This window comes from Microtus oregoni, unplaced genomic scaffold, assembly GCF_018167655.1.
Source record: "Microtus oregoni isolate MIOR12 unplaced genomic scaffold, Mior012 000029F_ref0000214, whole genome shotgun sequence".
NCBI lineage: Eukaryota > Metazoa > Chordata > Mammalia > Rodentia > Cricetidae > Microtus > Microtus oregoni.
In genome coordinates this window covers 11249016-11321104 of record NW_024543088.1, presented here as the reverse complement: position 1 = coordinate 11321104, position 72089 = coordinate 11249016, and the positions used below count along the sequence as shown (strand labels likewise).

Genomic DNA, 72089 nt, shown 5'->3' with positions numbered 1-72089 from the left:
CCGACACTCAGTTCCCTGTGTTTGATGTGGAGGATGAACCGTGTTGTACTCGGGGAACCTCCGAGACTGTTTGGTCAAAAGCATCACCTCAGCTCCCTAACGCCCCTTTATAAAAAAAAAAGCCCAGATTGTTTGGCTGGGGGACTTCACCCCCAGCTCCTGGCATAAGTCCCCTCCCCTGGGAGTTACCTTAGTCCAAACTCCACCTCCGAGAAAGTCAAATAGTGACCCCTCCCCCAAGGAAGGTCGGGACCACTCCCACAGGCTATTTTAAGTGCCCCCCAGGGAATGAACTCATGGTCTCCAGGTTTCGCATGGTCTCCCCTTTCCTCTCTTCCCCTCTCTGTGCTTTTCCAGGACCACCCAGGAGCATTTTTATTAAACATGGGCATCTTTTATTTGGTCTGATTTGGTCTGATTGGAATTATTTGGTGGAGAGGCTCGTCTAAGACAAAATACCTAACACTAACGACCACCTTCAGAGGCTCAGCTCTCTCCATTTGCAAAAGATCTCTGATCTGAGCCTATTAGCTGTTGGTCCTGCCCCTCCGTACCTGTTCTGTGTAATGTTACATTAACTGCATGTGGCCCTTTGGAGGGGCTGGGGTATATAGACTGGAGCAGGCTAGGAGGAGGGTGGTCTCCGCCTTTATAACTATGGGAAAGTTATATGAAGTTATCATCTTTATAACTATGGGAAAGTTATATAAAGTTATCATCATCCCTACTGAGTAAAGACTTTACGGGGCAGCCTTCGGGAAGGGAGCACCCACACCCTCATCTATGCTCTGTAGGTACGGCCACGGCTACGGCCAATAGAATCATTGCTTTCTCAGAGGGAACTCTGGTGGAATCTGCCTTGGTTTGTCATTGAGGTCTCCCCAGGGAAGGAATTTTACCAACACTAAGCCTAGCTGTTCACTGAAAGCACAGATACAATTTGAAGCCAGTCTATACACACACACACTCATACACACACACACTCATATACACACACACTCACATACACACACACTCATACACACACACTCACATACACACACACACTCATACACACACACACTCACATACAGACACACACACTCATACACACACACACTCATACACACACACACTCATACACACACACTCACATACACACACACACACACACACACACACACACACACACCGCCCCATGCATGCCCCATAGGAAGAAACACTAGTACTGAGGGACTGAAGTGTGCTGAGCAGTTAGGGATCTTCCTGTCACTTTTCTTTCTCAGTGTGGTGAACTCACATGCAGCCTTGTCACAACCAAGAAGTCAATGAAATGCAAGTCATGACCATGAAAGAAAAGGCTTCCCATGGTCACAGCCCAAAAGGGCGCATCACCATGGACAGAGAAGCGACAAAGGTCCCGACTCCTCCACAAATGTATTCATACTTTCCAGGGAAGAATTTACAGGAGAGAGCAGGCCTGACCCCGCCATGGGAGAAAGCTCCTTCTACCTGGCATCTGCACCTCCTTGGAGGAGGCAGATCTCTGAAGTACAGTTGCAAGATTCCTTAGAGGGACACATCACAGACATCGTCAGTTATTCCTCACAGACAGAATCCTGTGTGCAGCTCCCTGCCCCCTGGATGTGCATCCAAAAACCGCATTCCAGAGTAGACTGGACTATTTCAGAACACCCTGAGAATTCAGGAATGCATGCGCATCTTCCTATTAGGCCCGTCACCTGTCTCCTCCATGGTACTTCCAGGGTTCAGAACCTCCTTGAACTGGACTGCAGTTCACCAGCCAGTCATACTCCACACTGGTGGCTCCCACTGCTCAGGTTCACCTGATATTCAGTGGATTCTCACAGGCCACACCTCTTCCTTCAGCTTTAGTCATGGCCCAAAGCAGATGAGGGAAGCAGGCGATCCCTACCTAGGAACAGATATAAGGTGTCTCCTGGCTAGCCCTCCTCTGGGGCCTCAGCATCAACTATAAAAGCACGGTGGAGCTTGCGGCAATGATAGCAGGGCTGTTGAAATGCTTGCCCAGAGAAAATCTCTGGCATCCATGGAGCACTTCCTATGTGAAAGGATTTATATTCTGTTCAGTCCCATAAGACGGATTTATTTTCCCTATAATAGGCAAGGAAACAAACACTCGTGTATCCTCAGCCAATCACAGAAGACTGGGTTGACCAAAACTGGCTCCAAAGCCAGTCTCCTGCCTGGAGTCCAACCATATTGGCCTGAAGTTATCTGCCCTAGGTTTCCCCCATAATGGATGAGCATCCTGGAAGGCAGGACTTTCAATTCTAAAACAGGACACATTTGGCCAGCCCATGAAGGAAATCAGAGTCAGACACAGAGGCCTTGAACATCTGTTTCCCGCGAGAACAAGCCACGGATGCAGTTCAGAGCAGGGGGGGAGAAGTCAACAAGAAATTTATTTACTTTCATACTGTAGGGTAAATGTATAGTTTTCCCGTCTGCAGAACAACCTGGCTTTAGCTTCCTGGCCAGGACACTGGGCAGGGTGTAGAGGAGTAGACAGGATTGGTAGGAGGGCAGGACTTGTCACTAGAGATGAAGTTTTTCTTCTTTCCATGATCCCAAGAAGTCTAAAGGTAGACAGATGTTCTACAAAAGTCCGTTCCCATAGGTCTAGAGAGTTTAACTTCTGAATGTTCTCTTCTCCGGGAATGTTTCAGGGTCCGCATGCCCACAGGGATGGAACCGGAGTCTTTGATCAGACCGCACTACCTCAGAAACCATTCGGAGGGTAAAGAACGGATCTCTCTTTACTTTTCCTCTTCTGTCTTTTTAGAGGCCTCACTCTCTTCCAACTAGCTGGGATGTGTTCCAACAGTCCATGTCCTCGCTAGCCACTTTGAACTTGAATGTACAAATCCGTAGACACAGCTGGATAACTTTATTCTTTAGAAGCCCAGCCCCCACTGTGTGCCCCCACCCCCCAGGCTCTCTCTGCCAGGTGGGCTGATGGGCTAGAGAGAGATGCTAGCGTTTCAGTGGTTCCCATGGCAGCATCCGAGAAGATGCTAGCCGCGACAGCTGTGGCAGAGTTCAGGGGACCCGAGAGAAGAACATTTTTTAAGAGGATGGTTCCCATGGCAACTGCAGAGGGCCTCTGAGAAGCCACGAACCTGTAGCCAAGGCTAGGTCAGCCTTGAAAATCTAGAATGCCTGTGGCTGTACCCTGGAGGAGAGAACATTTCTGGGTGGTATTTTTAGCACTGGTGTGTCCTAAATAGCTGAGCTTCCATTTCAACTTTCAAGCGTCTGCATGGTTACTCCGACAGGCCTCCCAGACTAGAGTTATGCGTTCGTCTATGGCAGAAGGGATATTATCTGTGGTGTTTTAAATGGTAAATGTCTCTCCCTCCTAAGGCTCAGGTATTTGAATACTTAATCCCCAGATGGTGGCTCTGTTTGGGGAGGGGGTGCAGCCTTGCTGAAGAACGCACACCACTAGGAAGGGGCTCTGAGGGCTCATAGCCTTTCCCCTCTTCCTCCTTCATGCCCTCTGCTTCCTGTGCAGATGAAATATCGCGTGCAAGCTTCCTGCCCCTACCAGCACACCATCCCTTCCCTGTTATGAGTCTGGAACCTTCCTTCCTTAAGTTCCTTCTGATTGTGGTGTCTTATTGCAGCAGCAGACAGGAACGGACACCGCCTCCATCTCACCCATCAAGCGAGGAAGGTCGATGAGGGGACACTCTACAAATGAGGAAACTGAGGCTCAGTTACCCAAATTCACCGTCATGCTTTCTTCCTGGGAATGTGTAGCTTGCCTCTGTCCTGAGCAGGAGTGGCCCTGGATAGCATGTTTTCTCTAGCTATCTACTTGCTATCTGGTAAGAGGAAGCCATGAGGGCCACTTCCAGGCTTCATCTTTATCACCTTGCAGGCCACCACGTTCTCATCTTTCTGGCTGAAATGGCAATGGCTCCTAGAAGTAACCTGGCAAGGATGGTAGAGTCCCTGCCAGTCTGAGTCCCTCTGTGTTCATGATAGGAAGAGCTGTCCCATTCTTCTCTTCCCTAACCCTCCCAGACTGGAACACGACGAGAGTCCTATCCAGCCTTCAGCTCCCCTGTACCACATTTCAGAGTTTGGGGTCGGTTTCCAGGCAATTGGTAACATCTATGGTATGCGATAACATTGGGTATCCACAGACGCTGGTTCAGAGATGCTCTGCTCATCGTGACAGTTGCTTCCTCTGGTTCGGTGACACACCCAAAAGTTGACTTCAATATAGAATGCGAATCACATTCTCATGACACATTTCCAGGGAGGTTATAGATTTACTACATAATTTTATATAAATACTTGTCTGTGGATGAGAAATGGATGGACGGTTGGATGGTTTGATAAACAGATTGATGGATGTGTAGGTGGATGGTTAGATGAATGGATTGATGGATGGGTGGGAGGATGGATGGGTGGGAAGATGGATGGATGGATGGATGGACAGACAGATTGATGGATGGACAGATGTGTTAATAGATGGGAGGAAGGCTTAGTAAATAAGTAAGTGAACAACGGAAAACACTTCTACTACAGAGCAAAGGAAGGATGGGATATTATAAATAGGGTCACAAGAGTCTAGTCAAGATGTGAATGATATAGATAAGGCTAGAAGCAGTTCATCTCAGTGACAATATCCTCTTTTCATATGCTGGAAAGTCCAGTCACGTAGAGCAATTAGAAGACCAGAAAAGAGCAGAAGATAGGAGACGTGAGGTTTAAGTGGCCCTTGATGCTGGAAGTGCCCTTGATGCATCCCAGCCAGAACTAGGATGGCCACTTCAATAAATAAAAACACACAGAGAAATCTGAATTTCAAATACACACATATCTACTAGTGTAATACTAGAGACACATTTTTTCTTTTGGTTTTTGAAGACAGGATTTCACTGCGTAGCCCTGACTGGCCTGGAACTCACTCTGTAGACCAGGCTAACCACAAACTCGCTGAGACCTGCCTTCCTTTGCCTCCTGAGTGCTGGAATTAAAGGTGTGTGCCACCACAGCCTGGCCAGTTAATTCTTATTAACACAATCACTTTATTGCAATAAATTCACAATTAACCACATCATGCAGCTGGATTAAGGCATAGACACTCGCATGTGCTGGCTGACGGCCACTGCTACTGAGACTCATGTCCTGTCCTTCAGTGTGGTCTGCGTCTTAACCACCTGGAAGAAAGAGACCTGTCAAAACTTCATTTGGCCTCTTTCCTGCATTATGGCAAGTATTCTAAGTACAGGACATTATGAGTCCAGAAATGGCAATGAACATTACAGCCACAAAAACCAGCCTTTGGTTTTCAGCCCACTGGGTTCATAAGTGACTTCCACCCAAGCTGGGGACTATTGTTTTACTGTGAAACATAAGATTTCATTCATAGTGTGATTTACTGAATGGAGCCCAGGAGGTCCTACTGCTTCCACCTTGGAAGGAAGTATACGTGTTCATGAGTCATGGGGAGTTCCTGTCCCTGCGGAGAGCCTGACAGAAAATAGTCTGTTGTTAGCACAGGAGCCAGTTTAGTTTGGTTTGGGGATATGGTGTTTTGAAGGAGCATGGCCCCCATTATATATGCTCATATATCTGCAGGTTGATGAACTGTTTGGAAAGGATTAGGAGGTGTAGCCTGTCTGGAGGAGGTGTGTCACTCAGAATGGCTTTGAGCTTTCAAAAGCCCACAATAGGCCCAGCTTCCTTTTTCTCTCTCTCTCTCTCTCTGCCTCCTGCCTATGGATCAAGTTATAAATCTCTCAGCTACTGCTCCAGCAACATGCGCACCTCTTTGTCACCATGCTCCCTGCCAGGATGCTAGCAGACCAGCCTTCTGGAACTGTAAGCCAGCCCCCAATTAAATGCTTTTTTTTTTTTTTGGAAAAGTCATCTTGATCACGGTGTCTCTTCACAGCAGAATAACAGTGACCATGTCAAGTTGTTTTTTTTTTTTTTCTCCCCTGCTTTGGCTTACTTTGTTTTGAGACAGGCTGGCCTGAAGCTCACTATATAGTTCAGGTTGATCTTGAATCCATGATCCTTTTGTTTCCGTCTTCTTAGTGCTGGGGTTAAGGTATGTGCCACACATCTGGCCTCACGGTTCTATTGGCCTTTAGATAGACGTCATTCTCTTCTTCCTTTAGATTCACATTGCCTTGGCTTGTTTTCTTGATAGTTCCAGAAGCCATGGGGAAAACACTAAAGGAATCTTGCCTCACCCTTCCCTCATCCATGAGTCATATTGCAAGTTAACATTAGATTCTCTACAGAGCAAAAAATAACAACAGGCCTAAGCTGACGGCGTCCACCTTCCTGGGCAGAGGACCGTCTGGTCTGCCACCCAGCCCCAGCCTGCTGGGATGTGCCACCTCCCGTGGGTGGAGATTGACAGCTGGATCTAAATATCACTCATGACAGAACCACTGTCAGTCACCCACTTCTCACATGGGCCACACGCCCTCAACCCCCGCGGCAGCCCTTATTCTTACGTCTGCGTCTCTATGGTGCACGCTCTACAGCCCAGCTTCTCAACCCGCGGTCACAGCCCCACAGCGACTGTCTAAACACTGTGAACATTTCAGCAATAGTAAATGCTTCTGAACACCAGCAATTAATCCAGAATCAAATGGGAGTACAGGTGTGTTCAGCAGCCCATGCCTCAGCATCTCACAACTTCCCGGCAGCCTCTGTGCTGAGCACACAGCATGAGCGCATGCGTGCTATCATCATCACGCCATCACAACATATCAACAGGCCTTTCCCAAAATACCTCCCCTCACATTCAAGGTGATTGTATGCTATGAATTTTCATATTTTGTGGTACATAGGAGGCTTTCTGGTTTTATAGACACACGATAGCTTAGCTATAGAAAACAAATATTTTTTTTAGATTTTTTTACCTCAGCGTGTAAATATAACATTAGCATATTCTTGGATTGCATTGTGTTAGAATGTTTGGTTTTAAAAATCGCTGTTGGAGTTGCTGGCTCGAGTCTCATAAATTCTGTAAATAAATTTTGGCTTGAGGTTAGGACAGAATTTCCAACCATGTCTGAAATGGCACTAAACACACGTCTGCCATTTTGAACTGCGTGCTTGTGCAAGATGACGTTCTCAGCACTGCCAGTTATCAAGTCAAAATGTTGAAGATGCTCTATGCCCTGCCGTACCAAATATTCAGCCCAGATTTAATTCTCTATGTCAAAATAAAACAAACACGCCCATCTCATCACTATGGAAACGTACTACGTCTTTACCGGATTGTAAAATTATATGTCTGCCAAAGATTTCTTTCAAGATCAATTTCAGGCTGAGGTATCCGTAAATGTTCGGTGTGTATACCTATATGTGCACCTATGTGCCTGGGATCGCATAGAAACATCTTGAAAACGAGTTCTAAGTGGAAAAGATTCACATAGCCCTGGCGCAATGTAAATGCACTTGGTGTTTAAAGCACAAGGCAACTGCCAGATGTGATGTCACACATCTGTGTGTGACTCCAGCCCTGAGGAAGCGGGGTGACGGGGAAGAAAGTGAGCGGAGGGCAAACCCAAGACCAGCCTAGGGAAACCCTGCTGCAAAACAGGGGAGCATAGGAGAAGGAGCCGGTCATGCTCGAGGTGCCTCTTGCCGTCTGGATGAGATGAGGCCTGCAGGCGCAGGGGTGAAATACGGTGTTCCAAGGAGGCTGGAGATTGAGGCAGAAGTATGCAAATGAGCATTACGTAGCTGTGCCAGGCTCTGCAGACTGGCCCCCAGGGCATGCTGGGAGCTTGCCGGCCCTAGAGAAGGCTTTGTCCGGATAATCGGTTTTGAGATGAAACTTCTGCCAGGGACAGACCCCGAAGTGAAATGGGAGCCGTCATTGATATAAGATGTCTTACCATCAGGTCCCATTCATCAGCCCCCAACAGTGGCTTCCCCAGAAGTAACCAGATAAAACAAGTTTGTTCTGAAACGTCGAGGCTTTGGGAAAATCAACTTCCACGGGAGTTTCTCCCTGTGTTCTGGTAAAGTAAACTGAAAGGCTCCTGAGTTCTGTGCATTCGAGCGGTGGGGGGCAGTTCATAAACCTCCGCATGACTTCACCACGCCGTCGCGTGACCTCCAGCACAGTCTCGGGGCTCAGAGGCCCTCTATCCCGAAAAGGCCATGAGCGAAATACAACCAGCAGCTTGTTCTAACCTAATTTCTAAAGTATGCGCTGGGCAGGACTTCAAGTGAATTCCTGGGTGTGTGTGGGCGCAATATGTTGCAACTTGTTGCCGTGGGAGAAGCATACATATATACCTTTTCTATAGAAATCTCTGGCAATGCTTAAGATATATGCAAATAGCTTGAAGATAAGAGAAACCATACACTTTCTTTTTATGTGCTAATTCTAAAAATACGGTTAAAATTTAGGCTGTTACCAGTGCTGGAGTGGCGGTTCGTCAGTTACAAGCATGTGCTGTTCTTCCAAAGGACCTGGATTCAGTTCCCAGCGCCATATCACATGGTTCACAACCATATGGACCTCCAGCTCCAGCTTCTGGTCTGCCTGTGCACCTGCACGCCCGTGGTGCGCGCGCGCGCGCACACACACACACACACTCTACAATACAATAAAAAAATCAGGACACCACAGAGATAGAAGACAAAGTATTTTAAGAAAATGAATATTTCAACTATCCTTTCTGTCGACACCATGCCAAAGCTATCGTTTTGCTCTGGCACACACCAAATGGAGCTAGATTGCTTTTTCAGTTAGCAAAGGACTGTAGAGTTGGAAACTACTGCCAAGTTCTGGAGTCTGGTAGGGAAATTCCTTAAAATCTTGTTTGTTTAACAGACAAGAAGGGGACCAACCACACTTTTCTTTGTCAGGGCAGGGAGCCATCCTGCTCCCTTTTCACTTAGTTGTGAACTGGAAAAATCACTTTAAAAAATGAGTGAAAATATACACGATCAATTCATTTCTTGCAAATGTGATTTTTCTTTTTCCAGTTTTTAACAATGTTCTTTTACCTGTTGTGAATGTTTTGCCTGCATGTATGTCTGCACACCTCATGCATGCAATGCCTGCAGAGGCCAGAAGAGGGCGTCAGATCCCCAGGAACTGGAGTTACACTTACTTTTGATATGTACTGTTTTTCTTTCTTCCTTCCTTCTTTCCTTCCTGTCTTTAATAAAAATTTTGTTTTTTAAATAAAGTTACAGACAGTTGTGAACCACCATATGGGTGCTGGGACCAAACCCAAGTTCTCTACAAGGGCAACAAGTGCTCTTAACTGCTGAGCCATCTCTCTGGCTCCCAAATGTGATTTACCTTACCTGACGCATCCTCCATAAACTAGGCCAGTGCTGATGTATCTTGGATTAATAGGCCCAGGTCAATGTCTGTCTGCAGAAGAGGAAGCCATCCTGCTTTGGGCCCCAGTTAGGAGGGTGAATTATGATGGGCAATTGTCACAAAAAGTAGCTAACATTCTGAGGATGCCACCTTAGATTCCCAGAGCCCTGAAGAGCCTTTTGAAAGTTAAAGGTGCTGACCATGAGCCTCTCCAACTCTGGCTGAAGCAGCGTGATTGGAGTAGATAGTCAGAAACACACACAGTCCTGAGCCATCGCGGTTCCCAGCTCTGGGACCGGGGGCAAGGCAACCTCTCTCTCTTTCTAATGGCCGCTTTCTCTGAATGTGAGCCTGTGTTCTCACAGTGCCCGGCTGCTGTAGCGTGGAAATGGCTTGTCCCTGGAAGGCTCATGGGCCGGAAGCTTGGTCCCTGATGTAGCAGTGTTGAGAGGTGATGGAACCTAGGTCGTGGGGACACCACTTCGGGCCTAGCTCTAGAGAGTCGGCTGGATCTTGAGACACGAGTTTGCTACCGGAAAAGCAAGCTACTGTATGTGGAACCATTCTGTGCGTTTGGCATCTGGACTCAAGTGGTTAGCATTTCTGTGTCGCGCTCTTCTCTTCTGTGATGTCATCTACCACTGGGGCACAGGATGAGACCCTTTCCAGAACGCAGTCACCTGCAGATCTTGGTATTTAAACCTTGTTTTGTTTGTTTCTTTGGCAAAGCACATGGGCCAAGATAGTTTGTTCCCGTAAGCGAATGAGGACTGGGCGGTGTGTTTGTTTTAAAGACTAAGGAACAGGTGGTTCTGTGCATCTGAGGTCACTGACCATTCTGACTACCACTTGCTCTGTTGCTACGAGAAAACAGCCTGGCCAAAAGTAGCTTCTTCCAGCTCACAGCTTGCAGTTCCTCACTAAAGGAAGTCTGCGCAGGAACCTGGAGCAGGCCTGTCAGCGACCCTATGCAGGGTGAGCGCTAACCAGAGCACTCACCGCCCAGAAGGAGCACTCTGATGACTCACTGGCCAGCTCGTCACTTCCTTACACAGCCCAAGACTGCCTGCTCAGGGAATGGAGCCACCCATGGTGGACAGGGCCCTCCCTGACCTACCGTTAAGACAATCCCCACATGTCAATCTGATTTACTCATCAACCCTTCAGCAAAGAACACTCCTCTCTACGGGAAGATTGCCATTTTCAGCTGAGGGGTGAACTCAGTTACCCAGATCAACCCAATGAACTCTATTAGTCAACAGGGTAGCGGGTTCTGCGGTCGGAGAACACTGGCACCCACATTTTATGCCACTGAAATTGTCACCAGCCAGTTATCTCCAGATGGGTTCCTATTTCCAGTCTAGCAGGTTTTGTCTTCCAAGCTAATTGTTACAATTCTGCCAGGTTATTTCTGCTCAATTCCTGCTTTGCGTGGGTCATCCTTACCCTCCTTCCAGGAATTCTTCCTTCCTTTCGGGAACGTTGTCCTTGCTGTGTGGCTCCTCCGTACCCTGCCCGCAGACTTCTCAAACCTTCCGGCTGATATCTCCCAATCGGCAGAGAGGCAACGCTGTGGTGCCGAGTGATACTTTCCTTAAGATTTGCATTTTATGACAAGAGCCATGTGGACTTCTTAATTCTATCATAAATAGTCTGTTCTCGTTCGTTGTCATAGCTGCTATGGTTTGTTTGCCTGCGGAATGTCCCCTGCGAGTTCCTGAGTTTGCTATCTGGTCCCCTAGTCAAAGGTGTTGCTTTGACCTTTGTAGTATCCTTTTGGCTTACTTAGCAGAAGTGAGTGCCTGGGGCATGGACTTGAAGCTGATATCTGCTTCTGGCTCTGGAACAAGCTCTCCACTTCCTAATCAACGAAGACATTGATTCTCAACCTGTGGGCCGCAACCCCTACACAGGGGTCACATACCAGACATCCTGCATATCAGATATTCGTATTATGAGTCATAACAGTTGTAAAATTACAGTTAGGAAATAACAATGGAAATAATTTTATGGTTTGGGCAGTCATCACAACACGAGGAACTGTGTTAAAAGGTTTGCAGCATCAGGAAGGCTGAGAAGCTCTGACCTAAGATGCAATAAGCCACACCTACTACCGTAGCCAAGAGTTCCAGCCTCTTCAGCAGCCAAACCTTCCCTCCTATGAGGGCCTAACAGACCCTCAAGTGTGAGCCAACAGTCTATCCATAGCAGCCCTTTGTTTTCTGCTTCTGCCTCTTTTCATCAAATTCTGTCCCCAAAATACTTAAAAGAGAAACAGTTATTTCCTCTCAGAGAACCACCTGATTCTTTTTTTTTTATGCCTAACTATAGTGTAATGGTTTTCTCTGAGATGAAAACATTCCATCCTGTGGGGAAGCTCCTTAAGTAAGAAGGTAAACCACTCAACACAGCTTCAGGAAGTCCCTGAAACTGACCCGATTCACTAAACCCCTCCCTGTCAGAGTAGTCAATAACAGCTGAGCGTCCCTGTGCATCTAACAGAGACATGAAGTAGATTACTCAGACAAGGAGAGCTGCAGAGACTCTGAGGCCAGACCCGCTGGCTGGAAGAAGCAGAGACCAACCGAGATGCCTGGAAGAGGTTTGGACCAACTGAGTCACCTGGAAAGGACACTGTCCAACCTGCTAAGGTGCCTGTTGTGGAATAGTATTTTAAGGTGTGTTACATTTGTCTGTGCCGTGGAACCTTTGTCTAATGATGCAAAGATGTGCTATGTTCTTTATGTTGCATAGGCAGGACTGGCAGACAGAAAGAATGCATAGAAGGAGAAAAAGAGAGAAAAGAGATACAGGAAGGAGAAGAGGAGGAGAGGAGGACTCCAGGGGCCAGCCACACAGCCAGACAGCCAGACATGGAATGAGAAGGAAAGAAAAGATATACAGAAATAGAGAAAGGTAAAAGTCCAGAGGCAAAAGGTAGACGGGATAATTTAAGTTAAGAAAAGCTGACGAGAATCAAGTCAAGCTAAGGCCTGGCATTCTTAAGCCTGGGGGCTGGGTGGGGCCCCCCAAAAGAATAAAGACTCAAAAAATAAAAAAATAAAAATAACTCCAGCTGCCTGCAGGCTGTTAGGTGTGCCCCAGGTCCCCATTGGGGTGGGCTTTGATGATGCAGCTGTCTTTGAGTCATTTCTGCTCCTGTGAGTCCCCCCTCACCCGTACTCCCATAAGTAACCCCAATAAAACACATTGGTTCAGGTTCACCACGTAGGTCCGTTCTTTGATCTGCCTGGGCTCCCTGTGTGGGATGAGCGGAAATGTATGTAGTATCTCCCCAGGAAAAGTCCTGTCAGACAGCGCTAACCTGATTTCTTCCCCTGCCAGTGAACATGTCCTCCCAGGCAGGGCTGAGATCTATTTTAATTCCCATGCTTCATTTGGACACCATGTGGCACCTGCTGGCGCAGTGTCTAAGGGGCTTCTCTTGAAAACAGGAGGCTACGCTTCACGTGGGGTTTGGGCATGTTGGTGTGCCAAGGGAAATTTTCATTTGGAGATCAATTCTGCAGAAATGAAGAGAAAAGCCTCTTTCTAAACATTTTGATAAGAATGTCCTCCCACCTGGCCTAAGCCAGTCTGCAGGCGAGAGCATTGCTGCTTCGTGCTCTCGCTCATACACAGATCTACGCCCTGTCTTCCTCCACATCCAGCCTCTCGGGTGTCTGCAAAAAATATTTAAACAATATGTCACCTGTGATTAGAAATACTTAATGAAGTGCTCAGATAATCCTATGGTGGCAAGCCGCAAAGAAGGCTTTATTCTGATCTACATAGGAGGACCCAGGTGCTGTGGGCGCAACTTTCATGGGTACTTTGTACCCCACTGTCTGTAACGCCTGAGGACCAGTGGTTAGAAGAAGGCAAAGTCTACGTTTCATCCCCAAGGCCTCTCCCAGTTCCCACATTACTTACAGATCAACGTTCTCCAGTGGAGGGGGCTGGGGGGACAGCCCAGTGGTTAGAGGACTGGCTGCTCTTGCAGGGACCCTGGTTCGGTTCCCAGCACCCACATGGTGGCTCACAACCATCTGTAACTCCAGTTCTAGGGGGCCTGATGCCCTTCCTGGCCTCTGAGGGTACTATATGAGTACCACACACACACACACACACACACACACATATGCGTGCGCGCATGTGCGCAGTTAAGTACTCAAAATACAGCCGGGCGGTGGTGGCGCACGCCTTTAATCCCAGCACTCGGGAGGCAGAGGCAGGCGGATCTCTGTGAGTTCGAGGCCAGCCTGGTCTACAAGAGCTAGTTCCAGGACAGGAACTAAAAGCTACGGAGAAACCCTGTCTCGAAAAATCCAAAAAAAAAAAAAATATATACAACTAAAAAATTCTAAAGAATGTCAAGTCACTTATGAAATGAATTCTAACGATCTACTTTATTTAACAATATATCCACAGAACTACTATTACAATAGATGATGGATACGAAAACATTATGTGACATTACACGTAACTCCTGTGTGGTTTTCCAAATCCAGTGTGTATTTTTACACTTACACATCTCTGCTCCGAGAAACTAAGCTGGTGTCTGTGGTGTCATGGTGCAGTACTGAGGCGAAGCTCTCGTGAGATCCAGGGATTCTGCAGGCGTCCACACTGAGAAAACCCAAGACTCCTTTCAAGAAGAGATTTGCCCGGGCTCTGTCCCCAACCTACCAGCTCCTGTCTCCGAGTGGCACTGGAGTATGCATTTTTAAACAACTTAATATAGCCGGCCTTGTGCTTGCTGTATCTAAACCATCTGTTATTGTTTCAATGTGACGTGTCCCACGGGCTCGTGTGTCTGAACACTTCGTCCCCAGCAGGTGACAGTGTTCTTGAGGTTTGTGGGAAATGTGGGATGAACCAAACCAAATGGAAGTAGGAAAAGACAGGGCTTAAGGATCTACAGTGGGCCCGTGCTCCCTCCCTCCCCCTCCCTCTGGATAGCAAAAGCCGTGGATGTGACCAGCTGTCTCAGATTCCTGCCGCCATACTTTCCTCCCATGAAAGATGTTCTCCTTTCTCAAAAGGTGATAGAAAAACAAAACCAAAAAACTTCTTTTGTTCTTTAATTTGATTTTGTCAGGTATCTTGCCACAAGAAGGGGAACCATTACCCCATCCATAGGGCTTCTTGTCCCAAATATTCTTCTAAGCCCCTTAGCCCTCATTCACTGTGGCAGTTTGAATAGGAATGGCCCCCACAGACTCATGTGTCTGAATGCGTGGCCCATAGTGAGTGAAATTATTAGGAGGCGTGGCCTTGTTGGAGGAAGTGTGTTGCTGTGGGGGCGGGCTTTGAGGTCTCACATGTGCTCAAACCCAGTGTGGTACACAATCTCCTTCTGACGGCTGTAGATCAAGATGTAGAACTCTCAGCTCCTTCTCCAGCACTGCACCTGCCTGCACGCTGTCATGCTTCCTACTGTGACGGTAAGGGACTGAACCTCTGAACTGCAAGCCAGCCCATAAATGTTTTCCTTTATAAGACTTACGGTGGTCATGGTGTCTCTCCACAGCCACAGAAACCCTGACCAAGGCACTGCCTGTCAGTCACCACATCCTCCATCATATGATCACAGAGGTGAGGAAACACAGTCATGTGGCCCGGCCCATTCATCATTCATTGAGTATTGATTATGTGCCAGTCCAACAATGTGGGGAGAATTCCTGCCCTTTCAAAGCTTATACTGTACACTAAGTAATGGGTGTTGGGTAAACACATGGTCTGACTTCAAGTGGTGAAGGGGAGTCCAAAGAAGAAAGGTAAGGCAGAAGTAAGGGGGATGGGGTGGAGTTCCCTTAGCTGCCGTGTGGCATCGGGGAAGGCCACCTAAGCAGGGGCCTGCTGGCAGATGATGAATCTGTGAGAAGAGCCGGAATTAGGTGGACCAGAGCATCACGCTGGAGTTCTGTGGGAGGAGCAACACGAAGACCAGTGTGGCTGAAGCCAAAACTAAACTGAGAGCATCTGTGGTGAACAGTAAGACTGAAAGAGTAAAAGGTCTCCCCACAAAGAGGCCAGGAACTGGTTAGAGTGGCCGTTGGATTCTCCCATGCCTTTAGAGAAGAGCTGCCGCAAATACCTCTCAAAAATATTCCATAAAATAGATAGGGAGCACACACTGCTCAACAGATTCTAGGAAAGTAGTTGTTACTCTAATGCCAAAACCAAATAAGGACAGAACAGCAACAACAACAAACAAAAACAAGTTATAGACCTATGCTGTTGAAAAGAAAAGACACAAAAATTCCTAGGAAGCCCTTGCAAACTGAGTGCAGGAGCACATTGAGAAGATCATACATGATAGCCAAACTGGTTTCCTTCCGGGAGTGCAAGGATGGTTTGATACAAATAAATGTCACACAACAGACAAATAGATTTAAGGGCAGAAAACACATGATCTTCTCAAGAGATGTAGAACTAGCCCTTGATAAAATTCATCACCTTTTCATAATAAAATCCTTGAAGCTATGAATAGAAGAAACATATCTCAACATAAAAAAGACTATATGTGACAAACCTCTAGCGAATGGAGAAAACAACGAAAGCATTTCTTGTAAAATCAGGACTAACATGAGTATCTTAATCATTGGTCCATTGTTCTGAAGAAACACCATGACCAGGGCGACTCTTCTCAAAGAAAGCATTCAACTAGGGGCTGGCTTACAGTTTCCGAAGGTTAGTCCATTATTAATCATGGTGGGGAGTACGGTGACAAGCAGACAGGTGTATGGTTCTGGAGAAGTAGCTGACAGCTTTACATCCTGATCCACAGGCAGCAGGTAGAGAGACACACTAAGCCTGGTACTGGTTTTTTAAAACCTCAAAGCCCACCCCCAACAAAATATCCCCTCCAACAAGGACACACCTTCTCCACAAGGACACACCTCCTCCAACAAGAACACACCTCCTCCAACAAGAACACACCTCCTCCAACAAGGGCATAAAATACTTAAGAAAGAAACTAATCAAGGAAATTAAAGGCCTATATAATTAAACTTTAAGCTGGGGCTGTAGAGATGGCTCAGTTGTTAAGAGCACTGCCTACTCTTCCTACTCTTCCAGAGGACCCGGGTTCAATTCCCAGCACACACATTACAGTTCACAATTGTCTGTAACTCCAGTTCCAGAGGATCTGACACCCTCACACAGACATACATGAAGGCAAAACACCAATGCACATAAAATAAAAATAAATAAATCATTAAAACTTTAAACCACTGAAGGAAGAAATTGAGAAAGACACTAAAGATAAAAGATCTCCCATGATTACAGATCCACAGAGAACGTGCCTCTATTACCCAAAGCAAGTCGCAGCTCCAGTGTAGTCCCCATCGAAATCCCAACAGTACTCTCCAAAGAAAAGTGGGAGAATGTGGGAGCCAGGAGACCCCACTATTGAAACAAAAGCACAGAAGACTCTGAATAGCCAAAGTCATCCTGAACAGAAAGTAATGCTATTGGCATCATGACGCTTGATCCCAAACCATAAGGACGAAAACATGGTGCTACACCACACACACACACACGCACGCACGCACGCACGCACGCACGGCCAATGGGACAGGGCAGAGGACCGGAAAGGAAGGTACACAACTACAAACCCTTCAGCTTTGACAAAGCTGTAGTGTGCTTTAGAAGAAAGAGCCTCGTCGACAAATGGTGCTGAGAGATAAGCAAAATAATGAAGCTAAGACTCACTAAGATCAAAAGCAAAATAAACCAGAGTGCGATGAAAAAAAAATACGGGAAACACTAAAGACTCAGACATAGGCAAGGACTTTCTGGAAAGAATTCTAATAGTGCAGGAACTAATTGCAAGAACTGACCAACGGGACTCTTGCAATTCCAGAGCTTCTTTCAGGGCCTGCAAGACAGCTCAGTGAGAGCTTTTGTGCTGCTGCCCAAGCCCGAGGCCCCGAGCTCAGTCTTCAGAAGCCACGTAAAGTAGAAAAAAGACTGACTCCACAGGTGTGCCATAGCACACCCACACGCATGCACACTCATTCACACACACTCATAGTAACAACTAATAACACTTAGTTAAAAGATCCACAGCCCAGAGAACGGGAGAGAAAAATCTGCTAACATATATATCTAATAGGATATTAATATCTGGAGTTCATAATGAAATCAAAAATTAAACACACACACACACACACACACACACACACACACACACAAAAACAATCAATAAATGGGCTGCCTAACAGCAGAAAAGACTGTTCTCAGAGGACTAAGAACAAATGGCTAGGAGAAAACTGAAGTGATGTTCAATATCCTTGGTCATCAGGGAAATACAAATTAAAACTGCCCTGAAGTCGGGTGAGGGGACCCACACCTTTAAAACAAACAGAACTGTGTAGAGGCACCTCTCACCCTCTGTTGTGGGAGGTCCTCCCACTCCTCCAGCCTATCACCGCTGAGGTACCAGCCCACTGGGGCGTGGTTTCTCTCCCTTTAAAAAAGCGGCCACTTCCCTCTCCTCGCTCTCTTCACTTCCTGCTCCGCCTGCGACTAGACTCCTTTCCTGGTTGCAAAGAGGGCTGTTGCCTGGGACAGTGATCTGTAAGTTTTTTCCCCTTTAAATAAATACCACCCTAATAATCATAACCCCGAATTGGTGTGGCATTGTTTGTGACTTACGCCTTCAACCCTCTGCAGAAGGTCCAGCACTGAGAAAGAAAGAAAAGAAAAGGACAATGCCGGCAAGGATTTAGAGAAGAGGGAACCCCAGCTTTGGCTGGTGGGTGTAGAATCCGGAGAGTACACTGTGGGAACCAGTAGGGAGGTTTCCTAAAAGCTAAAAGTAAAACTAGCATATGATCAGCAACACCGCTCCTGGGTTCATCCGCGAAGGACCCTGGCTCGCCATCCACAGAGTACCTGCACACCCGTGTTTATGAATGTGCTATTCCTGGTAGTGAAGACACAGCCAGCTGTCCATCAACAGATGAGCAGATTGAGAAAATGCAGTCCGTATACATGGTGGAATTTTATTAAGGTTTAAAAGACGAAACTGTCGTATTTGAAGAAACGTGGATTCAACTGGAGCAAAATAAGCCAACTCTTATATAGCATGTGTTCTCTCTGATGCATGGGATATAGGGTGTGTGTGTGTGTGTGTGTGTGTACGTGTGTTTGTAGTCGGATTTTTCTTTGGACCGTCAGTTCACAAATAACCACATGGAGACATAATTGATTATGAAAGTTCAGCCAATAGCTTAGACTTATTTCTAACTAATTCTTATAACTTAAATTAAAACGTTTCTATTTATTTACTTTCTGCCTTGTGGTTTTATTACCTCACCTCTGTATTGACCATCCTGCTTGCTCTGTATCTCCTGGCATCTCTGCCTTCTTCCCAGCATCCTCTCTGCCTCCCAAATCCTGCATAGCTATTGGCCGTTCAGCTTTATATTAAACCAATCAGAATGACACATACTCACAGTAAATAAAAAGTTTATTCCACAAGTGTGTGTGTGTGTGTAAGACAGAGAGAGAGAGAAATGAAAACATATGTGAGCTTATGAGGGGCGAAGAGATCTAAAAGAAGGGTAAACAGTAAACAAGGGGGGACAATGGGATATATGTGACATGAAATCAGAAGGGAGACTTTTTGGGAGGAAGGAATCCAGCAAGGACAAAGAAATGGCAGAGGATGGGAGGTATGGGATTAAAACCAAAGTATGATGATATATATGTATGAAAATTCCACAAAGAAACCCATTTTTATGTAAGCTAATGGGGATAGCTAGTCTTGGTTGTCACTGACTTGACCAGATCTGGAATCAACCAAGACACTATGCACTCCTGTGAGGGCTTTTCTTGATTGGACCATTTGAAGTGGGAAGACCCACCCTAGATCAGGGCCATACCTTCTGGTGGCAGCCCACATACGAGGACAGGGAGGAAGGAAGCCTTTGCCTTTTGCCTGCGTGCCCTCACTCTTGCTGGTAAACTCATCTATCCCATCGCTGTGGCATCCCTTTGCTGGTATTAGGATCGCCTCCTTCAGGATCCCAGTGTAGATGAAAGCCAACGGTTCTCCAGGGATCCTCCGGGCTCTCAGTACCAGATTGCGACTACAGTGCTATCCGGCCTTGTGGATGGACTAAGATTCCAATGTGAGACAGCCTCCCAGATGGAATCCCATAAATCCATCCAATAAATCTCCTGTGTATATATTCTACCAATGCTAACCCCTTTACAAGAATTCTGACTAATATACTAAGGAAAAAAGTTATTTAGGAAAAAGCAGACTGAGTTTCCCTTGCATGGCCCCAAAAGATGCATTTCCTCTTATCTGTCTTGAAAATCTGACTACACCTGTGTCTCCCAAGATTTCCTCTTTGTCACAAAGGCACCTGGGTGACAGCAGTTGGATCACTCCAAACATGTCCAGAATAAAGGCTGTATTTCATTCAACATAGCCAGTGAGTGACTCATGAGTCTGTCGTGAATTTATTTATTCATTTGTTCAACCAACATTCGGTGGCACTTATGACAGGCCTGACATCATTTTCAATTCTTACAAAGCATTCTAAACTGCATGATATAGTAAATGTTGGGCATGATGCAAGTGACCTAAGATGCCAACCTAGTCCAAGTATGAAGTAGGGGAAGATGCTTGGTCAATAAAAGACTCTTAAAGACATCAGTTTCCATAATATGGATATTGCGATTTTAATTATCATCATCTAGGCTATAGAAATACTTGTAGCAAATACAGAAATACCACCCCCAAACTGAGCCATGAGCCAAAATCGCATCTATGCCTTTTATTGTCACACAAGACACCTTCAGAGAGCAGGATAAGCCAAGAGTAGTGCAGGATGGAGCGAGACAATAAATCCTGGGCCACTGCCACGTTCAAGGGGCGGAGCTGACACAAAATAATTTTCTTCCCGGAAAAGCAAGGTTAACTGATGCTGAGGAGCCCAGAGAGGCACTAGATTTACAGCATTGTACAGCCAAGGAGCAGAACCCTTCACGGGGCTGAGTTATGATGCCTCACTATTGATCAGGTGATCGCCCCACTCCGTATCCAGCAATCAGGGGATGAGAAGCAGCGGGGAGATGGTCGTGGTTACAGTTCTTATGTAGCTCGCAAAGTCGCTTCCGAAGAAGAAGATGAGGTAATGGTTGAGTACTCCGGCAAGAGACATGAGAAACAGGAACAAGATGATTCGCTTGCCGAATATGTAGCCAGGGGTGCTGCGGAAGAAGGCAAAACGGTGGTAGACCCAGCACAAATGACCCCTATCTTACCCCCCAAATATTGCTGCTTCCAGACACACGGAGTTTAAATTATAACTCATTGACTCAGTACTGCTCCGTTTACACTCTTCCTTCATAGCAATAGTGGAAGCGCCTTTGCTATTAACCGTTGAGCAGGTTTCAAAGCCAGGCGAAGGAGCCTGTCATTGTTAGGGCTCAGTGGCATGAGCTTCCCTGAGTTCTTTTAGTGTCCTCAACTCCAGATCCCCGATGACAGGATGCTGACAGGTCCTAACAGCGGACAGACCATCTGACTGAAGCTTGGGAGCATTATGATTCGTTAACCGCCCCTGCAGGGTGGTCCCTATCAGGAGTGCCTACAAGACTCATGCTAGAGGCTGCATGGCATGGAGACTGTGTTAGGGGAGATGCTTTAAATAAGCCAATGAAGGTCCTTCAACCTACCCTCCTGAGACTGCCTGGGGAGAAATGAGGTTTGCACGAATGAGAGCTAAGCACCCAGCGATGGAAAAACGGTTCTTACATTCCAGGGGAGTGAGAGAAAGAAACATTTTTGCTTTCCTCCCCCTCTCCTTCCCTCCCCTCTTTCCCTATCCCCTCCTTGCCTCTCTTCTCCTTCCTAAACATCTTTGGCAGAAAATCAGCTGGGGATAGGAGGCAATTCCTCATGAGAAGTAGCTGTCTAATGGTATGTCCTCTGCCCCTGTCCGAGACCCTGGCTTGCCATCTGAGTGGGGATGGCATGTCTGGAAGACTGGTGAAATGATTTGTTAAGATCATCAGGAAAGAACCAGCCAAGGGCTCGGGACAATCAGCACGCAAGACAGAGCAAAGTCAACTCAGCCGGACAGGTGTGTTCCCGCTACCACCAAGGGAGTGCAGTTCCGTACCAGAAACTTCAGCTGAAAGGAACCCCAGAGCCTCTCAACAAGTGTTTGAAAGTTGCTCTGCAGTTGGGTACCAGCCTTTGCCACCCTGGGACTAAGAGCATAGGCATCTGCAGGGAGCTTGTGGAAAGCTGAACCTCCCTGGTCCTTCTCAAACCAGCATGCAGACCCTGCATTCCAACAAGCTCCCTGTGCGACCCACAGACAACAGAAGTTGAGAAGCCCAACTTGCTGGCTCTTACTGCTTGGGTAGGAAATGTAGGAAAGGCCCACGTGTGGACGGGTCTCCAGTTGGTGGCACTATTAACAAATAATTGGAGTATGAGGGCACCCGCCTCATCAGTTCACAGCTGGATGGGCTTTGGGGAAGTGGCGTGCAATCAGAGGATGTAGGTCACTAGAACCCTCTCTTAAATTCTTCAGCGTTGATTGATTGGTGTGCATGCCACAGTACCCACACTGTCAAGACAATTTGCAGGAGTCCTTTCTGCCCATCGTGAGAATTCCAGGGAGGAATCGGGCAGTCGGGAGTTGGGAGTGACATGGCCAAAGGGCAGAAAGTGCTGAGGAGGGCTGGGCGTGATTCATCTATGAACAGCGCAATGGGGTGATCTGGAGCCTCTGACTTGTCTATCCCTACATCTGTGTTCCCACGGGGCCCCGGGTTATCACTCAAGAGACGCTGTGGGAAGGTGCAAACTTTAGGTCTCGTTTCTCTTGACAAACGATGAGATGATTAACTCAAAAGAGGCCTAGGAAGTCAGACTTTAAAAGTCATTGCTGCCCCAGATTCCACCACAGAGAACAGCTGGTATGCGGTTGCAAGCAATGCACAGCCCAGCATGCTAAAATACCCCTGTGAGCCGAGGCTGTGCAAAGGGAAAAATGAATGGAGAAACTCGGCAACTCCCCAGCTGTGTTTTCAGAGCCCTTAAAGCTGGGGTGAGGGCGCGGGTTCCCTAGCCTGTCCTCCCTTCGTCCAAGGAGAGCCTGTTGAGCTTTGGGAGGCAGAGTGCACTTTGGCAGTAATAGCCTCCTACTGGAAAAGCACAGATCAAGTTCTTCGGCACCCTGAGACCTACCTCTGAGTTCTTTCTCCCAGGTAGCCGACAAAGTACTTTTGCCTCACAAGCAAATACATCAGTCCCGCGAAGGCAGCTGGAACTAAAGTAGAAAAATGACAACACACATGTCAGTTTTGGCCTCCCAAAACCATTGTTCAGATAGCAGGAACGGCAGCCAAGCAATTAGCGTTTGATGGCAAAATCCATCAGAGACCCCCAGTTCTGAAAGTGGAGACTAGCACACTGACTCGGTTTGGGTTTCTGTGGCTGCACTAAAACATTCTAGCCAAAAGCAACTTGGAGAAGAAAGGGTTTATTTCAGCGTATAGCTCCACATCACCATCCATCATCGACAGAAGTCGGGGCAGAAACTCAAGGCAGGAACCTGGAGGCAGGGGTTGGCACATAGGTCATGGAGGACCAGTACTTACTGGCTTGCTCCTCATGGCTTGTTCAACCTACACTCCAGGACGACCTGCCTGGCTGGTGGCACCACTGTGTGGGATGGAGCCTCCTCCATCAATGGTTAACCAAGTTACTACTCCACGGGCTTGCTTACAGGCCAATCTTATGGAGACATTTTCTCATTTAAGTTCCTTCTTCCTAGATAGGTCTAGGTTTGTGTCAAGCTGACACAAAACAGTCAGCATACATACACTTCAAATGGAGCCCAAGGGCTGGGTGCATGTCAAGCGCCGAAACGATTGATTACCTTGCACCAGCTCTATGGCAGGCTACACAAAGTCCTCACTTAAGAACCATCTGATGCAAACATGTCTATCCCTAGATATGGGAAGTTGGACTCAGGCAGCGGGGGCCGGTGGCGGGGGGGGGGGGGGCTTGTGTAAGGCCATCAGCTGGGCAGGAAGGCAGGGAAGGGTTACATCGGGAACCAAAGCCCCAGTTCTGAGACTGGCTCCCTGGTGAGGATACTCTGTGCCTCTGGGGTTCCTGGCACACAAAGCAGGTTTCTCTGGCCTCTAGGGGAGATTTCTTTGCATTCCCACATCTGGGGAAACAGCTGCAGACAGCACTCCTGTCAACCCCATAAAATCCTAAATTTAGGGTTGGGAGTGGAAAACACCAGTTCCCTATGAGGAGGATGATCTAGAACAGGGGTTTAACTGGTCCTAGGTCACAGCTGTCCTGCTATGTGTGGACAAGGACTGGCCACAGCTGTCCTACTGTGTGAGGACAAGGACTGGCCACAGCTGTCCTGCTGTGTGAGGACAAGGACTGGTCACAGCTGTCCTACTATGTGAGGACAAGGACTGGTCACAGCTGTCCTACTATGTGAGGACAAGGACCGGTCACAGCTGTCCTACTATGTGAGGACAAGGACCAGTCACAGCTGTCCTGCTATGTGTGGACAAGGACTGGCCACAGCTGTCCTACTATGTGAGGACAAAGACCGGTCATAGCTGTCCGGCTGTGTGAGGACAAGGACTGGTCACAGCTGTCCTACTATGTGAGGACAAGGACTGGCCACAACCTTTCCATCTTTTAAGAAGAGCATGGGAGAGGAGTTCCATCTGGACGGAACCTTCATCTGGCGATGGATGGAGATAAGAGACAGAGACCCACACTGGAGCACTGGACTGAACTCCCAGTGTCCCAATGAGGAGCAGAAGGAGGGAGAACATGAGCAAAGAAGTCAGGACCACAAGGGGTGCACCCACCCACGGAGACAGTGGGGCTGATCTATTGGAAGCTCACCAAGGCCAGCTGGACTGTGACTGAAAAAGCATGGGATAAAACCGGACTCTCTGAATATGGCGGACAATGAGGGCTGCTGAGAAGCCAAGGACAATGGCACTGGGTTCTGATCCTACTTCATGTTCTGGCTTTGTGGGAGCCTAGCCTGTTTGGATGTTCACCTTCCTAGACCAGGATGGAGGGGGGAGGAATTTGGACTTTCCACAGGGCAGGGAACCCTGACTGCTCTTCAGACTGGAGAGGGAGGGGGAGAGGAGTGGGGGGAGGGGGAGAGGAGTGGGAGGAGGAGAAGGGAAATGGGAGGCAGGGAGGAGGCAGAAATTTTTTTTCAATAAAAAAAAAAGAAGAGTGTGGGAGTAGATAGGACTGTGTGACGACAAACACCTGAAAGTCTCCAGCACTATGCAAACACCAAAGCAGCTCCATTAATGAGAACCTCGCTCGAGTCAGTGCTTCTGGCTCCAAGGCCACCTGCTGGGTGAGAGAGTGTTCCTGTGTCTATTTTGCAGCAGAAGAGATCTAAGCAAAGACAGAGAAAGTTCACAAGGACACTCATTGTTCCCTGATCACCTCTGTCTTTGGTGGAGTGCCTGGAACATATAGGCTATCAATAATGTTTATCAAATGAATGTTATCTTGAAGTCCAGCAAGTGTCATGAAGTGACTCCAATTTCTGGGTCTCTCTGGTTCCAAAACCTTATCACTGCCCAGCAGCAGCGGTAACACTTATGGGGCTTCTACTGTTAGTTTTAACCATACAGAAGAAATGTTTTTGAAAATTTTTAGTATTTATTTTTATTTTGCCTTCATGTATGTATATGCACCATGTGCATGCAGTACCCACAGAGGCCAGAAGAGGGAGACAGATCCTCTGGGACTGAAGTTACAGATTGGTGTGAACTGCCATGTGGATGTTAGGAGTAGAATTTGAGTCATACACAGAACTTAAAATAAAATTAACCATTTTTTTTTTTTTTGGTTTTTCGAGACAGGGTTTCTCTGTGGTTTTGGAACCTGTCCTGGAACTAGCTCTTGTAGACCAGGCTGGTCTCGAACTCACAGAGATCCGCCTGCCTCTGCCTCCCGAGTGCTGGGATTAAAGGCATGCGCCACCACCGCCCGGCAAAATTAACCATTTTTAAATGATCTAAAAATAAAGTGGGGAGAGAAAAACAAACTTTGGGGCCTGTTCTAATTTTTAAGTCATAAGACTATCACAATTAATTATGTCACAATTAATGATTTGTTTTGTATAAAGTTTTCTCATTTGGACAACTCTATTCTGACTTTTGTTGACCCATTTCTCCTCCAGTTGGAATTCACCTGAACATAAACTAATAGCCCACAGGTATGGGAAGGGTTCATATCTCCTGCCTTATGCAGAGAATCGCAAAGACCTTCCAAGGGGAACGTGGGTGTGAACCACAAAACAGGTACAAATCTAGGCTCTAAAACTATAAAATTAAGTAAGCGACTTGTCCATCTGGCTCTTGGGAGAATCTTCAGGCTGAGAGGTCTGGAACACAATAATCTCTGGGTTTCCTCTCAGCTGAACAATTTACATAATCTCTGTGCTCATAAAAAAATGGCAATGGTCAACTAGTGTTGACTGACGCACTTGAGATTGGGCAAGGTGGAGGCTCATCATGAAGAGATACTCCAGACTCCCTTTGTATACGCCTCACGAAAGAGGTGGCAACAGATTTATCTAACATCATTCAGACCCCACAAGACTCATCGCTCCTCACATGGGCTTTCTTTGGCTTGGTTTTTCAATGCCAGAGACATTTTCGTAATCTCACTTGAGCAGCAAATGGGAAATAAATGACGAGCTGCTGAGAGCCTTCAAGGTGCTGAGGGAGACCACATGACGTCACTTCGGTGGTTTCTATAGCCCGTAGGGGTGAGTCTCGCTCTTGGCGATAACATATCCACCCACCTATTTACCTTTTTAACTTTTAAAATGATTTGTTTTTATTGCTGTTTTAATTGTATGTATGTATGTGTGTGTGTGTGTCTTCGTGTGGGTATGTGTATGCAGTACCCTTGGAGGTCAGAAGAGGGCATCAGATCCCCCTAGAGTCACAAGCAGTTGTGAGCTGCCTAGAGTAGGTGCTGGGAACTGACCTCTGGTCCTCTGCACGTGCAGCAAATGCTCCTAATCTCCAAGCCACCTCTCCAGACCCCATCCAACTACTCTTTAACTGTCCTTTTGCATATTATTAATTTGCATATATCCAGGACAAAGCTAGCATAGAATAAATGTTTGAAGTGTGTTTACAATGTGAATTAGTACAGTAAAAGAATGCTTAGAGAAACTCCAGACGCTAGAAATAAAAGACCCAGGCTCTAATCCTGCTTATGAGGCTCACCAGCTGAAGAACCCTGAACTTTGGTCCCTAAAGTGTCCTTAAGGGTGGCAGGGAAACTAATATCCACTGGATGTGCTTTTTAGACCAGCAGAAGATGATAAAAATCCCATGGTTCTTCAAATGATTGCTTCTGGACTTTCTCTATGGGCCCTGCTGGACCACCGAAGCGGCTCCAACCGCACTGTGCCAACCAACCACCAGGCAAATGCCAGTCTCGGCCAAGGCCTTCTGGTGTTCGGTCTCCAAAGAGAACCAAGAGCATATGATTCTGGTTTTCATTTCGCTGCAGAGCACCTCAGGGAGTCAATCCGTCCTTCAGATTCGTTGAAATCAAGACTGTGTGCAGCCGATCACCCAGGTTCGGCTGGGATCCAGCCCAAGCTCTGTAGATGCATGCCCGAGGAAGGGCCAGCGTGCTGGGAGCTTATTAACAGAAGAGCCAGCAGCGGCAGTCCCAAAATAGATCCCTCTGGCGCTCTCATTTACAATGCCCTTGTATCTGAGCTAACACTGCTTACGGATTCTGAGTCACATTTAGCCTTAAACCACCCTTGTCAGCGCTGCGCTTTCAGCCAGCCACCAGGGAGCAAGCATTAGCAATGCATTACCACGCCACACTGCGCCTGCACCGAGCATGCCCGAACACAACCTCCCCGGGGCTCTCATCTCTCCGGGGCATCCTGGATAAGAGCTGTAGGTCCAGTCAAGGCTATTCAACAAAATGCCTGCTCTCTGAACCCCTGAGGGCTGCACATTATAGAAAGAGAATTCACAAAAGGAAGTCACGGTTACCTTGGCTGCAAAGTAGTCCCGCAGTCCAGAGTACCACGAGGAAAGTGGGGTATGCATCTACGCAGTTCTGGCTGTAGGGCAAACAGGGCAGAAAGAAATCAGAAAATACGTGACTACAATGTGGTCTGAAAATAACCCGAAGACCCCAGTTCAAAATCACCACTGTGCCAGGGTCACCAGCCCCTCTCTTGTCTCACCCTGAGAGGGCAGCCAGCAGCACCACATCCAATATAGATAGTGGTAACAAGTGAGCATGCTCAGAATTCATTAACTGTGCTCTTAGGTGAAACGAGGATCAGACGCTGCCGGCACGTTCCTTTGGCAGGGCTCCGTGGTGGGTGGTGCCTATACACTTCTTAGAATAACAAGTGAGCAATGCAGACATGGTGTGGTCACTGTCTGAATGGGAGAGGCAGCGCGCAATGCCGACCAAGGGGAACCGTGTCCTATAGAAAGCAGCAGGCCAAGTGGGAAAACAGATCCTCAAAGGGTTAAAGAAACCAAGGTCCATTCACAAAAGCCCACGAGAGACTTCCGACAGCCCCGGGGGATGCTGCCACTGTGTGCCAGGCACTGTGCTGACGTTTTGCCGTCCATCCTCTCCCTTGTAAGTGTCACACATTGCCTGCACTGCGCCAGATGATTCTGTGGGTTTGCTTTAGCTAGTGTGACACTCGGCCACCAACTCGGTGGCTTCAAATACCACAGATTCCTTGTGTCACCATGGCAGCGGTCAGAGTCCGAGATGAACGTCCCCGAGCCACACATCAAGGTGTGGACAGATTTGCTTTCTCTCAGAAGCTCAAGGGGGTGGGGAACTATTGCCTTAACTCTCCAGACTCTGGGGATCCCCAATATTCCTCGGCTCACGTCCCCTTCCAAAGCCAAGGATGACCAATGAGCCTTTCTAATGGAAAGGGTGTCTCCTCATTTAAAAGATTCCTTTTGTGGGGCTGGAGAGAAGATTCAGGAGCTAACAGTTCCTGATGCTCTTCTGAGCCCAACTCTAGATCCTAGCATTTATCTGCACTGGCTCACAACCACTTGTAACTCCAGCTCCAAGGATGAAACACATTCTTCTGACATCTTTGCGCACCTGAACATACACCTGCACACACACACACACACACGCACACACATGCACAAACAAATCAAATAAGCCTGACTCACATAAGCATGGAAAGATTTTTTTTTTTTCAAAACCAAGCTGCATTTCTCCACATAATGAAAAGACAGCCTCATAGGAATAGGATGAGTTAGGAGCCCGTTATCCTGCCTCCCACAACTACAGTCCAACTCAGAGGAGAAACTAAGGTCCAGAGGTTTCCCAGCTAAGGAGTGGGGGCTGAAGGCCATATCTCACACCTGGCCAGCTTGTCTCCAAACCCTGGAACTCTTTCACTGTGTAAAGAGTAAGTATTCCTGGGTGCAGCTTGCAGTTTCTAAACTAGAGTTTAAAAAATATATATTTGCAGCCGGGTCGTGGTGGAGCACACCTTTAATCCCAGCACTTGGGAGGCAGAGACAGGCGGATCTCTGTGAGTTTGAGGTCAGCCTGGTCTAAAGAGGGAGTTCCAAGACAGGCTCCAAAGATACACAGAGAAACCCTGTCTCGAAAAATAAACAACAACAAAATGCAATAAATATGGAAAAACAACATAACAAAGGTAGGAGAGGTATTCAGGGGGCAACATGGGTGGGCGGAAAGAAAAGGTAACTGGGACTCGGGCTTTGGAGGGACCCTAACGAGCTTCAGCATTGGCTATCTCTCCGGGTTCCGTTTCCTCACCCACAAAACAAAGAGTACAGCAGTAGCTCGGCCCTCTGAGGCTCTAAGTCAGAGGTTCTCATGTGGCCCCCATCCAGAAACATCTGGGGCACCTGAGGACTTATTAGACCCACAAGTGCTTGCGCCGCCTCAGACGCGTGGCACCAGAACTTGGGCGAGGTGCTCAGCAACCCATGCCTTAGCGGGCTTTCCAGGCTTAGCGGGCTTTCCAGGTTCTGTGCGTGGTACAATTTGAGAACAGCAGTCTGGCAGGGTTCAAGTACAAGTGAAAGTCGAAATACAATGTTCAGACTTGTTTTATGTCTCAGAACCACCAAGAAGTCTGCTGGTCTTGTCTGAGTATGGGTACAGTCCACCTATATATTACACAAATTACGTATTGCACGCTGGTCCCCAGAATGCAGTGCTAAAGCTCTGCAGGAGATGGGCCTAGGGTGGTCACTGGAGATGCGCCCTGAAAGGGTTAGCTGGACTCTGTCTCCTCTCTCCCCTTCCCCACTCTTCCTCCATCCCTCTCCCGCTCCCCTCTTTTTCTGACTTAAACTATAAACCCGCAGACTAACACATTCCACTGTGGTCCAAGTTATGCTGTCCCCACCATTGGCTACAGCTCGTGTCAAGGTGACAAAAAGTTAACCAGCACAGGTGGATAATACATCTGGATTAGTCACCCTTCATCTCTATGGTAGAGAGAGCCTAGTGATGTTGGGCTGTCCTTTCCCCACCACAAGGACCTTCGCGTCCCTCTGTGGTCTAAAGAGCCTTTCACTAGGGAAGTTAATGAACGGCGTAGGTGATGGGCCCACGTCTCCTATCCTGGAGACACCTTCAATCCAGGCACAGCACACAGAACAGAACCTTGATGGCCTCAACGGGGTGGGGTGATCTGGATCCACACAAGTTCCACGGGTCTAACGGGCACAGAGCCCCAAAGAGCAGGAAGTTCTTGTGCATGGTCTGTTTGCAGGTTCTCGTTTACTACACAGACAGGCCCGCGGTTGAACTGCAACAGCCCCAGGGTGGCCTCAGTCTTGCTATGCCCATTTATTAGTAGAGCCACAATCCTGCAGCCTCAGGATTGAAAACACATGATCCATCTCCCAGCTCAAGAAAGGCAGAGACAACCTCTTCCAGCTGACTTAAAGCGTACAGCGTCAGCCGGCCGCACCGATTAGCAACAAGGATTGCTCCCTGCTTCGGCCTGATGCGCATATTTGGTCTGTTTCGAAAGAGTGGTTTGGGAGGCGATGCGCATGTCGGTGTGCGTGTGTGTGCACACGTGCATGTGAGCACTTGTGTGTGGAGAGGGCAGAGGTTGGCATCCTGGGTCTCTCATTGAATTTGGAGCTGGTGAGTTAGGCTGACCAAACAGTGAGGTTCAGAAATCTCTGTCTCTGCCTCCCAGCACTGGGTTCCAAGCTTGTGCCACTACACCCAATCCTCTCTCTTTTTTTTCACACAGTTGCTGAGGCTCAAACCCCGGTCCTCAGGCTTGAGTCTTTTCCACAGCCCCTGAAGTAGTCATCTTGGCTAGGGAATAAAAGGAACAGGTTCCCTAATCCCAGGAATCTGTAACCTGGAGAAAACTCTGGATGACTGGAGCAGGCTTTCCGCCGCTCCTGCCTGTGCTTCAGATACCTTCTCCCTACTGAAACACACCCTGTGTGGAGTTGGAAAGTGAAACTTCCCCCCCCCCCAATATTACTGTTACACTTCTTTTCTTTTGGAGGAGCTTTGTATCTTTGCTTTTCTTTTTCTTTTCTTTTCTTTTTTTTCAAAACAGAACTGGTAACCCCATCTTGACGCTCACCCTGAAGGCTGAACAGGGTCTGCTCAAGTGGTCTTGAGGCTGTAAAGCTGAAGCCTCACCCACAATCTGTTTCGTGGAGAGGCCCTGGGCTCTCTTTTCTTTCCTTCCCACCCCCACTCCTCTCAGAAGATAATAAACACTTTAAAATTCTGTTGATTTGCTTGAATTCCATTAAAATAAGGAAGTGCCATGAATAAGAACTAATCGTACTATATACGCCAATCAGGATCCTTATAGATACAGTAGCTTTAAATTACTATCAGCTGCTTGAAAAATGAGCCCGCAGCGGACACCAAGGGATGCTGGGGTATGGTGACATTGGGGTGACATTTCTCAGAAGGTGTTCTGACAGAAAGTGAATGGAAAGGGGAATCTCTGTGGGTAATTACGACACCCCCCCCCTTGGTGAACTAGACTGTCCTTTGCTGCTTCTCCAGCGTCACCACGGAGCACTTGTTCTTTGTGGTAACATTTGCTAATGATTCATGAACTTGGAATCATAGAACATGGTCCAGGAAATGACACATCTCTGGACACCATCTCACCCCCCAGCTACGCTTACCTGCACTCCCAAGGAAGAACCCAAAGCCAGATAACTAGGATTTCCACCCCCCAAGAAGACAGACTTGGACACAGACTCTAACTGTGCTTATGCTCCAAGACCAGCATCCTGTGCCCTGTGCGTGTGGAAGAGTCAAGGTCCGGCCCCTTTTATCTAGAAAACTCTAGCTCAGCACCGCCCTAGTGGTCAGATGAGCCGTTAATCATGGGGTCTGACCTGATGGGCTCTACTGATGCTGGCTGGGTCATCTATTAACCCACTGTCCCAGACTCTCCATCTATCTATATCCCTCAACAGTCATAGTTTGTGCTAAAATAACATGTCGATCCATAAACATCATTTGTCTTTCAGTTTATTTTTCTTTGTAGCCAAGATCTTGAAATATTCATGATCCTATACTCATCAACAAAAATCTGGATCTTATCAGGAACATGGTGGTGCATGCCAAGGGAGGCAGAGGCAGGCAGATCTCTGTGAGTTTGAGACCATCCTGGTCTACAGAGCGAGTTCCAGGACAGCCAGGGCTACACAGAGAAACCCTGCCTCAAAAAAAAAAAAAAAATGAGTCTTACAGCTTATGACAGATATGTTTGTGTATAAGTTGTATACAGCTTATAGTATAATATACTGTGTGTAGAGATATGTGTGTGTGTATATGTATATATGTATAGTGTACTGCTGTCATTCTGTGTATTAACAACAGGAACAGTTTCACATCCTAAATTTTAGACAGCAAGATTAAATGCATACTCTTGGGAGAGAGAGATGGCTCAGGGGTTAAGAGCACTGGCTGTTTTTGCAAAGGACCTAGGTTTGGTTCCCAGCACCCACAAGAAGCTTACAGCCATCTGTATTTCCATTTCCAGTGATCTAATGCCCTCTCCTGGTCCCCATGGGCACTGCACACACATGGTGTACATACATACATGCAGGCAAAGCACTCACACACATAAAAATTACTGACTCTTTAAATACATCCTCTTGTGTTCTTCTACCTATTCTCAGTGCTTCTGGAGGGCCCTGGAGAAGAGGCTGCTGCTTGTGTGGTCATCTATGTATCATCCTCTCCTTCCTGGCGGTCTCCTGGCACAGCCAAACAGCCAGGGTACCCCTGGGCTTTGCAGGGTTCTGTTGAACAGACCTCCAGTCCCTTATGCAACCTACGCATGCCTGCACAAATACTTGTTGGCCAAGTGAGGAAGTGGCCTTTGTAACAGAACCACAAAAGTGCCTGAGCAACCCCTACCTTCTAGAAAGTTCTTCTGCCCGATCTTTACTTCCTACCACTCCACACAACTTCCCTGTCTGGTTATTCTCCTCCACCTCTCAAGAAGGCTGGGTGGCAAAGACCTGGATTTTGAAAACTAGGCTGCAGGGTCTTCATGGTTGGGTCCCCAAACAGCGATCACTCGATACTCTCCTTGCACATACCCTCTCTTTGGAGCCTCCATGCACTCACAGAACTTCTAAGCCACTCTCCCCCACCAGGCAGCTCAACTACCAGGGTACTTGTGCAACCTGGAAGCCGGCAGCTAGAGGCTCCGGGTGTAAGCCCACTGGACTCATAGAAAACAAAGCTATTTCTCTACCAGGGGGAAGCGGCAGAAACGAGATGGCTAAAGCCCGGCATGATGGTACATGCCTGGAATCCCAGTACTGGGCAGGGCACAGGCAGGAGGACCACATATTACACATTCGAAGCTAGCCTTGGTTAGACAGTGAGATGTCTGTCAAAAACAAACAAACAGATAAATAAAAGACTCAAGACTGCCCAGGATGCTCCATTCCTTGTGCATCACCAGCATGGTGAGAACTTAACTTCTGAGAACGTGCAGGGCCACTCCATTGTGGCTTCTCACTGGAGGACTGAGGAGTCTGTAAAAACTCGGTGTCATTGTGAGACTAATTATCAGTGCAGAAAGAGACACAGCTCATCCCCACTGCTAGAGGCTGTGGTTTCCTTTGAGCAATTTTGCCTCCACCCCTGATGAGAGATACCTTTACATCACCCATACGTTACATTTCTGGGGCCCTTTGGTGTTACCCCCACAGAAAACGGTGCAGAAACATCTATTCCAAGCTACATGTTCTCTCGGCTCTCCTTCAAGTGGGTCTGAAAAGCCTTTTAACCCGCGTCTTTTAATGCCTTAAAGTGACACTGAAGATTAACGAAGCCTAAGTCTAAATGGTAACAAAGAAATCTCCCTGTGGCTACTTGAGCAAAGGATTTCCTTGGCTGGCAGGAGTGTCTGCTGTGGAGGGATGGGAAGCAAGCATCTAGAAGAGCCCTCTGGGGACTCCTGAAGTAACTATGAGCGCTCACAAGGCATGCACCAAGTCAGACACTTAAGGGCAAAGGGAGTCAGGGCTGGGAAGTAACAATGGAGAACCCCCACCCCGTTATTACACACACCCACCTATACTTCACAGAAAGACTGAATGATATCTACATGAGAGAAGATGCATTCATTCCTGAGGTCTGTCTCATCCTCACCCCCAAAATCAGTTTAGCTCACAAGAAGCCAATGCTATCTGAGTGGGAGCCCCCACCAAGCTGCTCACACAGGTCCAGCAGGGGCCCTGTATAGAACTTCCTGACCTTCCTACAGAGTCCCTGGCTTTGACCCTACTTTTGGATGCCGTGAATTTCCCTTGAAAGTACCTTTGGAAGAATCAATGTCACCCCTAGTGTTGGAGCTGACACCCCTCCCAAAGTAGCCCAATATGAAAGCAGAGAGCCTGCCCTTCTGGTGCCAGCATGCCTGGCTGACCCTGTTTAAATAGATTTTGCATAAAGGAAGATCATGTTTGAGTAATGTCTTCTCAGGTTTGTGAGCAAAATAGAACCCCACAAACCTTTTGCCAGGGCCATTCAGGAGTCTCCCAACGGCTTTTCTAGTCAAAAGGCAAGGCAAGAGGGCAGGGGAATGTATTACTCAGGGCCTCCATCTTTCTGTCCTCATGGTGATTGCTCAAGAGGACCTCATGTTATGAAAGTCACTGATGTCACCTCCAGACTGCCTCTGGACAAGGCCGGGGAGGTGCGAGGGAGGCACTTCTGGAGCTGTTGTGAGTTACAGCTGGTTTGATCTGAAGAATTTCAACACCCACAGGAAACTGGTCCCTGGGTGTTTCTGGATCATCGAGCTCATAGCTCCCCTCCCCCTGCCCACTTCCTTCCTCTAAGGCTGGTACTCAGCAAGACAAGGAAGGGCACCTAGAAGTCTTCCAAGGGGAAGTCAGCCTTCCCAGAAGCCTGCCTCCTGGACACTCTGAAGGTTGACAGAGGCAGATGCGCCCGGAGGACAGTCTCATTCCCTCATGCCCACGTCCCCATTATTAGTCAGCACCATCAGAGTTTGAACTCACTTGGCAGTGTAGACCCTCTCAAAGGCCAGAGTCCCCGTCCTCTGGAAACTCCTCCCGTTCTGCGTCTTGCTTTCATGCTCCACCTTGTGGGCGAAGAACGCTGCCAGGGGAAAGATTAGGATTTGGTTCATAATAGGCACATTCAGGAGTCTGTTCTTTAACTGTTGTCTGAAAACATAAAAGGCTTCCTGGATTTGGTGTCCCAACAGGCCTCCATGTCCTCCCCACCACAAATGTCACTTAGCGAAAATGTCTTCAGCATTGGTCCCCTCATTAAGGCATTGGTGCTGGGACAAGGCAGTAAGCAAGGCACAGCCTTGTCTTAAGAAACTCCCAGCTGGGCCGGGCGGTGGTGGCGCACGCCTTTAATCCCAGCACTCGGGAGGCAGAGGCAGGCGGATCTCTGTGAGTTCGAGACCAGCCTGGTCTACAAGAGCTAGTTCCAGGACAGGCTCCAAAACCACAGAGAAACCCTGTCTCGAAAAACCAAAAAAAAAAAAAAAGAAACTCCCAGCTGAAAGATATTAACAACCAAGAAACGCAGAAATGACTCTACAGAATGGCTTGGAAGGGTCAAGTCCACTAGCTTAATTCATTGGCCAGGTCACAGAATGTCTAGAGAAAATGATACGTAAGATAAAATCTGAAGAATAGGCAGGAATTTGTCAAGAGGCTGCAAGGCGCAGGGGATACAAGAGGAATCAATCTTGTGCTCATGTGAAGATACCTATGCAAAGGCTAGAGGCAAGAACCATGTTTCTGTGGTTCAGTAGGTCCAGCTCAGGTTAGGGGATGGGGATCGGGACCCAGGAGAACTACAAATGAGCCTACAGAATGATTATTTTACAAAGGACCATTTCCCAATTATATAGGCTACTCTAATGGTTTATGTGTAGGGTTTTCCCCTGCATGTTTGTATGTGCACCACATGTGTGCTGCATCCGTGGGGCCAGAATAGGGCATCTGATCCCTGAAACCGAAGTTAGAGATGGTTGTGAGCCACTACGTGGGTCCTGGGAATTGAGCTAGGAGCCTCTACAATAGCAGCCAGTGCTCTTAACTGCAGAGCCATTTCTCCAACTCCAGTGAGTGATTGTTTTAATGACTTATCTGTTGTCTGCTACCACGAACCAGATGGTTAGCTGAAAACAAAACAGACCGAGATCCTTATCCCAAGGAGCTCATGTTTTATAGACAATAGCAGAAGGGGAGCCAGGGAGCCAGTAAACAAAACCTCTAGGATACAAGTGTCTGGTGTATAAAACTATGGACAAAGGAGGTGGAAGTAGCTTGGGTGGGGTGCAGCCCAGTGGAAGAGCACTTGCCTGCACCTGACAGTCTCTGGGTTCTACTCCAGCATGGGGGAAAAAAAGAGGCACTGAAGTTGAAGTTTGATCAGTAGAGTTTGTTAAAGACCTGGGTTTCATCCCCGGCATCACATAAAGCCAAGCATGGTGGCAGACACCTCTAATCCTAGCACTCGGGTGGTAAAAGCAGGAACATTCGGGGTCTGGGGTCAACCTCAGTTATACAGTAAGTTTGAGGTCAGCCTGAGATACTGAGATACATGAGAAGGGGGGTTGAAAGAGATTAGTACAAGGCCGCAGACATGCATAGCATAGGACTCCCAAAGTGAGGCTCAAGAAGGCAGCTCCGGAGCTGAGACTCAGAGAAGTGAAGTATCTAGAAATGTCCATTGAGTTTAGAGAAACTGCTGGGTCCTGGTGTGTGAACGGAGGCTGCTCTTTCATTCCTGGCCGCCCAGGCCCGAATAATCACACAGAAACTATACACTGCTTGGCCAATGACTCAGGCATATTTATAGCTAGCTCTTACATCTTACATCTTCAATTTCTATTAATTTCTGTTTCTATTAATCTTTGTATCACCACAAGGCTGTGGCCTATCAGGAAAGGTTCTGGGCATCTGTCTCCTTCAGGAGTTACATAGCGTCTCTCTGACTCCACCTACTTTCTCTATATATCTCTTCCAGCCTGGTTATAGTCTGCCCTGCTATAGGCTGAAGCAGCTTCTCTATTAACCAATGGTAATAAAACATATTCAAAGCACACAGAGGGGAATCCCACATCACTGGTGAGAGCTGTGTGATGAGAACAAAGAGCGACTTTTGGGTTTATGCAGAGCAACCGCAGGACCAAAAACGTCTTTGGTGCGTCAGGTGCTTCGAGAAGGCAAACTAAAGATGGGAAGAACTCAAGAGCTGACCAAGGTCATGGCTGTGGTGGTGTAAGAGACAGGCGGGTCCCAGAGGGATGGCGTAGACGGTATGGAATAGAGGTGGTTTCTCCCTCTCTGATTCAGTCTCATATTCACATCTAGGGAGCAGAAAGTGAAGCTGGGCGGCAGTGGCACACGCCTTTAATCCTAACACTTGGGAGGCAGCGGCAGGCGGATCTCTGCGAGTTTGAGACCACCCTGGTCTACAAGAGCTAGTTCCAGGACAGGCTCCAAAGCTACAGAGAGATCAGCCCTCAGGAAGGCTCGGGTTGAGGGCTACTGAACTCCAGCTCAGATGAGGCTCTCCTCCTGCTATCATTGAAGTATAAGTCTCTCTACTCTGAAAGTCTCTACTGACAGAAAGCATAATAGAAAACTGGGTGTCTCCTTTCCAGGACCCAAGATGGCTTCTCTTGCCTCTGAACAGAGAAATGAGCCTGGTATCATGGAACACAAAGGCTCATTCCTCAGTCAGCAGCAGAACTTGGCTACATATCTCTGCCTGCCTCATCCGCTGAAAAGCAAAGCCTTCCTTTTCCCTCAAGAAGAAACCTTTCCTCTGCTGTCTGGCCCACCCATCCACCCCCTCAGGCCTGTTTCTTCACCGTGGTCCTCACTCCTTTACCTCTCAAGATGGCCCTTTCACGTCACCAAAGACACCCACAATTGCAACCAGACTTGAACAAGTCTTTCTCAGTCCACTGTCTATAGATGTCACCCTCTGCATCCTCCTCCTCATTCTCCCTGAGCCCTTGTAACCCTCCAGTAAATTCCAGAAGCCACGCAGGCAAAGACTACTAGTACCCCTTTTCCTGGCTTGTTGTTAAAATTAAACCAATATTTGTGGGTGAGAAGTGCACACCCACAAACGGCCGCAAACAGCTCCTCAGAATTCACCAGAAGGGGGTGCTGACAACCCCTAATGATCAGCTAAATACCCTCAACAACCACCCAGGCGGTCATCACCTTCCGTACTTCTCAAGTGAGGAATGGACAGGGGGAAGGTGGGGGAACGACACAGCAGGGACTCAAATAAACTTCTTAGGGTCACATATAAAAGATCCTGAGATTTCAGCTCATCACCAAGAAAACGGGAGATGGCAAAGTAACAGCCACAGGTCCGCAGAAAAATAGCGTGTATAAGGCTGTTTTAACGGAACTGATGCTGGGGTTACCGGGAGCTGTTTTCTAAGGCAGTGGTTCTCAGCCTTCCCAATGCTGCAGCCCTTTCATGCAGTTCTCCCTACTGTGATGATCTCCCGCAACATAAAATTATTTTGTTGCTACTTTATCACTGTATTTTTGCTACTGTTATAAGCTGTAATGTAAAATATCTGATATGTAGGGTAGCTGATATGCAACCCCTCTGGGGGTCGTGACCCAAGGGCTGAGAACCACTCCTCTCTTCATTTCAGGAAGAACCCCAGGAAGGGAGGAGGTGGCTCTGTGGTGGAGGGGACAGGAGGATGCAAACTCCTCCCACTTTTTCTCATCATTCTGTGGGCTGTGGGAACAACATTCCTGACAAAAGAAGACCTTTGTTTGCTGTCCCCATATCATTTTTCCCAAATAGATTCTCCCCTACTTTGATGCAGATGCTTTCCTAATAAATCCACCCCAAGTTAGAAATCTTTTAAGTGAAAAATACATTTAATACACCCAACTGGCTCAATGCCACAGCTCAGCCTGGACCACCTCACATGCGCTCCAATACTTCTAGAAGTCTGTGGTTGGGCCACAGCTCAGCCTGGACCTCTTCCCATGTGCTCCAATACTTCCAGTTGTCTGTGGTTGGGCCATAGCTCAGCCTGGACCCCTTACATGCGCTCCAATACTTCCAGTTGTCTGTGATTGGGCCACAGCTCAGCCTGGACCACCTCCCATGCGCTCCAATACTTCCAGTTATCTGGGGTTGGGCAGCGTCGTCTAACGCCAAGCTCATCCTGCAATACTGTCACATAAGTCATTGTGACTCCTACTAAAAGTGAGAGGCAGAATGCTTCTGTAGACACTCTTCCTACAACTGGATAAAACTGAAAAGTCAATAATGAAACCATAGTAAACGTCCTAATTCGGATTTCTACTGCTGCAATGAAACACCATGACCAACAAGCAAATTGGGGAGGATAGGGCTTATTTGCCTTACTCTTCCGTTTCACTGTTCATCATCAAAGGAAGTCAGGACGGGAGCTCAGACAGGGCAGGAACCCAGAGACAAGAACTGAGGCAAAGGCCGTGGAGAAGGATGCTGCTTACTGGCTTACTCCTTATGTATGACTTGCTCAGCCTGCTTCCTTATGAACCCAGGACCGCCAGCCCAGGGGCGGCCCCACCCATCAATTGCTAACTAAGGAAATGCCCTACAGGGTTGCCCGCAGCCTGACCTTATGGAAGCATTTTCTCTTTTGAGGTTCCCTCCTATCTGATGGCCCCAGCTTGTGTTGAGTTGACATAAAAGTAGCCAGCACAGTAAGTTAGAGGCAAAATGCATTGGGTTTTTTTGTTTTGTTTTGTTTCTTTTTTTTTTTTTTAGGTTTGCTTTGTGGCAATACTGCTGGCCCCTTGGCAGGAGAGAGCCAAGGCATCTTGACAGCTTTGCTGGAAAAGCAACTGGACCTAGGTGATACATGACTAGGTTTCTCAGCTTGGCCTGTCCTCCTCAATCAGCATTCTGCTGGCTCAAACTGGAAGCCAGCCTTAAGTTCAAACATTTTGATGACTAAAGAGTTTGCAGGCCGAGAGGGAAGTCACTCCAAGCAGGCAGGCTGGGCACTGCCCATCCCCAGATAACCAGAGAATGCGGAATCAAGCCTTTGCACCTCGTTATCAGGGGCAAGAATAGAGTGTTCAACACTTGGTCGCAAAAGTAGAAATTTTTTTTTGACTAACAGGAAGGTTTCCAAATGGTGTTTTGGCAAGGAGGATGAAAAGAGGAGGGGTTTTTTGCATATCTTTTTAGCTCTCTCTTGCGGTTTATAGATAAAGCCCAGCGTTCATTAGAATTGCAAAGAGAGGCTGAACTTAGGACTTAGTGTTGATCTAAGCTCACAGTTACCATCAACATCAGTGCTGTGTCTCAGCTCATTTAAATAATTCTTGTTCCAAACAGGTATCTCCAGGGGTAACAGAAGGTCCTGGAAGATGACTTCAGTCTCATCTGGTCACCCAGGCTCCTAACCCCACGGGAGAACAGATGATCCAAAGCCACTGTGTGGTATCGTCCAGGGCAACAGCATCGCCATTCCCTGGCACCATGATGCTCTGGCTCCACCTTGTTCTGCTGGACTCCTGGGGGATGGGAGAAGGAGGAGCAGTGGTGTGGGGGCTGTAATGGCATCACCTGCGTGTTTGCTTGCCTGACACGAAGGGTCTCCAGTCTAACCAGCAGTCTCTCGCAGCTTCTCCGATTCATTTCTGAACCAAGAGGACAATGGTGGAAATGAACTTGAACTTCCTGTTGAGCCCAGTTCCAACTGCATTGACCGAGGAGAGGACACGGTCGCCTGTGCACCGATCCCTATAAGGCACAGTGTGGGGTACAGAGAGAGATAGAGGGGAGCCCCTACCCAGGGCTGAGCAAACACTGTCCCTGCCTCACTTAGCTGTCTTCATGACAATGGAGGAGCCCTGCTGTCACTGCTCCTGGAAGGCAGCCATGTTTCCTGTCCTGCTGTCAGACCCCCTGGACACGGCCTGGCGCCATGCATGGTCTCTGTAGGTGTCTTAGGTTGGCTGCTTACTCCCCCTGTCAATATTCAGAGCCAAAAGCTCCCTGCATGAGACAGCAGTGGTTTGAGGAAGTAGTGGCCTAAATAAGCCACTTGTTCCCTCTCCAAGTTGCAAGTTGGTCAAGTTTGATGTCGCATGAAGACGATTGTGTCCGACCGCTCCACGCTGTTGCTGCATACAGAAAGCATGTTTACGGTGTGCCAAGCTGTGTCAGCCTCTCCACAATCAAGATGGGGACAGATATGACAACATCCCAAGGAGGATGGTCCTCAGTACTCCAAATTTCAGAGGGTGACAGGATGTGCTCACGAACAGTTACCATGAAGCCTTGGCAGCTGCCAATAGTAACAACACTTTGATTTTCTCTTAAGAGACTGTAAAACTCAAAGGCCCTGGTATCCTGACCTAAAAAAAATGAGCCTGAAAAAGACCCAAAGCAGAACTTTGAGGCAACAGCTCTACATAGCTCTGCCCTTTGCAGATCTGTGCCCTGTTAGGTCTTTAACTCTTAATGGGGTTAATGGCAGTGCTAAGAAAAGGGACTGTTTCCCCAGACAGATAGATAAGAGGTGATAGACAGAAAGACATGATAGACAGATTAGATAGATAGATGATAGATAGATACATACATACATACATACATGCATAGTGTGTGTGTGTGTGTGTGTGTGTGTGTGTGTGTGTGTGTGTGAAAAGCTGTACACTAAAGAGCTGGGATGTAGATGAGGAATAGAGTAATTACCTACTTAGAATATACAAGGCCCTGAGTTCTATCCCTAGTGTCACACACACACACACACACACACACAGTGTGTTTTTGAACATTTCTCCCAAAGAACTTTTCTAAGAACAGAAGTAAAATAATGACAAAGTGCTTCTGGTCTATAGTTCTTAAATCAACCCCCTCACCCCCACACACACAGATGACCTTCGTTGCCCTGCAGATTAACTAGTTCAGCCTAGCATCCAAGTGAATACACACCCCCTGCTTTCTCCCCAGACCCCTTGCCCTCCACCCTTCTGCACGCGTACACTAACTGCAGACACTTGGGTCAAGTTTGTCACCAACCCTTCAGGTTGCTGTCTTTCCTCTGTAAATGTGGCCTGTCGTCAGCACTCAAGCAAAAGAAGGTCCAGGAGGAGAAAAGCCCAAACTCACACAGAAAGGCCTCCGCCCCTACACACTCAGGTCCAGAGAAGCAAGTAGAGATAGATGCATAATATATGTGTACACAGAGCTGTGTGTGCCTGGCTCGCAGCACCCCTGTTGTCCCTTACCGTTCTGGACCACACTGATGAGGGTGACAATGACCAAGAGCACAATGTTGCCCACAGTCTCTTGATCCATCCTTGCTTCAGGCTCTCCAGAGACAACTAGTCTGTCCCCAGCGCTTCAGCCCCACTGTGCAGAAAGGGGAAGTGCCAGCCTGGCTCTGCCTTTCACCAGCAGAGTTTCCAAAGGTCCCAGCACAGTCACTCACTGCCTCTGCTCCTCCCCTCCTCCTCTCTTTCCCCACTTGCTCCTTCTCCTCCTCTTGCTCCTCCCTCTTCTCCTCTTGCTCCTCCCCTTCTCCTCTTGCTCCTCCCTCCCTTCTCTTTTTCCTCTAGCTCTCCCTCCTTCCTTTTGCTCTTCTTCCTCTTGCTCCTTCTCTTCCTCATTTTCCTCCCCCTCCTCCTCTTTTTCCTCTTGCTCTCCCTCCTCCCCTTGCTCCTCCTCCTCCCTCTCTTTTTTCACTCTTTCTTTTCTAATTATTAGTCAACAAAGTGGCAGGAGTGTGGATCAGTGTTACCTTGAAAGAATGCAGAACCAGAGCAGGGAGGTGGTGGGGAGCAAGTGTGTGGCACTTTCTTCAGTATTGCTTATCATGAGCAGCCTCCCTGGGAGCATTCAGCATGGGTTCTGGACCCTGACCAGCAGGAGGTCCCAGGAGCCACCACCATTTCTTGCACTGGCAAAAAGAAAGAAAAAGGGAAGTGAGATTTTAAAAATGAAATAAAATGAGTACAGCACCAAAAAGACCTGTGTCCTGAGTATGTCCTTTCTTCTTGGAATTCCTAGTGGGAAATGCGATTTAACACATTGTAGGGTGCAGAACAGCAGCCGCATAGGCTGGGGTGAATGGATGGGTGGGTGGGTGGGTGGATGGATGGATGAATGGATGGGTAAATGAATGATAACGAAAGAGCTGGTGTCTCATTCCCTGCAATAAAAGGAAAATAGGGGGCTCAGCAGCCAGCTTTGCTGGTAAAGTGATCACCATGCAAACACGAGGGCCTGAGTCTCTCCCCAGCACTGCACAGGTCCAGTGTGGTAGAGCACTCACGACCCAACACTAGGAGAAGAGGAACAGGAGACTCCGTGGGGCTCACTGGGCTGCTCTCTCAGCTCAGTGCTGAGTTCCAGGCAGGGAAAGGTCATGTCTAAAAAATAAAGTGAATGGCACTTGAGGAGCTATGGCCAGGGTTTCCCTCTGCACTCTACAGGCACGCACATGTGAGTACACTCACACACAGAGACACGCACAGAGGAAAAAATGAATAATAGGAATTTATAAATTCAGCTAGAGATTAAAATTAAACCAAGGGACACATCAAGAGCCAGAAACAGGGTTACCAGACAGCCCCCGAGGAGAATGTCTGGACAGGACCGGCAAACACCTGGATTGGCTTTCCCTGAACTTATTTCCAGGCTAATGGGGAAAGTGCAGTTCCCACGGTGACAGGAAGGGTATGAGGGGATTGTGTCCTTCATGACAGAGAAGCCCTACCCGTGGCATCTCAACAATACGGTCACCGAAACAAGAACTAGAGAATGACACTAGCTGGCGTGTCAACCTGCCTGGGAGAGATCTCACAAGACCCCACCTAGAGCTGAATGCAGGCAATTAGTGAGCATGGGAGAATTAAATCTTCCCTGGAGACGAGCCTCTAATTGGTCATCCAATACCAAGTGGTCAGCCTTAATACATATACATACAAGCAACATTGAATTAACTCATCAGGTTATGTTTGTGTATTTATATGCATGTGTGTTTATGTGTGTTGGCACGTAACAGTCATAATTACAGAAAGAGGCTATGGATTTGAGAAGTGGGTGCCCAGGGGGAGTTATAGGGAGGAGGAGGGAATGATGTAAATACAGGTACTCGCATGTAAGTTCTGTATGGATGGGTAGACCTGCTGGTGAATGATACGTAATGTCTTGCCACTCAACAGCACAGCTTCCTATGTAAACAGCAGTCCTTCGGAAATTAGACAGAAAAAGCAAGCTGCCGGCAACTTTGGTCCCAGACCCAAATGTTCAGGAGGTGTTTTGGTGAAAAGTCCACACTGGACAAGGCCACTGGCCACTGTCCCTGTCTGCAGCAGAGAGACACATCTGGGAGTGGGAGGCGCCAGCGTGGAGCTGGGACCACTGCACTACACCTGCAGCAGCAGCTCATGTGTCCTCAGTTAACTCTGAGATGTGTTCACAGGGGCGCTGTGCAGGCTTGGGTGCACAGGAGCCAGTGGTGTGTAGTTACAGTTACATGAGAGAAGATTAAATGTGGGGATCAGTTGGCACAGCAGTCAAGGAACCCCATGATCTGCCGTATGCCAGCTGCAGATCCAGGAAAGAAGAAGGCTTGCGACAGTCACAGCCCAAAGGCCTGACACCTGGGGATGCCAGTGGTACAAAGCCATGACTGAGTCTCAGAGCCAGAGAACCAGCTTTTCCATCCCCAGGGCAGAAGATGGATGCCCCAGCTCAGGAAAAGGATTCATTCTTTATACTATTTGTTCCGTTTGGGCCTCAGTAGATTGGATGTTGCTCCCTTAAATATTGAAGGAAGATCTTCACCTAATCCAGGGATTCAGTGGGCTCTTCTAGAAACATACTCACAGACTCACCCGGAAACACCACTTTTATCAGCTAGCTGGGCATTCCAAAGCCCAGGGAGCTGAAACATACATTAGCAATTACAGAGCTGTGACACACTTGGTAATGGGCTCAACACTAGCAAGATTTGTGTGTGCACCATGGTGAGATCTCAGAGGACAAATCTGAGCATCTGTAAAGATAAGGTGTTAGCCAAAGGCGGGAGAGGCAGCTCAGTAAATAGAGCACTTGCTGCTCTTCCTGAGGATCCAGGTTCAGTTCCCAGTACCCACATGTCTCACAACTGTGACTCCAGTTCTGGGGAATCTGATGCCCTCTTCTGGCCTCCAGAGGCACTGCACACAAGTGGTGCACATGCACACACACAGACAAATACTCATACACATAAAAGAAAAATAAATAAGTCTTTAAAAAAAAGTTATTCTAGCTGGCACAGTGACACATGCCTGAAAGCCTAGCGCTTGGGAGGCTGAGGCAGGAGGACTTAGAATCTGAGGTCAGCCTGGGCTATAAAAATTGGGAAGGAAATTGAACTGTCTTAGTGATGACATATCAGATGTGAAAATCAGTTCTCCTCAAAGGATCTCCAGACACACAGGAGAGAAATAGCTCAAACTGACTGGTGGGAATGGGAAATTTTTAGCTCAAAGACTCTGATTAACTGAAAAACTGAAAGTCATAAAGAAGGGAAGTGGAGTTGGACCTAGGAGCTAGGGGATTTTCTCTTCTCTCTCTCTCTCTCTCTCTCTCTCTCTCTCTCTCTCTCTGTGTGTGTGTGTGTGTGTGTGTGTGTCTGTCTGTCTGTCTCTCTCTCTCTCTACACCACACACGCACACACGCACGCACACACACACACTCAAATATTGCCTTCTCAAGTGAGCACTGCCCTCTCCACCAATCACTGACCCTTCAGCTTCCCTTGCATGTTGGGCTTTCTCTGCAGAGCAACTTTTTCCACACAGTGGAAGATGTTCTCGCCTACTACTGGGCTTGTTTGTTTGTTTGTTTGTTTGGTGGCCGGGGAGACAAGGTTCACTATACAGCTCTGGCTGTCCTGGAACTCGCTATGTAAACTGGACTGGCCTCAAACTCACAGAGATCCATCTGCCTCTGGGTCTCTAAGGCAGGGATCAAAGGTGTGCAGTATAGGTAATGCCTGACCCAACTCGGGGCTTTTACCATCTTATAGGATCTGTCATCTGTCAAGTTTAGACTCTGCTAATCTCAGCTCTGAGGACAATCTCAAATTTTCAGGGTTTCTATTCCAGGGAGGTTAAACAAAGCTCGGGAAAAGGAAAGAGCCTGGTGGAGGGGAATGTTCCCTGGAAAACAAGACAATTGGAAGTCCTGATGGACCCACGTTGGGCTACAACTTCCCACCACTTACCAAAATTAAAGTTTCCAGACTTGGAGATTGGGGAAGGGGAAATCTGTTGGGGACATCGATCACTAGGGAACCAGGATTATTAAACACACCGGAGCCTCTTCTCAGGGGAGGAGGTAAAATACCTGCTTTCCTGCCCAGGAGGCTGGGAGTAGCTGTTAATGACCTGGTGACCTTCCTACTCTCACCCACCTTTTGCTATAGAGGTGGGCCTCTCCCAAATTCCCCAGAAAGTGTATCCCAGACTCTCTCTCCCTAGTCTTTTATCTATAGCTCCCAGTCAATAGAGCCTATCCTTAGGGAGGCCGGATGTCACATGTCCTGTATGGCCTGTTGACCTCTATGCTATGGAAACCACCCTCATGGTCACCCGTACTTTGAAAAGGAGTCTCTTGGTAATCACACCTTAAGCTTTACTGGGCACCTGGAATTGGACTGATTGTTGGCTGGGAACCTTTTCCCCAGTTGTACTGTGTTAGATGCTCCCAAGTCTGATCCAGGTTGATGGTGTCAGTCTCTTCCCTGCCTGGATACCTGAGGGACCCCCTCAGAAACGCCCCTGCAGTAGCCAGAAGAGAACCTCAGGTGTTATTCCTCAGGTACTGTCAACCTTGAGTTTTTTTGTTTGCTTTGGTTTTCTAAGATTTGTTTTGTTTTGTTTTTTTCTGGCCTTGTCTCTAGTGGCCTCAAGGCTGCTCTACTGAGGTCTGCTTTACCCCTCCATTCTGGCTTCCCTGAGCTCTGGATAGGCAAAGTTCGAGGGAACAATTTATTTCACTTTTAATCTTGGGTATACCTGTATGTCTGTAAGTGTACGCCACATAGGTGGGGTGCCTACTGAGACCAGAGGTGTGGGATCCCGATCGCAAACTGCCTGACATGCGGGCTAGGAATTGAACCTGGGTCCTCTTAGAAACCTCTGAGCCATCTCTCCAGTCCTGCCCACAAGTCTTACCTTTTATTTTGTAGCATAATCTCCCACCTAGAACTCAACAGCTAGAGTAAACTGCTGGCTCATAGTCACACACACAGGACATTTTCTGTTATGAGAATCAAACTCAGGTCGTGGGGGTTATATGGCAATGACAGTACCCACTGAACTCTCCAGTCCCCAAATTGCCAGGATTCTTAAATTATATGTATGGTGTTTTGACCGCATGTGTGTCTGTGAACGGCCTGCATGCCCGGTGCCCACAAGAATAGAAGAAAATATCAGATGCCCTGGAACTGGAGCTAAAGATGGGTGGAAGCTGCCATGTGAATGTTGGGAATAGAACCCAGGTCCTGACAAGAGCATCCAGTGCTCTTGACCACTGAACTATCTGTACCTCCCTTGCAGGTCTTTTGGGTCTTTTAATTCTCTCTTTGTCTCAGTCTTTGTCTCTCTGCTTTTCTCTGTCTCTTTCTCTATGTGCTTGTGTATGTGTGTGTGTTGTGTTTACCCATCGATCGATTTCCTTAGAGCTGGAGTTCAGGCAGTTGTGAGCCACAAGATGTGGGCTCTGCCCACCGAACCTCCGTTCTCTCTGACTGATAAGCAATCTCCCCAGCTCACCAATTTTCACTTTTTAAATGTGTCTGTACCCCACACTTGTCTTAAAGCTCACCTCCATCTCTTTCCGGCTCTAGTGATTGTGTTCATGGTGTTTATAGGAGTACTCAGGGTGCCTGCATAGAGAATAGTATTCCCTGGGACTCTTCCCAGCTTCGCAGGAGACAGGACGGGGGAGGCCCTTGCTTGCTTCCTAAACCTTCCAGACCCCCACTCAGGGAACAGAGTGTGCAGCCACTTGCAATGTAGCAGAAGACCTTTGGTAAGTGGTTCAGGGACGCTCTCCCCCCCACCCCCAGTGGAGAGCCTGTGGTGGAGATGCAAGTCCACTCCACCCAAGAAGAGTGTGTTAATAGCCAGCCTACATGGCCATTAAATCACAGAGCACACATTAAGATTCTGGTTGCGGCAGCAGAGAGCACTTATCAGAGGTGAAGCTTCTGGAAATGCCATTTATCTCAATGGAGAGCTGCTGAGACAGAACAAAAAGGCAGGGATGTGGCGCGAGGAGGGGCGGTGGGATGGGGTGGGATTCCTGGCAGGGCCACCTGCAGCATGCCACACCACCACACCGCTGCTGCACCTGCACTGTCAGAACTGAAACTCCTGCATCCCAAGGCACTGAATAGCTGTGTCCTGGGACTTGGCTTGGGCCAGGCTCTGTGCCAAAAGTCTCCACTGCCGTCCTTCCGTGCAGCCCTCCAGGGGACAAATTATCCCTACCAGGGTCTGGAAAGATGACTTTTGCAGATGACCTGAATTTGACTACCAGCATCCATGTCTGATGCTTGAACTTCTGCGCCCACGCACACGCGCGTGCACACACACACACACACACACAGAGAGAGAGAGAAGAGAGAGAGAGAGAGAGAAGAGAGAGAGAGAGAGAGATCACACAATTAAAAATAAAATAAACCTTTAAAAAAGTTATCCCTGCCATTACCAGAAACATGGCCGATAGTCAAGGGGAGACACAGAGAGAGACAGAGACAGAGAGAGACAGCGAGAGCTCGCTGCAGAGCTGGAGTCCAACGGATCTGCGCTCTGCTGTGGAATCATTTGGGGATCTTGGGAATTCCTGGTCTTTCTGTACCTATGCTTTAGCAAACCTCCCAGGGGCTAACCCATCCAGCCATGCCTCTCTGCTTCTGAAGAGAGAGTCTTGTAAAAGAAAAATATATGTTTGTTCCTGGAAATAATGTGTCCCCAAGACACCTGTCTTTTGGTCCAGGCGGTTTCACCAAAAGTACCCCACAGCTCCAAGGTTATGAAGTCACTGTCTCATGCCAGACCTTGCCCCGAGACCTTCAGGACTCAATACTCGCTGTGTCACTGTGTGTGACAGGTCACTTAGACTACTGTCCTGGGAGTTCTGAAGGATAATTAGTGCATCCATTCATTAGCATGCTATTAGTGGTTTGCCTGTGAAGGACAGCCATTTGTCAACAGAGAGCAAGACAGCTGGGGCCAGGCAGTGACTTGAGAGAGAGCAATCCAGGCGCGGCAGTGGCACTGACCAGCTGCTATTTAAAAATGTGGGGGTCGCTCAGACATTTAGCATCAATGCTCTTCCGTCACCATGGCAACGTGGGACCACTATGCCTAGCTGCCAGGGAGCAGTATTTGCGCGTCCTCCACATGCCATGTCATGGCATCTCTCCCCTTCACTTCTCTTGCCAGGCTGCCCCATGTTCATTAAAGGAGCGTTAACCGGCACGTGATGGCGAGGGACAGGGCACAGGAGACAGGGCCAGTCCTAGGAAGTTATGAAGGTACAGGCTTGCTCTACAGGTACAAATTAGATATCATTACAAAATAACTTGGCTTTGCTTCAGCTGCTCAAAAGAATATTCAGAGCAATGTTGATCTGGAGGATAAACAAGACAAACAAAGAGACCAGGCATATCTTATTCTGAATGTCACATGTCAGTAGTTAGAAGACAAAACAACAACAACAAAATGCCATTTCACATGTCAGCTGTAGTTACCTGCATAAGACTACACAAGATTGCTCGGCATTGGTGGCATGTGCCTTTAATCCCAGCACTCGGGAGGCAGAGGCGGGCGGATCTATGTGAGTTCAAGGCTAGCATGGTCTACTTAGCTAGTTCTAGGGCAGCCAGAGCTGTTACACAGAGAAGCCTTGTCTTGGGGGTGGAGGGGGGGGAAGACCACACAAGATCAAGACATACTCCTAGGTAGATGGCCTTCAGGCCAAGCCTTGTACAGAGGAGCTATTGGCTGTGACAGTCCCTTGAGAAGAAGAAGATTCGTTCTTTGCTGAGGATGTGTCACTGCCTGGTGATGGAGGAAGGTCATTGGTTAAATAAAAAGAAACTGCTTGGCCCTCATTGGTTAGAAGATAGGTGGGAGGAGTAAACAGAACAGAACGCTGGGAGGAAGAGGAAGTGAGCTCAGACTCCACAGCTCTCCTCTCAGGAGCAGACGCCTCAGAGAGATGCCATGCTCCGCTCTCCTGGGTAGACGCACGCGATGAAGCAAGCCGCCAGGTTAGACATGCTGAATCTTTCCCGGTAAGACCGGTGCTCACAGATTATTAGAGATGGGTTGATCGGGATATCAGAATTAGCCAGTAAGGGCTAGAGCTAAAGGGCCAAGAAGTGTTTAAATGAATACAGTTTGTGTGTTGTTATTTCAGGCATAAGCTAGCCAGGAGGCCGGGGTGCTGGGAACGCAGCCCCGTCGCTCCCTATTACTACAAATGGCACCCAACGTGGGGCCCGAACCCACGACCCTGAGATTAAGAGTCTCATGCTCTACCGACTGAGCTAGCCGGGTGGCCAGGGTGCTGGGAACGCAGAACCCGTCGCTCCCTATTACTACAGCCTGGCTCCCCACGCTCATGCACATGTGGTCAGCACTGTCTGGATTTAGCGGGTTAGAAAGACAAAAAGGACATGACACAGGGAGCGGGCATGTCGGTGAGTCTATGGGGGAGGTAGAAGAGGGCAGTGTGGGTAGATATGATCATATTTCCTAGAATTTGTCTACGAAATTGCCAGAAATGTTGCTGTATGGACTGTGGGAACCCAAGCTTCCGGCCTGTGTCAGATGACACGGAGTAACGGAAACTCGAGTTCAGAAGCCGACACGATGAGCCACGGTGATGTGATGAATGCTTATTATTGGCAGTCACCAGCAGACCAACTTTCTCCAGAGACCTCCAGTCATCACCAGAGCGTGGCATGGCTTTGGTTTCAAGTCCTCAGGGGCCAAGCTGATGTTCTCCGCAGTTGTCTTCCTAACACCCCAAGAAGATCCCCTGTCTTCACTTCAAGTATACCATTTCTAGTTGCTCTTGAAGGCCCAAATAGTGCAACAATGCACATGGCAGCTTGACCTTGTGTTACGGTTTAATAAAAAAATAAAAGTCCCCGAGTGGGCAGTGGGCCATGAGGCCATGCTGTAGGTCCCAGAGCAGCGGGCATCCAGTCTTGAGACCATGGCAGGCCACGGAAGGCAGCCAGTCTCAGGCAGGGAGCCACATGGTGGGTGAGAGACTGAGATGGGTAGGCGTGGCACGATACCATGCCGCAGGTCTCTGAATACATGGTGAGAGACCACACCTCGGGTGAGAGACAGAGACCTATTAGGCATGCCATGCAGAGAAAGTGGGTATTTATTTAGTGGATTATGGAGGGGAAACAGGGAAAGGGGAGAAGGGAAAAGAGTAGAGAGAGAGAGAGAGAGAGAGAGAGAGAGAATGGGGAGGGGGAAGGAAGAAGTGGGGAGAAGAGAGAGAGGCAGAAGCTGCCACTTAGGAAGAGAGACAGAAAGGAAGGAGCTCAGACTGGAATCTGAGCAAGATCCCCCTGCCTCGGTGGTGGGCTGGGAGAGGGGAGTGGGCGGGACTTGTCTCTTAAAGGGACATGTCAACCATGACGCCTTGTACATGGCACCCTGACCTTACACGTGGCGGTGTGACTTTAGATGTAGACCTTATTGCTCTGGGGTGTCACTCAAATCCTGGCCACCTTTTAGATTACTTGCTAATTGAATTGCCATGCCATGGCCAAATAAGGTATGTGCTGCTCCTCAAACCCAGGAATTATGTCTTTTCCTCTGTAGTAAGAGGAATGATATATAAAGCCTGTTCTTTACCTCAGGAGGAACAGGCCTAGGACTACTGGATTCCTGAAAATTCTCATAATACAAGCACACCTAAGAAATTTTATGTAGTACAAATCCATCCTGTGTCCACACACGGACCCATACTGTGTTCGCAGTAGCTTTCAAAATAGCTCCAACATCTGTGAGTGAATGAATAAGTAAACTGTGGTGTATTCTTACTGTGGGATCGTTCGGCAATAAAACAGAGCGAACCAACAACTCTCCCAGCATAGATGAATGGAACCACAAAACCATTACGCTGATCCAAAGAAGACAGACACAGAACACAGGCTGTGTGGTTCCGTGTGCTGGCTGCTCTTCAGAAGAGGAAAATCATCTGCAGAGATAGAAAGCACTTCTCAGCTTTGGGATGGGGCAGGGGAGACAGAAAGCATGCCCTGGGACTCTGGAGCCGGGCCCACGTCGGTGAGACTCTGTGGCGACTGGAGAGCTGGGGCTGGACTCGCACACATTTGTTAAAATATGGCATATTGCGTACCTGAAACTGGGTTTCTTGTGTTTCCGCCCTAACTTCCCTCAGTGACAGACTCTCACCTAGAAGTTTAAGTAGAAATAAACTCTTTCCTCTGAAAACTGGAATTGGAGGCACTGGTCCATCTAATTGACTGGTAAAATCCCCTGCAACTAAGAACAGCATGGGACCAGCTGATCTAATAGGCTAAAAGCTATTCCTTACCCTCCTCTGTATCAGATTTAATATCAAGATAAATATTAAAAAAACAAACTTTGGAATATATTAACTTAACAAACCCTCTTTTCCACCAGGGGCTAAGAATGCTATCAGCTACTTCTGAGGCCAATAGCTGAGATCCACCTGTCTGCTCTAACTGTCCACTTAAGGTTTCCGTAAATGTATTTTAAAGAATAATTTGATGTATAACTTCCTTTGTTCTTTTCCTATAAGAACTCCATGAAGCTACCTCCACATTCAGATGCTGTATGGGGACAGCTAGATTCCCAAGCCATGGTCACTGAAATTTGGCCCCAGAATAAAGTGCCTCTTATTCCATTTGAGGTGACATGTGTGTGTGCACTTCTTCTCAGGGCTTTTGGCCAAGGTTCTTCTCATAGCAACAGAAAAAGAAGATGGGAACACAGGCTCAAGCCCTCGAGTGGAGACTTCTCCCAGACACTTGCTGGACGTCTCGCTCACAGGACTGTGAGCACTGCTTACACGGGCGCTGGCCTTACTTTCTGTGTTTCTGTGATCTGGTTTCACCTTGCCAGCTGCGATCCAGTCGGGTTCCCCTGAAGACACCACCTTGGTTAATTAAATTCCTTATCAACCCTCTGAAATAAAGACTTCAATAAAACTTAAATAAAAACGCACTGGGTTGTGTGGTACCTGTCAAGATGCTGAAGTCCAAGTCTGTCCTAGAGAAGCCCGACCCCTGTCTCGGGTATGGCTTTCTTTCTTCACTTGACCAATCCTTCTCCTAACACGTATGCTTAAAAAATCTATATTTAAAATGACTTTTAGCAAACTCTAACTTTGTTTTCATACTGGCTCATCCTGAAATTCTTTCCTGGGGTGAATCCAAAGATTGGGTTTTCTATCTGAATGGAGGTCCCCAAGGGAACTCCCTGGGCTGCTGCTGTAGACAACATGGTTCTGTGTCTCTCCCTGTGCTGACAGTCCAGCCATCCCAAGGTCAGCGATGGCTCAGGGCCTTTCTCTCTCCCGTTCTTCCATCATAGACTGTCGCTTCCACATTCCCTGCACCCTGATGACTTAGATGATCGCTGGAACATTCACCCTCCATTGCATCTTTAGGGAATAGGAACGACAGAAGAGAGACTTACTTGCCCTTCGAAAGAGCTCCACTGGAAGCCCTGCCCACCCGCAGGCTTTCTCACTGTGCCTCCTGCCTAAGTAGCCAGAATGTTGTGGTATTAGGATAGCTGCTGCTAGCTGCAGAAAAGACTAGAACCCTATAAGCCTCTCCACTAGGCGCAGTACAGCTCCAGTAAGGTTCGCAGTGCATGACGACAGGATGACAGCTAAGCGATTGTCCCAGTAAGGCTCGCAGTGCACAGTGACTAGATGATGGGTAAGCCATTGTCCCAGTAAGGTTTGCAGTGCATAGCGTCTAGATGATGGGAAAGCGATTATCCCAGTAAGGTTTGCAGTGCACAGCGTCTAGATAACAGCTAAGCGATTGTCCCAGTAAGGTTTGCAGTGAACAGCGACTAGATAACAGCTAAGCGATTGTCCCAGTAAGGTTCACAGTGCACAGCGTCTAGATAGTGGGTAAGCGATTGTCCCAGTAAGGTTTGCAGTGCATGACGACAGGATAACAGCTAAGCGATTGTCCCAGTAAGGTTTGCAGTGCACAGCGTCTAGATAGTGGGTAAGCGATTGTCCCAGTCTTTTCTACAGAGGCTATAAAGGCAAAGGTTGGGAGAGGGTGGGGTGTCAGAAAAGAGGAAATGACATATTCAATCATCCTCAGTAAAAGAACATCATGATACCGCTGTGGAACTGGAAAGAATTTCCACATAGCTGGAAACCAAACTGCAAGCGCGCGGTGGGAGGGTACTAGGGAACGATAGCAGGGGATTCTCAATGTTCTTGGGGGCAAGGAGAGGACGCTTGGGGACAGAGAAGGTGCCCATTATCTGACGGCAGTGGAGTGTGTATGAGGGCACAGCATGGAAACTGGGTGGTGGTTAATGGGAGGATGAGTCACTGGAGTGAGTTCTATCGACTATGTCTTGGCAAGTCCATGGCTTTGCGGAGTGTTTGTTAACGGAACCTGCAGAGCTTAGTGGGGGATGGGAAATAAGGGAGGATTGCTAGGTAGCTGCACAGGCATCGGGAGCCTCAGCAGTCCCTGAGGAGAGGCTCCCACGCCAACGTGCGGACCACGAGGATTACAGGAAAATCAGATATATCACTACTGCTTAATACCCAATTACAGTCCATTCTCTTGAGAAGCCCACACTCACGCTTAGAAATATTTCTTAACGTCCATATTGTACTTAATCTTTATTAGAACTGTTAGGTTCAAGGTCCCCCAAAATGGCAGTGCTGGTGACAATGCCCTTAACAGAAGGTCTTTGACCAGGTAAACAAAAGACCACATGTGACTGGCTGCTTTGGAGGCTCCTTCCTCAGCTTACTGGCCTGTTTCCACTTTGGGGAGTGCTTTGTTCAGTTTTTATTTGAGGCAGGGTTTCTTTATGTAGCCCTGGCTGTCCTGGAACTCACTCTGCAGATCAGGCTGGCCTTGAACCCACAGAGATCCACCTGCTTCTGCCTCCCGAGCACTGGGATTAAAAGCGTGTGCCACCACTGCCTGGCATTTTGCCCACTCTTAATAATCTGTTTCTATTCCACACCTTAATCGCAGCACTCGGGAGGCAGAGGCAGGAGGATCTCTGTGAGTTCGAGACCAGCCTGGTCTACAAGTCTACAAGAGCTAGTTCCAGGACAGGCTCCAAAACCACAGAGAAACCCTGTCTCGAAAAACCAAAAAAAAAAAAAAAAAAAAAAAAAAAAGCATGCTTCCATTCTCCTCCTCCAGGCAGATACAGGATTTTCATTCAACCTGTACTTTGCTTCTCTCTTAGCTGCTAATAAAACTATCTTGGAACCTCCTTTTGAGACCATTTATAAATTCTTCTAGTATTGAGAGTAAGAACCCCAAAAGGGACTTTCAGTTTCCCCAGTGACAGCACCAGGAGTTGAACCCAGAGCTTGGTACACGTTAAACAAACACTGTGCCACTGAACTATCCCTAGGCCTCCTTTTACCCTTAAATTTAAGATACTACCTCACTAAATTGTTCTGGCTCACCTTGAACTTGTGACTCTCCTGCCTCCGCTTACTCAGCAGCTAGGCTTATGGGTTTGAGCCAGTAGGCTCTGGTTAGATAGATGAATATTAAAAACGGCTGTCTGCTGGGGTAGGGTGTTCATACCTGTAACTCCAGCACTCAGAAGCTCAGGCAGGAGGATGGCAAGTTTGAGACCAGCTTGGATCACAGTGAATGGGAGACCGGTCTGCCCTACAAAGCAAGACCTTATCTCAAAAAGCAAAAGAATTCCTGTCTCTTAGGCCTTTCTAGAGGGAAGGAAGAGAGGGGCTGCTGGCAAGCAGAAAAAAATAAATAAAAAGATGCAGGGAGTGGAATCGGGGAACCAGTGCAGAGTTCTCAGCTCCAAATTAGAGACGCAGCACACTTGGCTCATCTCGGGACCAAGCTACATCTCTTGTGTGCCCATAGAAGAGGGAGGAGGGACGCTAGCAATGTACGTGTGCTTTCAGGGGACAGACTATACCACGATGTAGTCTGCAGATGAGACCAAAGGGCACAAAGGCTCTTCCATTTGTAGTTAGGTCTTTCTCTCATTAACAGACTGATGCAGTGTGCAAGGGGAGAGAATACTTAGATCAAATGACTAGGCATTTAAATATTCAAAAGTTAAGTTTCTTTCCTCAACAAATTAACTGGACCAGGCTGCAGAGGTGGCTCAGCTCTTAAGGGCACCGGCTCTTCTTCCAGAGCACCCGGGTTTAATTGCCAGCACCCACATGGCAGCTCACAATACCATGTAACTTCCATGGCGGGGGAGATTACACCTTCTTCTGGCTTCCTCAACTACTGCACAAACATGGTGCACATGCATGCGTGCTTGTAAAACACTCAGCCACAGAAAACAAAAATAAATTGATCGTTAAAAACAGCCTGACCACATGAATAGAATACGTATAACATTCAAACATTTCTTGTTCCTGTTTTCCTTCTGAATAGACTAGCTGAAGACATCACTGTTTGTGGTGGCAAATGGATTTCATAACTAATTCAGGATGTGGCTAAATTCATAGCACTGAAATCATTTATTTGAACTTCCTGGTTCCTACATGCTTAATTGTCAATTTTTAACACTGCATTAAACATGAGGTCTCTGTGTTTTTAATGGGAAACATTTACATTCTTTTGTGCCTGTGATTATATTTTGTTGATTATTCCTCGATGTTGGGTTAAGTCTATTTAAAGTATATCTCTTGAGACCGTTATGTGTTCACTGCATTCGAAGGGGGAAAAAAACCCAGATACTCTCACATATCTTAAGAGATGGTGCAGTTTTATTGTATTTTAAGCTTGTTAGGAACTATGTAAACACAGACGAGGTACTGGAAAGGATGGGGTGTCAGTGAACTGCAACCCCCAGCAGTGTATAACATTGCAGAATTGAACAAAAATGCCAGACACGACTCCAGATGCAAGCACATACACTAAAAGTGTTTTTCAAATGCCAGGAGTGGTGGTGTGTGTTTGTAATTCCAGCACTCAGGAAGCAGGGGCCGGAGGATTGCGGCAAGTTTGTAGCCAGTCTAGCCTACGTCATAAATGGCCGCCAGAATGTTGCACTAAGACCCCGTCTACACTACAGACCCTTGGCAGTCATATCAACTGCTTCAAACTTACCCATCCCATCTTTGTTCTCAACCTTCCTGATGCCATGATCCTCCAATACAGCTCTTCATGCTGGTGACGGCCCCTTCAACCATAAAAGTATTTTCATTGCTGCTTCATAGCTGTGACTTTGTTACTGTTAGGGATTGCAATGTAAATATCTGATATGTAGGGTATATGATATGCAACCCCTGTGAAAGGGTTGTTTAAACCCCAAAGGGGATGCAATCCACAAGTTGAGAACCACTAATCTACAAGTCAATGGGCTATGTCCTAGCAAAAGACAACCATGTGCTTGCTTGCTTGCTTGCATGCTTGCCTGCTTTCTTGTTTGCTTTAATTATATTTATTCATTTTATTTTGTGTGTGAGTGTTCTTCCTGCATGAATATCTGTGTGCCACATTCATGCTTGATGTCTGCAGGATAAGAAGAAGGCATTCGATCCCCTGGAATGAGAGTTATGAATGGTTATGAGTCAACATTTAAGTGCTGGGAATTGAACCCTGAGCTTCCAAGGTCCATTTAAAAGATAGTAGTCAATAAGCAATATTTGGCTCTTGGTACTGCCCTGAAGAACCCCATCACTGTATAAAAGACTAGAAAATTCGAGATCCATACCTGTAGCAGAAGATACGGCAGAAAGCAGGAGAAATGAAAACAAGCAGAAGGGAGGCTGGAGAGATGGCTTTGCAGTTCAGAGCACATCTCGCTCTCATAGAGGACCTGAGCTCGATTTCCAGCACCCATATCAATGCTTCACAGCCCCCTAACTCCAAGGACGTCAGATGCCTCTGGCTTCCACATGCCCCGGGCACTCACGTGCACAGAACACACATGCACCTACATAATTAAAACTAAGATGCAAATGGACTGGAAAACTAAGGTATTTACATAAAGATAAAGAGTGAGTGAAGAGCATCGACTCTAAAATAAATTAAAGCAAAGTAAAATGAAACGCTTAAATAAACATATGGGAACATCCACGGAATGCAGCTAAATGCAATCGGTTTCACACATGTTGCTTTAATATTGGCAACAACCTCATGTGAGGCTATTGGTGGCCCTGCATTATAGATGAGGATGCTGAGATCAACAGAGGTCACACACGGAGCACGCAGCAAAGCTGACATCCTAGAGGGATGTTCTTGCAGCGACCGTCATCACTGCTATCTATAGACTATTTTCTGCATGTACCACACACTGAGCAGTTGATACTCATTTTATTTTTTATAATGTGTCTTTATTTCTCAGGTCCCATTACTGTCACCGCACTGTAGACGAGTACCCAGGCGCTGGGAACTTGCGGTATCTAACTGCAGAAACGGACCTCGGACCCTGTTCGCTGCAGACCGTGGGTTGCTTATGAGATTACACTGCACAGGAGGTAGGAGTCAGGGTTGGTTGTTTCTAGGTTCTTTGCATTTTATTCAAGAATGAAATAAAAACCACCCAACTTTGCAAGAGTAGCAAGGAAACTGGATTCAAAACAAAGCAGTAGGAAAGATCAGAATCCACTGCCAGAAGCAACAGGTCACAAAACTGGATATCCGGGAGTCCCAACTACTGTTTGGGACTTTCTGCTATGGGATGTAAGAGAAGGAGTAGGTGGCACTAAGCGGCACAGAGAGGGTAGCTCTTGTTGCAGATGTTAGATTGGGCTGTATGTATGGATGTTTTTCTGTCACTCACATTCCTTCCCTAACACATCTGGTTTTATGCATAGGCATGGGATGGTAGAGAGGAGATTCTCCTTCAAGGTCAGCTTGAAGACACAATTTTACCTTACTGTGCACACACCCCAAATCAGTTCATCTTGGTTCAGCCTTTCCCATTCTTTGTCCCCAAATGCACTGTTGAGATGGTTGAGCGTAAAGTCCCTAAGGTTGATGGTCGTTGGGGTGGGAGGAGTGGGGTTACTGAGGCTTTATTCTGCCCATGTATAATGTAGCATCCTACAGGAAGCAGCTCTTACTTAGAAGGTCGGACCTGCATTTCTGATCAATTGATGTTACTGCTCTACAGGGCCTGCGTGTTGGGAATGACTCTTCTCACACATCAGGAGACCAGGAGACATTAGAATTACCCAGAGGGCTTTAAAAAAAAAAACCCTCCTGCCCAGTTACATGTCATATGTATCCAATAAGACTAAGGGTAGGAGACGGGCATCCTTCTTCTTTAACATTGCTCAGGAGACTCTGCTGTGCAGATGTGCCTACAACTTCGAGAACCACTATCTATGGATGCCTGAGCCTAACAGATCCAAGATGAAAGGTTTGCCATTAGTGTCACGGGGCTGTGTTCCTTTAACAGGTTAGTAAACCGAAGTCTGGGTGTGGGCAGTGGATATAACTGAGGAGCACACTGACCAATATAAATCCATGTTCTTGATTAAAAACCCAAACCCAGCGCTGTGGCGACGTCCTATCAGGCACTCAAGAACACATGTCCTCACTTCACTATGGATGTATTTCTTTTCACTGTGAAAGCTGGATTTGGAGGTCAAGGAGGGGTCACTCTGGGTTTCCAAGGGACACTGCTTGAATGTAAACTCTTGAAAAAGACCCTCAGGTCTCAAGAGGATTATGGAAGGAAATTAAATGGAGAGCTTTCCTGGAGGTTCTAGACATCTGAACGCATCACAACGGGAGGACCCTTCCTAACCTTCATACGGTAGCCTCCACAGTGGTTCGGCATTAATGGAACCACAGCCTCCAGCCCACCCATAGGTTTCTACCACCCTTCCTGCACTTAGCGGTGCTTACAGAGAGTTATCCATGCTCAAGAGCAAGCAAGAATGAGAGCGAGATATTCTTGGCCCCCCAAAACCCCCGAGGATGTCCACTACCTTCATCTTCACTCTGACCGTTTAATGGGATGTGATTATGCTCTCAGAGTCCTAGAACATCCATTAGAATAATAATAAAATTAGCAATCACCAAGCACTGTAACTAGTACTTTATATCCAGCGTCTCATCTGATATGAACAAAACTCCAGGAAGACAGGTTCTGTTATTCGCCCTCTGTGGTGGTTTGAAAGAAAATGGGCCCCCAAAGACAGTGGCACTATTGGGAGGTATGACTTTGTTGGAGTAGGTATGGCCTTGTTGGAGGAAGTGTGTCACCGTGGAGGTGGGCTCTGAGGTCTCATATATGCTCAAATCATGCCCAGTATCTCAGACCACTTCCTATTGCATCAAGATGTAGGACACTTGGCTTCTTCTCTAGCCCCATGTCTGCCTGTACACTGCCATATCACCCATGATGATAACGGGCTAAACCTCTGAAAACGTAAGCTACCCCAACTAATTGTTTTCCTTGATAAACATTGCCGTGGTCATGGGGCCTGCTCAGCAGCAATAGAAATCCAAACTAAGACAGTATAAACAATAAGGACAAACGGGGCTCACACAGCGGCTGTGACTTGGGAACAGTCACAATCGGCTTTCGAAAAGCACGGTTCTCAACATCAGAACCGTCAGACTTTAGAGTGAGTGTGGGTTGAGCAATTGATCCAATGCCGCTTATCAACCTAGAGAAAGAGCAACAGGAAAGTCCAAGAAGCCCTCCTCCATCATAGCCACACACCAGAGCCAATCACAAGAGAGTCAGCAAGCATTGCCCTCCCCCCAGTAGAGAATGATCCCTTTTGACCACGACAGGAGTCCAAATGGAGATGAAAGTACAAAAAACCCAATGAGTGGTAAACAAGATGCCACCCATGGGGGTCCCATGAAGTCAAATGAGCAGCTTGGTAAGCCCTGAGTGTCCCAGTAGGAACCGTAAGCTTTGGGGAGACATTGCACCAAAACCCAGGACATGATGGCAAGGTCAGAGGCAATAACTAGTCATCTTAAAAAAGACAAAAAACCGCCTGTCGACGACGACATTTCCAAGTCCAGAATCTTCTCCCATCTGAAGCATCGCGAGAGCCGTCTGTGAGTTGAACATTGACGGTGGGTCCCATGAGTGTCCCTGAGGCTGGTTGGGATCTGGAAGCCTGGCAGGCAGGAACTCCAGGCAGACAGTCAGTCACCTCTTGAGCAGGAACCAGAGGCAGATAGGGAGATGGTAAAGAATGAATACCGCCTCTAAAAGTAGACTACCTGCAGGGATGAGCAGACGCTGCCCTCCACTTACCCATCTAGATCTCCACCCCCTCAACCTTGTACTAGAAAAGCCCCTCTGTGAGGAGAGAGACAGTATTCCTTGCCTGTGTGTCTTTTTCAGGAGAGAGCAGAAAGAGTTGCCTGGTTTCCCCCTCCACACGTACGGAGAGCTGCTCTAAAGTTGCCATTGTTCTGAACGCCCTGTCAAAGGGCTTTTCCCTGCAGTAGCACATCCGTCACATCCGCTCCAGGTTACCCAGCTGTGTGCTCTGCAGAGTCAGGGAGTTTCCACCACAGGAGCTTTTTCAGTGAGATCAGTCAGCTCACTAGGGGTCTGACGCCATAATTCTGAAACGTGGCTCAGATGTAGACAGAGGTGGAGATGGCTCTGTTACCATTCCAGCTGCCCAAAACTGCTGCTCAGAGCCCCTCCCCTTAGAACTATTGTATGAGGCCTTTGAGCTGGGTCACGTCGGAGACATGGTAGGCTATGTGCACCCATGTATACACGCAACGCACACAATTCTTGCACACAAAACAGACATACTCAGGCAACATCTCCACACACACACAACCATACACTCATCTCTGCACTGATGATGGCTTATACATTCACACAGCTCCTCTGTGTACAAAGATTTTGCCAGTTAGAAGTTTCCAGTTGGGCATGGTGGTGTGTGCTTATAATTCCAGCATGCTGAAGGCCAAGGTAGGAGAATCATAAGTTGGAAGCCTGGGTGATAGAAAGACTCTATCTCAAAAAAAAAAAAAAAAAGGAGATGTAGCCTGGGATGAGTCAACTATGCTCAGTGGAAGGCCACACAGCCAAGAATTTTTGGTCAGTACAAATTGCTCTTCATGGGGGGAGGGGTGCAAAGTTGAGTGAGAAGGGAAGGGGGTGGGCTGGACAGAGCTGAGGGGGTGAATGTGATCAAAATGCATTGACTAAAATTCTCAAAGAATGAATCCTAAAAAAGAGGCAGAGGAGGATGGAGAGGAACAGAAAGAAAGGGAGATAAGGAGGAGGAAGAGGAAGAAGGAAAACGCAACAACAAGAAGTCATGATGGTGGTGGTGATGGTGGTCATGGTAGTGATGGTGGAGGTGGTGGTGGTGGGTGTGGTGGTGATGGTGGTCATGGTAGTGATGGTGGAGGTGGTGGTGGTGGGTGTGGTGGTGATGGTGGAGGTGGTGGTGGTGGTGGTGGTAGTGATGGTGGTCATGGTGGTCATGGTGGTGATGGTGGTGGTGGTGGTAGTGGGTGTGGTGGTGATGGTGGTGATGGTGGAGGTGGTGGTGGTGGTGGTGGTGATGGTGGAGGTGGTGGTGGTGGTGGTGGTAGTGATGGTGGTGATGGTGGTCATGGTGGTGATGGTGGAGGTGGTGGTGGTGGGTGTGGTGGTGGTGGTGGTGATGGTGCTGGTGGTGCCGGCGCTGGTGGATTCTCAAGCTGTGTGACCCAAGGGACATTACAGTTAAATGGGAATGTTTTTGTTTTTGTTGACCCGGAGGTCTACAATGCCCTGGTTTAAGCAAGCCCTACATAGTTGTTGCAGGATTATTCATTGCTTCTTTCTACAGGACTCCGGCGTAGGAGGAGAGGGTGAAGTGGGGGGCTACAGAACTACTCCATACCTGGAACCCTTGCTCCGACAACATGATCTGTCCGGAACTGTACCACGTGTCTCTTCTATGCCCAGATAATAGCAACAATGCCTGTCATTCCTGAGTACACTGTGTCTCACTGGCCTTCCCCTCACCACTACCCAGGGTAGGGGTGGGTAGAATAGCTACCTGCAGAATCGGGCAGTGCAGTGGGGGAGGGCCAGGAGTTTCAACATTGCCTCACTTCCGTGTACCAAGCAGGAGGAAGCCCTGTTGTCAGGTGTGTAGGACAGTGCCCTGTGTGGACACTTCCTCTTTCCCAATGCCTATGTCACTCCCCAGTCTGTCTCCTATCATCACCCCCTCCTTCGAGTCCCTCGGCCTATGATCCTCGTCCCTTCCCTCTCTTTAGAAAATGAACCCCTTCTACCACCCCATCCTCAGAATATGTCGCTTCTGGCATCTTGAGAAATTGTCTCAGGCTCTGTTCAAAGGCATCTGCAGCCTCCTGGTATTCGACATTCGCTGGAGAAGCGGGATGAGAGGAAGTTCTGTGGGCTGATGTGATCGCAGCTGGAGGGAAACTGGTGTCAGGCATCCCAGAACCAGGTCCCAAATGCCTCTGCCCAAAGCTCTATACCTCTGTTGGAGGACCGTTTCCCTCTGCCTGGAGCTGAGCGTGAGGTGAGCTTGATGGGGGGGGGGGGGGACTGTGAGCCAGATAGACTGAGTCACGATGGGCATTCTCACTTATTAGCTGGCTAAGAAGCCCTCAGTCTCGCTTGACAAGAAACGAGTAATTTCTCCTTATAACAATACTTAAAGACTTTAAAATAATCCTGGTGTCTTGGTCCTGGCTCCTTACAAACCTAACACGTGCCCCATGGGTTATTAGTTCAATTGTGTCCCCAAAATTTAGACATGAAACCTCAGAATACGACCTTACTTGTAACCAAGGTCATTGCTGATATACTTCATCATACCAGGGCTGAGGAGATCGATGCAATCACTGAGATAGCTCAGCAGATAAAAGCACTGGCTGCTCTAGCAGGAGACCCGGGTTCGGTTCTGGCATCCACATGGTGACGTACAACCATCTGTAACTCCAGTTCTGTGGGGTCTAGGTCCTCTTCTGCCCTCTGTGTGCACCAGGCACATGCACGGTGCACAGAGATATATACAGACAAGACACATGCATATATAAAGCAAATGGATCATACTAGAATATAATGATCCTTCAGCCAATATGAAAAACGAGTCTAAGGGGATGCTGAAGTCGACACACTGAGGAGAAATGGCACTTATTGTTGGAGTCAAGACGGGAGTCATGTGTCTGCAAGTTCGAGAAGGATGAGGGCTGCTGGCAGCTCCGGAAGCTGAGGAAAAACATGGAACACCTTCCCCTCAGAGCTTTCAGAGAGCATAGCCCTGCCTACTCCTTGACATTGGTCTCCAGTCTCTGTGCAAATCTTTCCAGTGTGTCGTATGTAGGTGTAAACCCAGATAATAATCCACATGAGTGTTCCCAGGTCAGCGTGACTCCCTATGTTCCTCCCCTCCCAGTGGGAAGTGCCTGTATTTCAACCCATTCCACTGACATGGAAAGTTGTCCTTGGCTCTAACGTGTCATGTTCTAGCCTGGTTCCTGTTGTAGGGAAATGTGGTAGAGCAATGGTATTGGGATATCCTGACTTTTCGGGAAGCCAGGATACCTAGAGCTGCAATAGGACAGCTCTGAAGGTTGGAGCTCAGCCCTGGAGGAAAGGTGTCCTGAGTATGAGGAAGCCAGGATACCCGAAGCTGGGCTGCTGGGCTGCAGTGGGGGAAGCCCCCTGCAGAAATGTAGCAATCTCCTCGGGCTCCTGCAAAAAGTTGTTACTTTTGCTCGCTAGCCTTGCTCAGCTCCACTTAAGAAGCGTCCTAGCAAGGTTCTTCTGCTCTGCTCCGCCTTGCTGAGGCTCCCTAGGGAGCTTCTCAGCAAGGTTTTTCAGCTCAGTCCCCTAAGGGACGTCCCAGCCAGGTTCTTCTGCTCTGCTCTTGGGTGAAGGTCGTCACCCAAGACTCTTGAGAAAGAGATTTATTTGGTAAGAAGTCCGGGAGAGGCCTCTGCCACTTAACTGAAGGGGTGGAGAGACTTATATAGGGCTTCTTGGGTGCAGGGGTGGGGAGGCGCAGAGTTTTCCCAGGGAGTCAGGGGATTGGTTAATTTTTTTCCCTGCTCAGTGATTGGTCCGTTTAGCTGGTCAGGGACAGAGAAGGCTCTGACTTCACGGCCAAACTGTGTTTCTCTCACTGGTCCTTTTCAGCTTTTTTACTCTAATCTTCGGACCAGGGCATATTTCTTTCACCGGCTCTAATTCTATGGACAAAGTGTGTTTCTTTAACACTAGTTTCTGAGCCAGGGCACATGTCTTTAGTCCTGGGTTCAGGGATAAAGATGTTTCTTTCCCTGGCCCAGGTCTCAGATCCAGGGTGTGTTTCTTTCTCTGACTCTGGGTTCAGAGTCAGGGTGCTCAGTCATTGGCTGGTTTCCTGCTCCGGTTGTTCCTTTTACCCTACAACTGCCACATATCACAATATCTTCCAGAAACAAAGACGGGATACCACCGAAGAAAGACAAACGGCAACAGCAAGTGGTGTACAGGGATTGACAAATACTTCTAGCAAGAAATGACATAATTCCCTGACTCAGAACTTGAGCAAACGCTTGCTGGAAGACACAGCAAGATCCCCACACCAGTCAACCTACACATTCTTCACACTGGTGTTAAGTAATGAGGGGCCAGGCTCAGGACCGTGTGCTGTGCTCACAGGCATCAGTGGGACCCGATGTCTGTCAACATGTCTTCTCGGGCTTTGACACTGATTTATTGAAGGTGCTAAGGAGATGGTACTGCTCAGAAAATCACATTTTTCAAATGTTATCAGTATTCTGAGGGAGAGATTGCTTTTAAAGTTGCAAACAGAGTTGTTCAGTAAAATACAGGAGACTCAATTAAATTTGAATTTTGAACAATGAATAATGTTCTTGTATCTCTAATACAGAACGTGCTTTGGTGTGTTGGAGGGGTTTAATATCTTTTGTTAATCCGTTGACAGTTTTATATATGCGTGTAATGTATTTTGGTCATAGCCACCACCTATTTCCTTCCCTCCCTCTGAACCTTTTCTTCGTCCTAGCAAATCCAACTCCACATTCATTCATGTCTTTAATTATCATTATTTAATAATTATTATTTAATAATTACTTAATAATCATTATTTACTAATTATTCAATGCTAATTATTTAATACTTATTATTTACTAATGTTATTATTTAATAATTCTGTGCCTTCATGTACACAGCTGTACCATATACATGTAGTGACCACAGAGGCCAGAAGAGGGCATCGTATCCCCTGGAACTGGAGTTACAGATGGCTGTGAGCCACCATGTAGGTGCTGGGAACTGAACTCAGATCTTCTGCAAGAGCAATCAGTGTTCTTTAACCACTGAACCATCTTTCCAGTAACTGGAATTTTTGTTTTGTTTTGTTTTTCGAGACAGGGTTTCTCTGTAGCTTTAGAGCCTGTCCTGGAACTAGCTCTTGTAGACCAGGCTGGCCTCGAACTCACAGAGATCCTCCTGCCTCTGCCTCCCGAGTGCTGGGATTAAAGGCGTGCGCTATCACCGCCCGGCCAAATAACTGGAATGGTTTTCCATAGCCCCATTACATTCGTCAAAATTCACTGAGCATTTAAAATGCACACAGCTTTACATCATGCAAGCAACATCTCTAAAATAAAAGCCCCATTTGCTTAAGTTTGGGGACTTGGGTCCCTGTGGAAGAGACTGACAGTAAGTCCTGGCTAATTGAAAGCCAAAGATGAGGGCAGTGCAGTGAAAACATCATGGAGTCCAGTATGCCTCCCACCCCACCGGGTTCTCGGGCCTTCAGAAGGCGTCACGTTGATTGCATCAATCATATTCTTCCGCCTTCTGGTGTAGCTGGGTGGGAAAACTCACCACCCTGTTGGGTGGAAATGAGAACACGTGTGCTTATTCCGAGGGAGACTGAAAGGCCAGGAGAGCTAAACCATCAGGCACGTCTAGGCACCTTGGGAAAGCTTTAGACGCTCACAGCCATAACCGGGTGGCGGTGCACACCTTTAATCCCAGCACTCGGGATTCACGCACCTTTAAGTTTTGCTAGTCTTGAGTGTTACTCTTTAATGCGGCAATTAGTTTCAAGCTTCTCGTGGATCTTTATCACCTACAGAAAGGCTGGTGCTGGCTTAGTTTTAATATAGCAGGGGAAGACTACCACTTAAAAATGAGCTACAAGCAGCTTACAGATTTTTCATTATAATGTTTTATAAATTGATCTTTTTTTTTTCTTCCCTTTTTACTTAGTTATTGCTGACACCAATCATGCTGCTTGCCTAAGAGGAAAGGCCATGCTGGAATTCATATGAGGAGTTACCCCCAAGCTCCTTGAAATACTCCCCACTCAACAGGAGACTCCAGGATCAGAAGCCTGAAGTCGTCTATCTGAACTACATGCCTTCCAAGGGATGCTCATGCCAGGCCAGCAAGTACAAATCCCAAGACGGCTTCCGGATTCCTTGTGGAACCCAAGGCGGGGAGGAGGATGCAGGTGCTCTATTCCTGGTACCTGGGTTCCATTCACTGGGAAGACACCAGGGAAAGGCTCCTGGTGACGGCAGTGACGGCTGTGCTTGTGATACTAATGGTGCCATGAGGAAGTAATAATCTTGGAACCACACGAAGGAACACATGAACAAAATGCAAGTAACTTGGCAAAGCAATTTCTTTTCGTAAAATGGGTAGACCAGAACCCAAACTGGACTGTGAACCTTACATGACCAAGAGGGTCTCGGTCTTTTATCCCTAAGGCCTGTGGTGGCTGGATCTGATCCCATTGGTGGGAGATCAACTTCACAACAATATGGAAAAGGAAGGCTTGGGGGATATGAGCCCTTGCCAAGCTAACTACCTTTGATAGAAAAATAAAACACAACAAACAAATAAAAGGTTTTCCACAGTGATAGTCGTATGAGCTGAAAATCATGCTGCATGGTATCCCCTTTTATTTTATTTTATTTTATCATTTTAGTGGTGGTGGTGTCACTAATCGCCTAGAACAGCTTCATTTTGGAAGATAAAAGAAACTGGGCCCAACCTACATGGCATCAATGGCCCTGTCATTTCAGGGGACAGGGAGGAATGCAGGGTTCAGGGTAGAAAGCACATTTTTGGAAAGTCCCAGATGTGCCAGGTGGTAGTGGCTCATACCTTTAATCCCATCATTTAGGAGGCAGAGGCAGGTGGATTTCTGTGAGTTCAAGGACAGCCTGGTCTACAGAGCTAGTTCCAGGATAGGCTCCAAAGCTACCAAGAAACGCTGTCTCGAAAAACAAAAACAAGAAAGAAAGAAAGAAAGAAAGAAAGAAAGAAAGAAAAGTCTCAGATGCAGGTTCAAGAGAGAGGGATTGTTGAGGGTGTGGCTGTTTAAACAAGAAAAGTTTCATATAGTCTCAGACATCTGAACAGTTCTCTCCAGTTGGTGGCACTGTTTGGGGACATTTAGAAGGTGCAGCCTTGCTAGAGGAAGTTTGCCACTGGGGGTGGACTCTGAGAACTTGAATCCTATCCTCACCTACTTCTTGATGCTCATGGTTTAAAATGCGAGTTCCAGCTCCCGCTGCCCTGCCTGCCTCCCTCCTTGATATCCCTCAGAAACTATAAACCAAAATAAACTCTCTATTCTATAAGTTGCTTCGGTCGTGGTGTTTTATTACAGCCACAGAAAAAAATATTGTTTTAAAAAACTAATACAGAGGGCAATGAGTTATTAATCCAACAGACAGACAACAGCATGACAGAAGCTCTGAAGAGAGGAAGTCGGGGATGACAGGGAGGAAGTGGGAATCTCTTCTACTTCTCTGGGGTTGGGAGTGGCTTCACAGCATAAACCTGCAGCCAGGCTCACTGGTTCCCAGGCAGGAAGCAGAAGGGCTGGTGTAAAGCAGGAAAGGAGGGCTGGTGTGAAGCAGGAGGGGGGCTGGTGTGAAGCAGGAGAGGAGGGCTGGTGTGAAGCATGAGAGGAGGACTGGTGTGAAGCAGGAGAGGAGGGCTGGTATAAATTAGGAGAGGAGGACTGGTGTGAATCAGGAGAGGAGGGCTGGTGTGAAGCAGGAGATGAGAGCTGGTGTGAAGCATGAGAGGAGGACTGGTGTGAAGCAGGAGAGGAGGGCTGGTATAAATTAGGAGAGGAGGACTGGTGTGAATCAGGAGAGGAGGGCTGGTGTGAAGCAGGAGAGGAGGGCTGGTGTGAATCAGGAGAGGAGGGCTGGTGTGAAGCAGGAGATGAGAGCTGGTGTGAAGCAGGAGAGGAGGGCTGGTATGAAGCAGGAGAGGAGGGCTGGTGTGAAGCAGGAGAGGAAGGCTGGTGTGAAGCAGGAGAGGAGGGCTGGTGTGAAGCAGGAGAGGAGAGTTGTTGTGAAGCAGAAGGGCTGGTATGAAGTAGGAGAGGAGAGCTGGTGTGAAGCAGGAGAGGAGGGCTGGTGTGAAGCAGGAGAGGAGGGCTGGTGTGAAGCAGGAGAGGAGGGCTGGTGTGAAGCAGGAGAGGAAGGCTGGTGTGAAGCAGAAGAGGAGGGCTGGTGTGAAGCAGGAGAGGAGGGCTGGTGTGAAGCAGGAGAGCTGATGTAAAGCAGGGTTTGTAGCCACTGACACTCACTTTGATGCCAAGTCCCTGGCACCTGGGAGTCTGTTAACTAGCAGTTCACAGCCATGTCTTAGTAGGTGCCTGTTGGTTCCGGCAAAAGGAAAAAGGTTCGGTGGCCTGCAGCAGCTGGATGCTAACATCACATTCTTATACTCTTAACGTGGACTCTCAGAGTTAAAAGGAGAGAAATCAGAGGTGAGCCGTGGAGACTCCAGCTGTTTCCCCACTCGCCAACGTTTGGACGATGACTTGACTGAGCCAACCCGGAACTGTGGGAGAAAAGATACTGACCATGTACAGCCCAGCCCTTTCACAGCCCGTGGTCAGGTTGGCTTGTTCTTGGCTGTTTTATCTCACCAGCCTTCTCCTCCAGGTGGCAAGATGCAAAATAGCATGCAAAGCTTCAAAACCGCAAACTCCAGGTACCATATCGCTTTAGAGCGATGGATGCTACCGTGTGTGCTGAGCTCTAATCCCCCACCAACCTCAGAGGGGTCATTGATGATCCTGGCATTCCTGTTTGAACTGCCTGCCTGCTATGTCCTTTCTTCTGATAAAGCCATTCTCTCCAGGAATGGGATGACCGGCTGCCATCATGAAGCAGGAGACTGCAATGGAAATCTCCAGAAAACATTGGCCTGCAGCATTCGCTAACTCTGTTGTAAGCCTGCTGTACAAAAGCAGACAAACATGTCTGTGTCTTTCCCTGATATCAGAATGTATTGAATAACAAGAAAGCCTCAAGGTGTATTGGTTACAGTTTGCCAAGTGGTCCCCATTTCCCTTGATGCTGGCTGTTGGCAAGCATGAGTTCTTTTCTACCAATATTCAATACTAACTCTCAGATCACACATTACACACCACACAGTATATAAAGTATACTTTATATGACCACATATGTAGATATAGATGGAGTGCCTGCAGAGAGGTTAAAGAGGCCACAGCAGCCGTTGCCAAGGAGTTTAAAGAGGGCTCCCTGGCAGCAGAGGCACAGCTGGATGCTAATGGTACATCCACTTAAACTGGGCAGATACAGGGAGAGTCATTAGAGAAGATGCTCAGACGAGATATTAGCAAATCCAGGCCTGGCCTGGTGATCCACTGCCTTATCCCAGCACTCAGGAGGAAGAGACGTGTGGATGTCTATGAGTTCCAGACCAGCCTGGTCTACACGGTGAGACCTAGAGCCAGGCTTGGAAGTGTTTGGAGTTGGGCCAGGCTTCCAGATTGAGTGAAGCAAGAGGCAAGGATAAAGACTGGGTTCAGATGGATGGATGGGTGGATGGATGGAGAGTAAATGCATGATAACGAAAGAGCTGGTTCTCATTCCCTGCAATAAAAGGAAAATATGGGGCTCAGCAGCCAGCTCCACTGGTAAAGTGATCACCATGCAAACACGAGTGGGTGAGTAGATGGGTAGTTGAATGGATGGATGGATGGATGAATGGAAAGCCATTCGACTTGAGATCAGTGGTGACTGATCTCAACCAAAACCCTGAGCATTCTCTAGCTGTGTGTCCCTTGATGGCACACTGTGTGTCAGATAACATGACAGGAGGGCCATCATTTTTATGTATTAGATGCCTTCCTCTCTATGGGGTCCAGGCCAGGGTGCTGCATCCTAGGGCCATCTGGTGGCTTCAAGTTCTTCAACCTAGTTTTTATGACATGATTTTAATATGCCCACAAAGTCATATAATCCAAATATATTTGGGTAAGTTTATAGGGCAACACTGTTACCACTTTTAGCCTATAACTCCAAAGCCAGATTTAATGAATAAACTAATTAAAGAGCCAAATCAACTGCGAAAACAGAAAGGGGAGATTTATTCAATGTGGCCAGACTAAGAAGAGGGGTAATACAGAGATCCGGTGACCCCCCAAGTCCATCTTTAGGACGATTAAGTAGAGGACCAAGGTTATGCATATCTAAGTGGTCCTTGTAAAGATACTTTTTATTATTTTATTTATTTATTTATTTATATTTGGTTTTTTTTCGAGACAGGGTTTCTCTGTAGCTTTGGAGCCTGTCCTGGAACTAGCTCTTGTAGACCAGGCTGGTCTCGAAAAGATACTTTTTAACAGATAAAGTTTGCCTGAAGATCAGAGTGCAAAGCTAAGCCACTAGAGGACAAGCAGTGGTGGCACACATCTTTAATCCCAGGACTCGGGAGACAGAGGCAGAAGGTCTCTGTGAGTTCAAGGCCACCCTGGGCTACACAAGATTGAATCTGTCTGAAACAGAAACAGAGCTCACACAAAGGTGATTCCAGCAGTAGGGAGGTGGAGACAGGAGTGATATGGCTGGGCGGAGAGAGG

At 47.7% G+C, this 72089-nt stretch overlaps 1 protein-coding gene across 1 annotated transcript; it reads right to left on the bottom strand.

Moving 5' to 3' along the window:
* Positions 1–19834: 19834 nt before the first annotated feature.
* LOC121465053 (arachidonate 5-lipoxygenase activating protein) lies at positions 19835–42411 on the bottom strand. Its single transcript, XM_041678221.1, has 5 exons — positions 42218–42411; positions 34973–35072; positions 27443–27513; positions 22581–22662; positions 19835–20587 (listed from the first exon to the last, which is right to left on the bottom strand). Exons 1-5 carry the CDS (start codon positions 42285–42287, stop codon positions 20425–20427), a joined length of 486 nt encoding a protein of 161 aa, XP_041534155.1. The 5' UTR covers positions 42288–42411; the 3' UTR covers positions 19835–20424.
* Positions 42412–72089: the final 29678 nt, after the last annotated feature.

Bases quoted from the DNA above. Each gene is read 5' to 3' on its own strand.
- LOC121465053 (XM_041678221.1), bottom strand. From the start codon at position 42,287: ATGGATCAAGAGACTGTGGGCAACATTGTGCTCTTGGTCATTGTCACC. The intron at 22,663-27,442 runs GTAACCGTGACT...TTTCTACTTTAG, and splicing joins GGGACTACTTTGCAGCCAAG to TTCCAGCTGCCTTCGCGGGA. The intron at 20,588-22,580 runs GTAGGTCTCAGG...CTTCTTCCGCAG, and splicing joins CTGGGAGAAAGAACTCAGAG to CACCCCTGGCTACATATTCG.